Source organism: Bufo gargarizans, chromosome 4 (assembly GCF_014858855.1).
Source record: "Bufo gargarizans isolate SCDJY-AF-19 chromosome 4, ASM1485885v1, whole genome shotgun sequence".
In the NCBI taxonomy this organism is placed as follows: Eukaryota; Metazoa; Chordata; class Amphibia; order Anura; family Bufonidae; genus Bufo; species Bufo gargarizans.
Genome location: NC_058083.1, coordinates 510,308,380 through 510,380,468, shown reverse-complemented (window position 1 = coordinate 510,380,468; position 72,089 = coordinate 510,308,380). Strand labels below are relative to the sequence as shown.

Sequence of the window (72,089 nt, the reverse complement as noted above, 5' to 3'; positions counted from 1 at the left end):
CGGTAGTGTGAAAGAGGCCTTAACCTAATATTATAGGCTACCATATTGCTCCCTGGAGGAAGGAATGCATTGGATCATGACAACATTTATTTTATTTTTTACAGATTTGCATGGAATCAATGAGAATAAATGGGAAAAATCTAACTCCAAAACTACGGCCGTCTTTTAACAGTTCGTGGAGACTTTTTTGTAGGCTGGTCTGACTATAACAGAACGTAATGTACTGCACTGTTATAGCACCTTATAGTATACATTACACTTTTATCTGCTGGGATGCTGGAGCTGGAATCCTAGAAACTGTGAAAGGCTTTAGCAGTAATTCAGACAGGGTTCAGGAACAGGACATTCAACTTGTCATCATCCTATTATTATACGTATATCCCCTGTCCTGAACTGTGCTTTTCATGAAGATAAAATAAAATGGATGGAACTTGAGAGGGTTGTACGGGGTTATAATAACATGGCAGCTTTCTTCAACAAACAGCGCCATGCCTGTCCACAGGTGGTATTGCAGTTCAAGCCAATTTACTTCAATGGAGCTGAGCTGCAATACCAGACACAACCCACGGATGATGTGGCGCTGTTTCAGTAAGAAAGCAGCCAAGTTTGTGCAATCCTGCACAATTCGTTATGTTATGCTATGTACAAGGAGTTCAAGTTCCCTCATGGTAGAAAGAAAAAGAAAAGATTGCAAAAATAAAAAGTTTAAAAATATTAGAAGAAAAAAATCATAGAAAACCCAATTCCCCATCAAAAATACTTTATTACATAAAAATCTAAAGCAAAACAAGGACACAATTCTCATTATTTAACCTCCATGGTGAATGATATACTGTATATAAAAAAATCAACACCACAATTGTTACTTTATTATTTTTTTATTATATATACTTTATATATTTATGTATTTTGATATAGATATATACAGGTGAAACTCGAAAAATTTGAATATCGTGCAAAAGTCCATTTATTTCAGTAAATTCAGTAAAATTAAAAGGAATTGCATTAATGCCGCTTAAAATTTGAATTTTCTGAAAAGGTCCAGTATTCTAGGCCCAAAGTGTCACACGCTAGTCAGCTAATTAATCCATACCCCCTGAGCAAAGGGGACCTCAAAATTGTGACTTTGGGGTTTTATAAGTTGTAAGCCATAATCATCCAAATTATAACAAATAAAGGCTTCAAATATCTCACTTTGCATGTAATGAGTCTCATATATTAGTTTCACCTTTTAAGTTGCATTACTGAAATAAATGAACTTTGCACGATATTCTAATTTTTCGAGTTTCACCTGTGTATATATATATATATATACCATATATTATTATATATACTTTATTATTATTTATTATTTAATTATCGTTAATTGTGTTGCCTCCCAAAAAAAAAAAAATAAATTTGTGTGCACCCAAAAATTGTACCAATGAAAACTCATGATTAGAGCAGTTGTTGGTCCATCAGTCCATTCAACTTTATGGAAGTGACAGACAGCACTATGTCAGTCCCATTGAAGTGAAAAGAATGGTGGACTGTCATGCGGACTACTTATCTTTTCAGAGAGATGACTCGAGGACCCCTGTTCTCATGATTACCGGAGGTCCTAGTAAGCAGACCCCCAGTCTGACATATATCACTTATCCTGTTGATAAGTGATTGTGAGAAATGTGGAATTATGATCTAATGCCAGCCATGATCTAATTCCAGCCATTTGCTGTCAGATAGCAGAGGGAGTGAACTTTGCAGGGGTCCTGGCTTCAAGCAGGCCACATGTGTACAAATTCACACCTCACTCAGCCAGCTCGGAGGCCAACTCATCCTACAGGACCCCCCCCCCTCTGTAGGGGGTCTCAGCCATTGCTCAGATCAATCAAATCCATCAAACATCATGGAACCAGGGATTCATAAGGAATTATGAATTGTCCGTCCATCACAGACATAAACCAGTTATATATCTGTGACCCTGGGGCCAAGACAGACATGCCCCCGATCGTAGTTTGGGGGTCGGGTGCTGGGAAGGGGAAATACAGAGATCTCCCTGCTGGAACCTAAAAACGTGGTTTGGTCTCCACCTGTAGCAGGAACCCAGGCGGACCGATTGGTCCCACAACCATCTCCCTGTGACCTTCTGGTCTGGAGCTATGGGTCCTAATGGGTTTTCTGGGTCTTTGGCTACCAGGAACAGAAAGGAGGAGTGGACTCCTGCCAGAGACAGGGAGGGAATGGCCGACTACAGGTTAAAAGGCGCATGTAGGCCAGAGGCCAGCGTCTTTCTCTGAAGGGGGTCACATCGAGTACTGTGTTTGGAGGGACCGTGGACAAACTGCTGACATCACTGCCCCCATGTGACTACAGCCAACCATTACAGCAACCCAGAACTCATCACAACCCAAAGGACTACTCATCCATCTGGTAACTGACCCTTGCTCTGTTTAACTCTGCTGTAACATACCACCTGTATTTGCACATCCGACGACTGTATATATTCTCTGTGTATATCGTGTGTTGTCTAGTGCGCCCTTAAGGCAATTAAATATATATTTTAATCTTGTGTTGTCCTTGTATCTTGATCACGAATCCCCATGTCCGTGTTTCGACATAGTTATACGCTACTGTGGGTTGGCTTCTTACCCTATTTAATCCCATTAGCGGACCAGGCTTATATCAAACAAGGAACTAGTGTCAGTCTACTGGGCTGAGGAAGCTCTGTTTCACTGGGGCAGTGAAAAGGCTCTCTCAGCTTGTCAGGGTATCCCACCGTCGCTCACCCCCCTGCCTTTCTGTGCCCGCGTTTACAGGAGGTGTCTGTGTAAACTGTATCAAGCTGACCTTACGTGCTCCCAGGGAGGGCGGAACGTCACGTCTTGGAAACCAGTGACTAAACCGTACCTCGTGAGCTCAACGTAGTTGACGTCAGGCGGGGCCGTGAGGTATTGGTCACAGTGATAACTACATCCAGTGGGATAACCCCTTCAAAAGTCAATGGAGTCTGAAAGATCTAATGCATGTAAGAGCAAAAAGCTCCATATGTCTACCATACTAGTTTTTCTCCCCCAAATTACTGGCAAGGAGCCCTGGCTTTGAAGCAGGCAATACTTAGGAATTTATCCAATAGCTGTGTCAAAACATATGGTCAAAACAGTATTATATGGAATGTCATAATATGGTTAAGTCGTGTGCATGACGAAAACTTTTTAAAAATCTCAATTAAAAAAATGCAATACTTTGGCAAGGCTATAATGGAATAATCAGTGCCAGATTTATTTACCGTGGTCTTCAAGCTCTGACAATATAATTGTCTATAATACAACAGGGCTCCAAAGGTCCTACAGAAGACAACCTCATTTGGAGGTGACTTAGGAGACAATCACTTGACACTAGGGTCTAATTTTTATGGAATAAGTGACAAGTAATATATCAGATCTTATTGATGATATATCAAATGTGAGCTATGGTAATAACAAAGATTACAATGCTAACTCAAAGAAGACATGTACATGTTCTATATAGATGAATGGTTTGCCCAAGGATCACCAATCTGACACTGTCTAGAAGCCCTAACTCACGATTATCACTTCTGATATCAGGTATAAAATCTTGAGGTGAAATTTTACTAAACAAGTACATAAAATTACATAAAAAAGGAATCAAAGAAATTACAAGTCCCAGTGGCCCGAAAGTAAAAGACAGAGGAACTTTGATTGCCCAAAGATCCAAAAATATATAAATTTCATTTTCCGAGCAGTCAGTGAAGGTTACCATGTTCTCCAGGGATATTTCATACACGTAAAAGAACAGTGTGGACGCAGATCCTATAACTCAGATGGTCATTTGGTGACAACCATGCAAAAAGGTTTAGATATTTCTCATAACTAGGATTGTCTTGTACTTCAAGAGATAAGTGAGATAAGTGAAATCTTGAGAACACAGGGTGCCGATATACATGGAAATTAGGACTTGATGGAATACCACCATATTAGTTCATAACATCAATAAATAAAGGAATCCCTGGAGTTTTGAGATTTCAAAATGTTTCAGGATGTGTGAGTAGTGAAAATATTAAGGTTATAAAGTTGGACCCATTGAGTCAGTGTTCTGGTGAACTCATGACAGGAAAAAACTAATAAAGTTATATATTACATAACAACTACAAGCAGGCAAACTAAAGCATGGTAATGTAAGCAAAAAAAAAATAATGGAAAAAGCAGCAATGAAGTATCACTTAAAGATGAACCCACAGTAATGTAACTGGAGACAATGTAGACAACCCATCTTTATAAGAACATACCATATGTTGACAAAGAGGTGGAAAAGTATTATAGAAGGCATACGTGATGTCATGTATGCTTATAAGGGTTGTCCCACCTGGACATTTGCACATTTGAAAAAATAGTAGCCCGCCTCCAGCGATAGTATGACAAGATGAACGAGCAAGTAGATAGTTTTTTTCTAATTACCCACAAGTCACAAAAGATGCTGAAAGTGGTCCTCGTTCAGGTCACTGCATCTTTGGGCAGGTCGGATAATGTTGGCTGATACGCTGTTACCGTTTGTGATGCTGCGGATGGTGTTTGTGATGTTTTCATTTAGGGGATGTGGATTGTTAGTGGACAATTTCTGTTTTAAATTTAATAAAAGTCGCATATGGGCAAGTCTGGGGAACGTGGTGGCTATAACCTCTTGCTGACAGTTTGCTCCTCCATAAACAGTTCATGAACCCGTGCCAGTGAGTTCCATAAGGTGCGGCATGTTGCCCTATCTTGTTGGAAAAGCAGGACATTTTTTCTTCAGGTGTTAGTTGGTTAAAAATCTGTTCAAATATGTCCAGGTAAATTGTGGTATTCACAGTTGATTTGAAGAAAATTGGACAACTATTCGTGTTCCTGACACTGCACACCAAACACCAACTTTCTGGTCAAGTGGTGTTTCGTGAGTCAAATGGGGATTTTCAGCGGACCAGTACCTCGTATTCGGGGAATTTTCATGACCTGATAAATTAAACAAAGCTTCGTCCGTCATGAAGTACAGCAATGGGTCCAAATGTCTGTCAGCAATCATTGTCAGTAACCAAGTCCAGTAATTTCCGTATTTAGCTTTGTCAGACTCTTTCAATTCCTGCACACACGTTATTCAGTATAGTTTCAGGCTCAGAGATTTCAGCACTCGCTGAGACATTGTTCGTGATACACCAACTTGCTGAGACTGTAAACTTCAGCCGTCCTGATTGATGGAGGCCTCGGTTTCATTTTTGCAACAGAGCAAGTTTGATGTCATTTCTGAACCAGACTGAATAAGACCTTTAGCTGGTGGTTTTGCTCCCGGGTAGTTGTCGGCAAAGGTCTCTTGCGTTTACTTAATCGAATTGCTTCGCTCATAGCCTTCCACAATCACTATTCGCTGCTCCATGTCTTTGGGCAGGTCCCCACCTCATGGACCTGTCCCTATCTCAAGAACTAAGCCCCAAAGTGAATGAGGAACATGCTGCAAATCCGTGGAGTCCTCTTCATTCACTGCAATGGAACTTCCGTAAATAGCCAAGCAAGCACTCTCTGTAATTTTCAGAAGTCCCATAGTAGTGAATGGAGAGAAAACTGACCATAAGCGGCCACCCCTCTATTTGCCACTATAGAACTTCCAAAAACAACCAAGCTAGCACTCTGTTACATCCAAGGAGTTAAGGGGAACCACTAAACTTATCACAATAATTTGCAGACAAAACTACTGAACATGGAATAGGCAAAAACGGTTGGTTTATTCAACAATGGTTACAAGTACAGAATAGCAGGGCATCATACAAACAAGGCTAGAAGTAAGTTAAAGGCAGAGCACACAAATCCCGCTCATAACAGCAAGAGCAAGATCACTCCATACGCTGAAGGAGACAAGCTGGAACCCGCTCATATCACACTGACACAGGATCATAGAAGACCCATAGCAAGTACCTGCATATGGCTTTCCCAGAGAAGAAGAGAGACTGTTCTCCCAGGTAGATAGCAGTTTTGTTTTGAATGGGAAGAAGAAAATAATTTAGAACAGATGTTGGAAATTTGGGTCTAGAATCTTCTTCATCAAATGATGGACTACATAGAAGTCTCTGATTCATCATCATTGACGATCTCAGCCAGGGTAATGTTATCCTATATAGTGTTTTTACTTGGTCATTGTATTGCATGGTTATTTTTACGACAAATATGTGTATAATTTAAGCATATGGGTATCACTGGGCACTGCGTGGTGGTATTATTTGGACACTGGATGGAACTGTTATCTGAGAACTGTAGAACGCTGATATATTGACAGTGTTGAGAGGTCATGATCTATGCACACACACTTAGTCATTGAATGGCAGCATTTTATGAGCTCAATATTGCACTGGTAATATTTTGGCATTGTGTAGTCAAGGGCTATTGTGACTGTTGAGAGCTACTGCAAAATCTTAACGTTACACAATCTTTTTGAATATGGATTCAGCCACATTATTAATTGGTCTCTAATTATGCCACATCTGAACATCGAGTTTCAAAAAACTTTGTATACAGTATGTTATAGTACCATGTAAGAAATTTTGAATGGCAAATCCCTGGGTGCTAAGACCCCCAGTGATTAGTCAAATAAGTAGCAGACATGCCACTTATGTGCCCATTCAGCTGATGATACTCTGAGAGGTGGGGTTAGTGGTGTATGTGTACACGGAAAGTATACTACTCTGTATACCACCCTGCTTTTGCTTCTTTTAAGAGAGTCCAGCAGAACTGAACACAGACTCTTTTTTCTGCAATTGCTGTTGGTCTCAGCAATCCAAACCTCACAACAGAAATCCAGTTTTCTTGAACTTAAACCGTTTTTCTTACTGACCAATACTGTGAGCTGCTTTCATTCCTGGATCAATAAACTTTATTTCCTTCGCCATGGAGGTAAAAATACATTTTCAAAATTAGTCTATGCCATTCAGAGGTAGTTTGTCTTTCTCTGGATCCACTGGGGTTTGTAAGTATAAAATGTTGAACTTGATGGCCCTTTTTAGGATAAGATACATTATTTTTGGTTTGTTTGTCAAAAGTTCTCTATGGAACTTGGACACTTTGGAAAGTGACTGCAAAAGCATCTCCAACTCCTTCACAATACCCTCTGCCTGTCACAACCAGACAGCTAAGAAGCTCTGACAGAGGCCTTTCAGAACCTCCTCCTTGAGTTTCTTTGTTGTGGTATTCAGTTCCTCATCTCATTAGCCTCTCTCAGCTGTCATGTGTTGGACTAATTGCTTTCCTTTAAATTCCTCCCCAGAATGCTTTTCTGGGCGGCTTATACTTCTTCCTGGAGTGTGTGTGCATGCTGATCTTGTTCTCCTTTCTGCTACAAAGTTAAGTGTTGAACATTTATCTGTTATTTTCTGTTTGCTGGATCTCAGGTGACCCTGACTCCCTCCGTGTCTTGTGTAGGGGGCCGGTGGTCGTGTCCCCTCACTATTGTAGGGTGCTCAGGGGTTATATAGTCAAGGTACGTGGATATGCAAACATCCACCATTCGGATCTTTGCATAGGCTGAGCAGCCAGGGAAAGTGCCAGGTCTTCTGCAGGGGTCTCCCTTTGGTTCCTTAGCTGTTGGATCCAGCGAGTCATTTATGCATGTTGCTTTGCCTTGTTTCCTGTACACCGTCCGTGACACTGCCTTGAAGACTCATTTCCAACTCTTTACTAGTTCTTTTAGATTCTAAGTTATCTTGGAATGGTATGTTAGGCTAAGGTCAGGCAATGATCAGCATAAGGTTGGAATTTATATAGTATGGACTTCTACATATTCGTAAAGTTCCGTAACGAATGGCTGGATGCATCCATGATGCAGTGGACAAAAAAAAAATTTTCAACAGGAAGAAGAATTTGCTTAATTTGAACTGCAACTCAAAAGCATCAAAAATAAAAGTTTAAAAGCCACTGGTAGACAAAAGTAACACAGTGAAACCTCCTAACAGACCACCACTTTTAGAAGACTACCCATGATCTAATCCTGATTTTTTTGGTGATGGGTTTTAAATTCTCTTATGTCCTAAGAATATTGGCCTCTTTTTTCAGAGCACCACTCTTCTAGAAGACCACTTTTCACTCTAATTTTAGGTGGGTATTCCTCTCCATTTTGGATGATAAAAACAATATTAAATAAAGTACATGGCAGACGTGAGGAAGAAAACTGGTAAGTATGTTTCATTCCAACATCACTTTAAATACAGTCACTACTACTTGAAAATACTTGATCCCGGTACAACACAAACTCAATGACCATGTATTTCCATTTTGAATGAGTCAAGCTAATGAGTCAGTGGCAAACTTGCCCTTCCATTGCCTTGAGCCTTCCCCCTTCCCCCTCACCCAACCTTCCTTTCCCAGAAGTTATCAGTGGAAATCGGACCTTGCTTTTAAGAAAAAAAAGCAAAAAAAACATTCCGATTCTGCTCCATCTCCAACCAGGCAAAAGGAAATGGTGTCATTGGCCCCTGAAGACCATTGATGTTCATACATTATGATCTGTAACACGAAAGCATTTATTTCATTCAACTTTTGGTAAAATAGTAAGGATTTTTTTTTACTTTTTTGGACATTGAAATAGAATAGAAGGTAACTTCATGCAGGAAGTTCAAACATCTGTTACATCAATGTTTATTTTTGTACATGCTTGATGTTCAGCAAAAATGCTATTCATAATAACAGTGTGCTGTTGGACTGCATTTCAATGGAAAAAAAGGGTCAGATTTACCAATGTTGTACCTTTTAATGAAAGCATGACTTTTTAGTGTTGTAACTCAATTCTCCTCCGCTTCCAGGTCTGTTTTTCACATTAATGTATGCATTCATGTCCTACAGACTGACTTTCTAGGATGATGAAAAATGGCCTTTGAGTGTATTTTTATTGTAAACTTGGAAGTGGGTAGAGATCCAAATCTTAAAAGAGCATTTTTGAGCATGATCACTGGGCAAGGGCAGTTATTGGTGCAAATGCTCCATTGACACTATGAAGTGCGCCTTAGGAACCCAAAAGATTCCCCTGACTCCATAGAAATATGACTCCTGTTTCTGAAAAGTGAAGATTGCAGTCACTTGACCTCTCTGGTTCTTGAGAGTTGTAGGTCACAAACCGGTGTAATATACTTAGTGTCCTGTTTTCAAATCCAGAGTTTTACAAGAGAAAGTACAATATAGACTGAACAGAATTAACTTTTTTTTGTATCTGTATAATAGAACCATCTAAAATTTTGAAAATCTGGAACATATAAGCAGCGACGTAGCGTGTGTGTGTGTGGGGGGGGGGGGGGGCTGTTGCCCTGGGCGCAAAACAGTAGGGGGCACCAGCAGGGCTACACCGCAAAGTAGCGCTCATCTCTATAGTCACCTGTATCGCCGTCCTGCAGCCTATTAGAGGCCGGTACATGCGATGCGATGATGTCATCACGCCGCCTGATTAGTGCAACGCGGGACACAGTCCTACATTGCATCGTTGCCAGCCTGACGGAGGTAAGTATAAGTGTTTATTTTTTTTATATGGTAATATGGTACAATACGCAAATTCCATAAAATCTTAGTCATATAAAATAAGTGGCACTCCTCTTGCTGATTGCCCAACCCAGGTTTGGCCTCCGCTTCATCAGGGTCATCTGCAAATTCTATTCGGTTCCTCCTTTTAATGGCGATGTGGGCGTTAACCCAAAAGGTCTTTTTACAATTAGAGTAATATCCAATCCACATCAACTACCCCATTTTCTCAATGAGTTCACTACCACGTGTCTAATAGTTCCCACGATCACATGTTCCTCTCTCAATTACTAGCCACACATTTCATTCATTGCTAATGACCCTCCCGATCACATATTAATAGCAGCCAATAAATACAGAAACATCTAGCAACCATAGTAAAGTATCTGCAATCCTCTCTTTCTCCCTACTACGCAAGCCTTGATGTCAAACTCTACATTCAATCCATCCGGTTGCAAGGTACCAAGTCTATATATAGTCCACTCGACTTTCTTTCTATTTATTTTCGCCACCGGATTTCCTCTTCTCCATTTCCGACGGGCACATTCCAGCCCTATAAAACCCAATTCCTCCAGGTTTTTATTATGCACCTTTTTAAAATGGGCTGAAACACTATGTGTTTCTAGTCCTTTGTTAATATTGCGAATATGCTCTTGAATTCTTATCTTTAATTTTCTCGTTGTACGTCCTACATACTGGAGGCCACATGGACACTCCAGCATGTAGACGACTCCCATAAGTTCCCGAGTGAGCTCTCCCGTAATTCTACATGTAGCCCCTTTACTTCTAGACACTACTTCTAGATAGTGTTGGGCGTGAAAATTCGAATCGCGAATATTTAGAATATAGTGTGTGGCAATGTGAACATTGAGGTGTTGTTTCCCCAGGTTCCAGTCCAGGACTTAGGGCATGCTCATGTTCAGGGATCCTATTTGATCCTGCTACTGGATCTTGGGTGTGGCTCACTCTGGAGTGTCTTGTGAAGCAGAGTTCTGGTGAGGGCCACAAGGCTAGGCGATAGCCTGAACTTTGGGGGACGCGTTGACGCCTGTGAAACGAGGATCACGAGGCCAGAGTCGTAAGGACTACTGGGCCACAATCCCCCAAAAGGTATTGAAGTGTCACAGCCTGGAGGTTGCTAGACTGAATGGCTGAGGAAAGCCGCATTTGTGTTCCATGTGTGAACAGGGCTCTCTAGGTGAGTCAGGGATACGCTTATGTGTTTAGTTAGAGCCTAGCCGGGCAAGGGTTTGTTATTTTGTGTGAATAACACACGTGATAAGTTGAAGCTGCGACTTCTTAACCTGTGTTTTGTTGCTAAAGTGTCTGAAATAAAGCAAGAGTTTGGACATTATAATCGTGTCTGCGAAGATATCTGTGAGTGTGACCCCCTGAAAAGAGACCATCCCCTACAAGTGATATATATTCGTATTTTCGAATATTCTAGTTTTTTTTTCCATCTAAACCCATGATCCTTCCCTGCTTCTTGCTTGTGGACCAATGAGAAGGCTGCAATGTCTTTGTCTGAGCTTAGCAACATCCCTAGCAACCAATAGGACAGCTGCCTCCCCCTTACTATATAAGAACCTCCCCAGCAGCCATTTTCTAGTTTTTTAAAGTTCTGAGAGAGAGCAGTAACATTGCTGTTCTCTGTGCTTTGCTGTGTCATTACATTAGATAGTTAGATAGCTTATATATATAATACAGATAGTTAGTGGGAGATAGTCAGTGTAGGTTAGATAGTGATATAGTGAAGCTGATAGGTTTCAGTGCAGGGTGTTAGGTAGTGTGATAGGTTCTGCTGTCCATACAGACATGCTACAGACATAGTGATGTGATGTCACAACAATACATAGGGCACCAATCAGTAATATGTAGTCAGACCTGCTAAACTGTGAAGTTTCACGTATTGCGCCAAAATATTTCCATCATTAGTGCCGATTAGCGCAATCGCAAATATATTGGAGCACACTATCTGCATATAAAGCTATTTTTAACGTTCTGCCGTGCCAACCATTTTCTCCGGTGTCAAAAAAACTTCTAGCAGCTTGGAAAATGTAGCAAAAGTGACCCATGCCTGTATTGCGCGCGCATTACGCAAATATTACATTGACGATTTTCGCAATCAAGAAAATAATCACGAATTCTCGAATATATGACGAATATTTTACAAAATATTTGAGAAATATCACTATCACATATTCACAATATTAAGAAAGGACTAGAAACACATAGTGAGTGTTTCAGCCTATTTTAAAAAAGGTGCATAATAAAAACCCGGAGGGATTGGGTTTTGTAGGGCTGGAATGTGTCCGTGGGAAATGGAGAGGAGGAAATCCGGTGGCGAAAATAAATAGAAAGGAAGTCGAGTGGATATATAGACTTGGCACCTTGCAACCGGATGGATTGAATGTAGAGTTTGACATCAAGGGCAGGTGGCGGCCATACTGCGGTGAAGAACCATGGCACCTTTAAACAGGGGCTGTTTCTGGTATGGGGTTTGGTTGCTTAGTTGGGGGGACAATATACATATTATTGCTGTTCTGGCCTGCAATCTCCTGTAGGTTGACAGTAAACACAGAATATTAATCAGCTGTGGCATACCCACTTCTCCAACCCCAGTGCTCTCCTGCCTTACAGGCGGAGCCCTTCTTCTGCCATCCGCTTTTCCTCCTAATATTGATGAGAATATGTAATCAGGAACATCCAGCTCCTCCTCTCTATGCATCTTGCTGACTTTTCTAGGACATGGAGACTTTGAAGGATTATTTGGAAGAAGCCAGGAAAACATGAGGATGGTCATCATGAAGACCTGGCCCCCCTAAGGGGTGCAGACTGGATGGTACTAATTGGCACACTGGCACCGGAATAATAAATGCTTCCACTTATTGGTATTGAATTACATATCTTAGTTTATGACTGATGTAGGAATAAGTAAATGTAGGAATCTAATATATAAAGCTAAGTGTATGTATGTGTGTGTGTTTGTATGTATGTCCGCTAAAGGAATCTGCACCTAAACATTTACAATCGCCAATCACAAAATTTGGCACACAGATACATCAGGTTTTAGATCGGGTCTCAGCTCTCTAGCATGTACCGTTCCTGAGATATTCTCAAAAAATGTATTAGCCAATAGAAGCCTGGTCAGATGACCCTTATCAGCCAATAGAAGCTCGCAGGCCCTTAGCCTCCACATACACAGTTTTACACCAGGTTTCTATAACAACCCAGCCATTTTTCTTTACTGCTGTAGGAGAGCTTTAAAGGAAATCTGTCACCAGGATAATTGCTATTGAAGTAAAGCCATGGCCTAATAGCACTTAGTACCTTATTTGTAGATGTGTCTTTGTTTCAGCAATAGATGTTTTTTATCTTCTGAAAATCTAGTTTATTTGGTATGCAAATGAGCCAGTAAGGTGCCCAGAGGGGCATCATTCTTGCAGGAAGGAGTCCAGGCACGCCTCCTGCCACAATGTGTCCACCCTGCCCTCCAACATCACATTCAAGCCATAACTCTGCCCCCCCTTTTCCCTGCTCCCAGCATAAGGGCGAGCTTGGGCACTAGCAGGAGGCGTGCCTGAGCTCCTTCCTGCAAGAATGACTCCCCTCTGGGCACCTTACTGGCTCATTTGCATACCAAACTGGATTTTCAAAAGATAAAAAAAAAAACATCTATTGCTGAAAGCCTGACTGTCCTGCCTAAAACCATACCTCTGGCATTCCTAGGGGCAGGCTGCTGTGGAGGTCACAATTAACCACTTCAGCCCCGCTAGCTGAAACCCCCTTCATGACCAGAGCACTTTTTACACTTCGGCACTACACTACTTTCACCGTTTATCGCTCGGTCATGCAACTTACCACCCAAATGAATTTTACCTCCTTTTCTTCTCACTAATAGAGCTTTCATTGGGTGGTATTTTATTGCTGCTGACATTTTTACTTTTTTTGTTATTAATCGAAATGTAACGATTTTTTTGCAAAAAAATGACATTTTTCACTTTCAGCTGTAAAATTTTGCAAAAAAAACGACATCCATATATAAATTTTTCACTAAATTTATTGTTCTACATGTCTTTGATAAAAAAAAAAATGTTTGGGCAAAAAAAAAAATGGTTTGGGTAAAAGTTATAGCGTTTACAAACTATGGGACAAAAATGTGAATTTCCGCTTTTTGAAGCAGCTCTGACTTTCTGAGCACCTGTCATGATTCCTGAGGTTCTACAATGCCCAGACAGTAGAAAAACCCCACAAATGACCCCATTTCGGAAAGTAGACACCCTAAGGTATTCGCTGATGGGCATAGTGAGTTCATAGAACTTTTTATTTTTTGTCACAAGTTAGCGGAAAATGATGATGATTTTTTATTTTTATTTTTTTCTTACAAAGTCTCATATTCCACTAACTTGCGACAAAAAATAAAAAATTCTAGGAACTCGCCATGCCCCTCACGGAATACCTTGGGGTGTCTTCTTTCCAAAATGGGGTCACTTGTGGCGTAGTTATACTGCCCTGGCAATTTAGGGGCCCAAATGTGTGAGAAGAACTTTGCAATCAAAATGTGTAAAAAATGACCGATGAAATCCGAAAGGTGCACTTTGGAATATGTGCCCCTTTGCCCACCTTGGCAGCAAAAAAGTGTGACACATATGGTATCGCCGTACTCAGGAGAAGTTGGGCAATGTGTTTTGGGGTGTCATTTTACATATACCCATGCTGGGTGAGAGAAATATCTTGGCAAAAGACAACTTTTCCAATTTTTTTATACAAAGTTGGCATTTGACCAAGATATTTTTCTCACCCAGCATGGGTATATGTAAAATGACACCCCAAAACACATTCCCCAACTTCTCCTGAGTACGGCGATACCAGATGTGTCACACTTTTTTGCAGCCAAGGTGGGCAAAGGGGCACATATTCCAAAGTGCACCTTTCGGATTTCGCAGGCCATTTTTTACACATTTTGATTGCAAAGTTCTTCTCACACATTTGGGCCCCTAAATTGCCAGGGCAGTATAACTACCCCACAAGTGACCCCATTTTGGAAAGAAGACACCCCAAGGTATTCCGTGAGGGGCATGGCGAGTTCCTAGAATTTTTTATTTTTTGTCGCAAGTTAGTGGAATATGAGACTTTGTAAGGAAAAAAGAAAAAAAAAGAAAAATCATCATTTTCCGCTAACTTGTGACAAAAAATAAAAAATTCTAGGAACTCGCCGTGCCCCTCACGGAATACCTTGGGGTGTCTTCTTTCCAAAATGGGGTCACTTGTGGCGTAGTTATACTGCCCTGGCAATTTAGGGGCCCAAATGTGTGAGAAGAACTTTGCAATCAAAATGTGTAAAAAATGGCCTGCGAAATCCGAAAGGTGCACTTTGGAATATGTGCCCCTTTGCCCACCTAGGCTGCAAAAAAGTGTGACACATCTGGTATCGCCGTACTCAGGAGAAGTTGGGGAATGTGTTTTGGTGTGTCATTTCACATATAACCATGCTGGGTGAGAGAAATATCTTGGCAAAAGATAACTTTTCCCATTTTTTTATACAAAGTTGGCATTTGACCAAGATATTTTTCTCACCCAGCATGGGTATATGTAAAATGACACCCCAAAACACATTCCCCAACTTCTCCTGAGTACGGCGATACCAGATGTGTCACACTTTTTTGCAGCCTAGATGCGCAAAGGTGCCCAAATTCCTTTTAGGAGGGCATTTTTAGACATTTGGATCCCAGACTTCTTCTCACACTTTCGGGCCCCTAAAAAGCCAGGGCAGTATAAATACCCCACATGTGACCCCACTTTGGAAAGAAGACACCCCAAGGTATTCAATGAGGGGCCTGGCGAGTTCATAGAATTTTTTTTTTTTTTGCGTAAGTTAGCGGAAATTGATTTTTTTTTGTTTTTTTCTCACAAAGTCTCCCTTTCCGCTAACTTAGGACAAAAATTTCAATCTTTCATGGACTCAATATGCCCCTCACGGAATACCTTGGGGTGTCTTCTTTCCGAAATGGGGTCACATGTGGGGTATTTATACTGCCCTGGCTTTTTAGGGGCCCTAAAGCGTGAGAAGAAGTCTGGAATATAAATGTCTAAAAATGTTTACGCATTTGGATTCCGTGAGGGGTATGGCGAGTTCATGTGAGATTTTATTTTTTGACACAAGTTAGTGGAATATGAGACTTTGTAAGAAAAAACAAAAACAAAAACAAACAAAAAATTTCCGCTAACTTGGGCCAAAAAAATGTCTGAATGGAGCCTTACGGGGGGGGGGGGGGGGGGGGGGTGATCAATGACAGGGGGGTGATCAATGACAGGGGGGTGATCACCCATATAGACTCCCTGATCTCCCCCCTGTCATTGATCACCCCCTGTAAGGCTCCATTCAGACGTCCGCATGATTTTTACGGGTCCATGGATACCAAAACACATGCGGACATCTGAATGGAGCCTTACAGGGGGGTGATCAATGACAGGGGGTGATCAGGGAGTGTATATGGGTGATCACCCCTCTGTCATTGATCACCCCCTGTAAGGCTCCATTCAGACGTCCGCATGATTTTTACGGATCCATAGATACATGGATCGGATCCGCAAAACACATGCAGATGTCTGAATGGAGCCTTACAGGGGGGTGATCAATGACAGGGGGTGATCAGGGAGTGTATATGGGTGATCACCCCCTGTCATTGATCACCCCCCTGTAAGGCTCCATTCAGACGTCCGCATGATTTTTACGGATCCATGGATACCAAAACACATGCGGACGTCTGAATGGAGCCTTACAGGGGGGTGATCAATGACAGGGGGTGATCAGGGAGTGTATATGGGTGATCACCCCTCTGTCATTGATCACCCCCTGTAAGGCTCCATTCAGACGTCCGCATGATTTTTACGGATCCATAGATACATGGATCGGATCCGCAAAACACATGCAGATGTCTGAATGGAGCCTTACAGGGGGGTGATCAATGACAGGGGGTGATCAGGGAGTGTATATGGGTGATCACCCCCTGTCATTGATCACCCCCCTGTAAGGCTCCATTCAGACGTCCGCATGATTTTTACGGATCCATGGATACCAAAACACATGCGGACGTCTGAATGGAGCCCTACAGGGGGGTGATCAATGACAGGGGGGTGATCAGGGAGTGTATATGGGTGATCACCCGCCTGTCATTGATCACCCCCCTGTAAGGCTCCATTCAGACGTCCGCATGTGTTTTGCGGATCCGATCCATGGATCCGTAAAAATCATGCGGACGTCTGAATGGAGCCTTACAGGGGGGTGATCAATGACAGAGTGGTGATCAATGCAGGGGGTGATCAGGGAATCTATATGGGTGATCACCCGCCTGTCATTGATCACCCCCCTGTAAGGCTCCATTCAGACGTCCGTATGTGTTTTGCGGATCTGATCCATGTATCAGTGGATCCGTAAAAATCATGCGGATGTCTGAATGGAGCCTTACAGGGGGGTGATCAATGACAGAGGGGTGATCAATGACAGGGAAGTGATCAGGAAGTCTATATGCGTGATCACCCACTTGTCATTGATCACCCCCCTGTAAGGCTCCATTCAGACGTCCGTATGTGTTTTGCGGATCCGATCCATGTATCAGTGGATCCGTAAAAATCATGCGGATGTCTGAATGGAGCCTTACAGGGGGGTGATCAATGACAGAGGGGTGATCAATGACAGGGAAGTGATCAGGAAGTCTATATGCGTGATCACCCACTTGTCATTGATCACCCCCCTGTAAGGCTCCATTCAGACGTCCGTATGCGTTTTGCGGATCCGATCCATGTATCCGTGGATCCGTAAAAATCATACGGACGTCTGAACGGAGCCTGACAGGGGGGTGATCAATGACAGGGGGGTGATCAATGACAGGGGGGTGATCAGGGAGTTTATATGGGGTGATCAGGGGTTCATAAAGGGTTAATAAGTGACGGGGGGGGGGTGTAGTGTAGTGTAGTGTTTGGTGCGACTTTACTGACCTACCTGTGTCCTCTGGTGGTCGATCCTAACAAAAGGGACCACCAGAGGACCAGGTAGGAGGTATATTAGACGCTGTTATCAAAACAGCGTCTAATATACCTGTTAGGGGTTAAAAAATTCGGATCTCCAGCCTGCCAGCGAGCGATCGCCGCTGGCAGGCTGGAGATCCACTCGCTTACCTTCCGTTCCTGTGAGCGCGCGCGCCTGTGTGCGCGCGTTCACAGGAAATCTCGGCTCTCGCGGGAGGACGCGTATATGCGTCCACCCAGAAGAGCAGGGCCGCCGGCAGGACGCAATCCTGCGTACGGCGGTCCTGTAGTGGTTAAGGGATGGTCCACTATAGAGGTCAGTGTTAACATAGCATATAAGGCCGAAAAAAGACATTTGTCCATTCAGTTCGGCCTGTTATCCTGCAAGTTGATCTAGAGGAAGGCAAAAAAAAAAAAAAACGGAGTTAGAAGCGTATTTCCCCCACTTAAGGGGAAAAAAAATCCTTCCCGACTCCAATCAGAATAATCCCTGGAACAATGACCCCTCTCTAGTAGCTATAGCCTGTAATATTATTACACTCCAGAAATACATCCAGGCCCCTCTTGAACTCTTTCAGTGAGCTCACCATCACCACCTCCTCAGGCAGAGAGTTCCATAGTCTCACTGCTCTTACCGTAAAGAATCCTCTTTGTGTACAAACCTTCTTTCCTCCAGGCGCAGAGGATGTCCCCTTGCCACAGTCACGGGGATAGATAGATGATCGGAGAGATCTCTGTACTGACCCCTAATATATTTATACATAGTAATTAGATCTCCCCTCAGTCGTCTTTTTTCTAAAGTGAAAAACCCTCATTTTGATAATCTTTCAGGGTACTGTAGTTGCCCCATTCCAGTTATTACTTTAGTTGCCCTCCTCTGGACCCTCTCCAGCTCTGCTATGTCTGCCTTGTTCACAGGAGACCAGAACTGTACACAGTACTCCATGTGTGGTCTGACCAGTGATTTGTAAAGTGGTAGGACTATGTTCTCATCACGGGCATCTATGCCCCTTTTGATGCAACCCATTATCTTATTTGCCTTGGCAGCAGCTGCCTGACACTGGTTTTTACAGCTTAGTTTGTTGTTCACTAAAATTCCTAGGTCCTTTTCCATGTCAGTGTTACCCAGTGTTTTACCATTTAGTATGTACGGGTGACTTGCATTATTTCTTCCCATGTGCATAACCTTACATTTGTCAGTGTTAAACCTCATCTGCCACTTCTCTGCGCAAGCCTCCAATCTATCCAGATCCCTCTGTAGCAGTATACTGTCCTCTTCAGTGTAAATTACTTTACACAGTTTAGTGTCATCTGCGAAAATTTGAATTTTACTGTGCAAGCCTTCTACAAGATCATTAATAAATATATTGAAGAGGATAGGGCCCAATACTGACCCCTGAGGTACCCCACTAGTGACAGTGACCTAATCTGAGTGTGTACCATTGATAACCACCCTCTGTTTTCTATCATTGAGCCAGTTACTTACCCTCATGCAGACATTTTCTCCCATTCCGAGCATTCAAATTTTTTATACTAACCTTTTATGCGGTACAGTGTAAAATGCTTTGGAGAAGTCCAGATATACGATATCCATTGATTCGCCGCTGTCAAGTTTAGAACTTACCTCCTCATAGAAACTGATTCAAATAGTTTGACATGACCGATCCATCATGAAGCCATGCTAATATGGTGTTTTTTTCTTATTTTCATTGAGATGCTCCAAGATAGCATCTCTTAGTAAACCTTCAAATAGTTTACGCACGACGGATGTTAAATTTACCAGCCTATAGTTTCCGGGCTCTGTTTTCGGACCCTTTTTGAATATTGGCACACATTTGCTATGCGCCAATCCTGTGGAACACTCCCTGTCAGTATAGAGTCTTTAAATATCAGAAATAAGGGTCTGGCTCTGACAATACTTAATTCGCTTAGGATACGGGGGTGTATGCCATCTGGTCATGGTGATTTGTCTATTTTAATCTTTTTAAGACGCCGCTGTACATCTTCCTGGGTCAGACAGGGCACTTTTAATGGGGAATTTACTTTTACATTCTGCATTTCATCTGACAATTTATTTTCTTCAGTGAATACATTGGAGAATTTTTTTTTAATAGCTTTGCTTTCTCCTCTTCGCTCTCTGCGACTCCCCCCTCATCACTCTGTAAAGGGCCGACACCTTCAGATTTATACTTTTTACCATTAATATAATTGAAAAACATTTTAGGGTTAGTTTTGCTCTCTTTGGCAATTAATCTCTCAGTCTCTAGTATGGCTGCTTTTATTTGTTTTTTACATATTCTATTTTTTTCCTTATAGTTTTTTTAGTGCTTCCTCGCTACCCTCCTGTTTTAGTGATTTAAATGCTTACTGCTGGTCATTTATTCCTTTCTTTACAGTTCTATTTATCCACATTGGTTTATTCTTGTTCCTTAACCTTTTATTCCCATAAGGTATGTACCTCTCACAATTAGATTTTAGGATGCTTCTAAAAAAAAAATATTTGTGGCTGTATTTTTATTTTTGAGGAATTTATTCCAGTTAGTTAGGCCTATGGCTTCGCTTAGTTGGCTAAATTTAGCTTTTTTGAAGTTTGGTATTTTTGTTCCTCCCTGTAGAAACGCTCTTTTGAATGATAATTGGAAGGTTATTACTTTATGGTCACAATTTCCCAGGTGTCCCCCAACCTGCACGTCTGTTGTTCTGTCAGGTCTATTGGTTAATACTAAGTCCAGTATGGCCGCCCCTTTAGTCGGGTCCTGAACCAGTTGGGAAAGGTAGTTGTCTTTGGTTATTGCCAAGAACCTGTTTCCTTTATGAGATATACAAGTTTCCCAGTCTATATCTGGGTAGTTAAAGTCCCCCATAATAATGACCTCATTATGATTTGCCGCCTCATCTATCTCGTTTAGTAGTAGATTTTCTGTGGACTCTGGTATATTAGGTGGTTTATAATAAACTCCTATTAGTAATTTATTGTTGTTTTTCCCTCCATGTATTTCAACTCACAGTGACTCCACATGTTTATGTCCCTCACTTATATCTTCTCGGACTGTGGGCTTTAGACAGGACACTACATAAAGGCAGACCCCTCCCCCGCTCCAGTTTCGGCGATCCTTCCTAAACAGACTGTGACCCTGTACATTAACTGCCCAGTCATAGCTATCATCCAGCCATGTCTCAGTTATTGTCATAGTTCTCCTCACACATCACTAACTTCAGTTCCCCAGTTTTATTAGTCAGGCTTCTGGCATTAGTATACATACAATTAAGTTTATGTATATTTTTTACCCTACACTTTTCCTTCTGGACTGTTCTAGTCCCTCCTTCCATTCCTCCCCCAGGCCCATTACCTTGCCCCTGGTCTCTATCTGCACTATTTTCCCATCCTATAATGTAATTACCCTCCCCCAGTCCCTAGTTTAAACACTCCTCGAACCTTTTAGCCATCTTCTCCAACACAGCTGCCCTTTCCCTATTGAGATGCAGCCCATCCCTATGATAGAGCCTGTAGCCGACAGAGAAGTTGGCCAAGTTCTCCAGGAACCCAAACCCACTCCTTCCTACACCAGTTCTTAAACCACTTGTTAACCTACCTAATCTCCCGCTGCCTTTCTTGTGTGGCTCAAGGTACAGGTAGTATTTCGGAAAATACTACCTTTGAGGTCCTTGCCCTAAACTTTTGACCTAAATCCCTAAATTAATTTTTAAGGACGCTCCACCTACCTGTAACTTTGTCATTGGTTCCGATATGGACCAGAACTGCTGGATCTTCTCCAGCCTCTCCCAGTAATCTGTCAACCCGATCCGCGATGTGTCGAACTCGAGAGCCAGGAAGACAACACACCGTTCGACGGTCCCGGTCTTTGTGACAGATTGCTTTATCTGTAGACCTAATAATTGAGTCTCCCACTACCAGCAACTGTCTGGCTTGCCCTGCTCTCCTGGTCCCCTGCTTACTGGAGCTGACATTCCCCTGACTGGCAGAGGAAGTGTCCGGCTGCAGCAGTGCTCTCCCTGAACTGTCGTCTACCTCATCAGCCAACTTTGCAAACTTGTTGGGGTGTGTCAGATCAGGGCTAGCCTCCCTGGCACTCTTCCCTTTACCCCGCTTTCTAACTGTTATCCAGCTAGCTACCTCACTTTCCTCAGCCTCCTCGCTACTACACTCCCCCAAATCTACCCCATAGAGTGCCTGCTCAGTGAGCAGCAAACTCTTTTCCAAATTGTTAACGCCTCTCAGTGCTGAAACTCACCCGTTTAGATACTCGATGTGCGATTCCAAACAGGTAATTTGCTCACATTTTAAACAAAGATATGCACCCTCAAACGGCTGTTCCAGGACTGCATACATTAGACAAGATGTGCACTGGACTGCGCTGTCAATAACGGAACACATACTAAATGGGGATTACGCAAGAAAAGACAAAAATACAATAAAATGCACTGATAATAAACTGATTTACTGCAGTCCCCCACTAAAGTCACTTAATCTAAAGTCACACACTTAATACAAACACGCGAACGCTCACAAACTTGCATTATTTGCCTGCTAAATGGTGCTCTCAAAACAGTCTGCTTTTTTTCCCTCTGGATCCAAAGAGGCTGATTGCTGTAGAGGCCACAGTTAAGGGGGCGGGGTGTTGTGGAAATCACTGTTAAGGAGACTGGGTACTGTGGAGGTCACTCTTAAGGGGACAGGATGCTATGGAGGTAACTGTTAAAGAGGTGAGCACTGTGGAGGTCTCTGTTAAGGGGGCAGGGAACGGTGGAGGTCACAGTTAAGGGGACGGGTTATTGTGTAAATCACTGTTGGGGAGACGGGGTACTGTGGAGGTTACTAATAAAGGGGCGGCCGCTGTGGAGGTCACTGTAAAGGGGAGGGCGCTGTGGATGCTACTGTTAAGGGGCCAGGCCGCTGTAGAGGTCAATGTTAAAGGAACAGGCACTGTGGAGGTCACTGTTAAGGGAGGAGGGGACTGTGAAGGCCACTGTTAAAGGGAACCTGTCATGAACTCAAAGACAGCATAAAGTAGTGACAGATGCACTGATTTCAGCGGTGTCACTCATGAGCTAAAGGTAAGTAGTTGCCGAGAACCAGCGTCATAATCATTGGAGCCCAGGCCTTGAAAGAGTCAGAGTTATTTATAATCTCCTGTTCTCCTCGCCCATCTGCTGATGATTGACAGTATTCTCCTTACTTTTCGCCCTAGAAGAGAACTGCCAATCATCAGCAGATGGGCGGGAGAGCAGGAGATTATGAAGAGCTCTGACTCTTCTCAGGTAGATTTGACTCTTTTCAAGGCCTGGGCTGTAATGATTATGATGCTGGTTCTCGGCTACCACTTACTTATAGCTCATGAGTGAAGGCAGCTTTATGATGCTGTCAGTGATGGCAGCATAAACAGGTTCCTTTTAAGGCAGCGGGGTACTGTGAGGTCACTGTTAAGGAAGCGGGGTACTAGTGAGGTCACTGTTAAGGGAGCGGGGTACTGTGGCACTCACTGTTAAAGGGGCAGTCGCTGTGGAGATCTCTGTTAAAGGGGCCAGGAATGGTGGAGGTCACAGTTAAGGGGACTGTAACCTATGGTCAGTGTTAAGGGGAGGGTGCTGTGGAACTCACTGTCAGTGAGTGAGGGGGGTCAGTGTTAAGGGGTGGGGGCCTGTGGAGGTCACTGTTATAGTGGATACTGTCTATCTTTTAACGACACACAAACATTAAATTGAATAGATGAAATATACCCGTGCAAGGTCGGGTCCTTCAGCTAGTAAATAAATAAAACTGAGTAAGGGTGGGTTCACACTAGCGTTAGGGATTCCGTTATGGCTATAACGAAAAATAACGGAATCCATAAGGCGGAAGGACGGATCCGTTCTTCTGCCCTATAGACTGGTATTATGACGGAATGCAAAACAAAAGCCTTTAAAAGGCATTCAGTTTGCTTTACGTCCTGATAGAAGTCTATGGGAATCAAAACGGATCCGTCTGGGTCCCGTTATGCAAGACGTAAACAGGACTTTGTTTTCCGTCTTGCATAACGGGACCCAGACGGATCCGTTATGCTTTCCCATAGACTTCTATTAGGACGGAAAGCAAACGGAATGCCTTTTAAAGGCTTCCGTTTTGCATTCTGTCTGGGAATTCTTCTATTAATTGTCTTCAGCAACACTGTCTCTAGCGCATCAAAGTCTCTCCCTGTGCTCAGCTCAGAGGACAATGGTGGAGACTGCACAGGATGAGGGTTTTATAGGGCTGTGGACATCACAGGGGAAGGCTAACTGCAGATTGGCTGGCTGCACGGCATTCTGGATGATATCGCGTTCCTAGGCTTCTTACTTTCACTTTTTAACACATGCAGTCGCCATTTTAACAAAAAGTGATTTGTTACCACGAAGAGTGAGGAAATTCAGGTTTGCCGCAAATTGAAGTTTTCCTAAACATCCGGCCGAATTCCACTTTGAATGCTTCGCTGAACAATACTAGAGCATTCCTGAAGTCTGAAGTAGCTGGTCATGTATACTGCACACTGAAGACCTTTCGGAGGAGCCTGGAGGCTAGAAAACATCTAGCTCTGTAATAAAGAGCTTAGCTCCATTGAAGTAAGATGTGTCTTTCTACCATCACCTTTCTTTGTATCATATGGTTGTCAGCCAGGTGCCATGTAGGGAACTTTGCATGTTAACTTTTGTGTGTATATAAAATAATCTTTTACCATAGTTTTCTGAACTTTTTACGCACCTAAGTCATGTTAGGTCTATTTTTTCCTGAATCTCAGATCTCACGGTAATTCAGTGATTAAGTTGATATAATAGGACAACCTCCTTTCAAAGTCCTAATCTCTGCACCAGATGAGGGCATGCAGTAGTAACCAGCTCCGTTCACTACACTACAGATGGAGCTGTGTAGTTCTAGCGTCCTCTTCCGGTACCTGAGCAACTGCAAAACAACCTATCAACGGGGGTGCTGTAAGTTAGACCCCTGCCGATCAAATATTGATGACCTATCTTGAGGATAAGCCACCAATATTAAATCCTGGAAAACCCCTTTAAGAACCAAGCCAATTTTGGCAGTGACATTTTTATTTAGTCTTTGTATCCCCTCCTTCAAAGAGTCATAATCTTTCTATTTTTTTGATCAATTACCACCTGGGTAATAAGAGCAGTAAGATGGCAGACCTTTACTAGGTCCCTGGCTGCCGTGAGCACTGATCGGAACAGTGATTGCTACTGACCAAGCTTGTGATGGTTTAAACGACCAGGATCAGAACGATCTCCAATCTTGGCTGCAGGGGTCAGCTATGTAACAAAGCTAGCACCTGCTCAGCTCCTAAGCTCACTCCTTACGACCAATGTCCTACGTCACTGGTCGTTAATGGGTTACAACTGCATAAAGTCGTCACGAGACGATCTGTTTACTATTCTTTTCCATATCCTCTGAACATTTTACTTGAATTATAGCGTACATGACAACACAAACTGAAACCCTGAATAAAATCTAAACTCCCCTTACACCGTGTTCCTTCCCCGATACAACGCGTGCTATTTATCCCTCTCTATCACATCATCAGCTTTCCTCCTCATTAGCTTTAGATGAAACATCTGGATTCTTCTTAAGTTAACAAAACTATTAAAAGAGCCATATTTGCTCCTTTTAATAACAGTTTAGTTACGTGAATATATTTTTATTGGAAAACTCATTTGCTGAAAGTAATTGTGCTTTATCGGCACAGCGGGTGCCAACGATATGTGGCCTACTTTGCTTGTACAATGGTCAGGAAAGTGTTCTTTTAGTTTAGAACTTAATCTAATCTTGAAAAAAATAAAAAAAAATTTGTTTAGAAAAAACCCAGCTTTATTTAAAATCATTTAACGCACACAGTCCCCCGTTCTGTGCGTGGACTGAAGAGGGTGTCTGTCCAAGTAGCTGTCAACCTCTATGGTCCTAACTTGTACTCCATTAAATAAAAAAAATACGAACTCTACATAAAAAATGAACTAATATTTTGCTCATTCATTTGGTGATCTTCGGCACCTATACAAGGGCAGATTATTGGGAACGAATGCTAGTAGTAATGTTCGTTCCCGATAATCTGCCTGATGATGGGTACGTGTAAACCCGTCATAACTTGCTGGATATGCCCTTGCTATATGCATTATGTGAAACACTATATTCTACTATTATATACATATATATATGCGCCGTATTTTTCGCTTATAAGACACAGAAAAAATAGTGGTCAATGGCTTGCATTATGGAACGCTCATTAGTATGCAGGAAGTACTGGGAGTGGTGAGGAGCCCCGAAAATACTGAAGTGTAAGAATATAGGTTAGTATAAATGATCGAATAAACTATCGAGCGGAGCTCCGGAAAAATTTCGAAGTGTGGAGACATGCGCAAGACTCTAGGTTAGATCGCGAGATTAGGGACGTCATGTCAAGAGGAGGAGTCAAAGTAAGTAGAACCCAATCAAGTAGTCTGTATCTAAGGAATTCCAATAAGGACTCAAGCGATTGGTCAGAATACGATCGCGTCAAACAATAGGAGGTAATAAATAGACCTCGCCACATCGATCTCATTGCAGACTGCCCGATCCCCTGAGGACGCCATGTAGATGGCGAAACATGTCGGGGGGCAGCGCATAGGATTTTAGGCAACAGGAGACCCTAGCGGAGTGCAATAAAAAGCAGGCACAGATAAATAAAGATTAGGCAGTAACTGGAGCGAGCGCGCAGCTACCAGAATAGTGGCCAAAGAAAACAATATAGTATAGCACCAAGGAAACACCTGTTGATAGTTTTAAGTCAGTAGGTTAGATAAGAACAAGATAATTAAAGAATAATAAAAGTTACGTTTTAGTATAAAAAGAAAAATACACGTCAAGATGAGGCAATCAGTAGTCTAAGACTAAATGTAAAAAGTGCAGCGCCGGCTGTACTCACCGCCTGGGCACTTAGGTCAGGGAGCGGTAAACGTGGGAAAAGAGTGGCAGCACCGTCCGAAGCAGGAGAGGGAAGTTAGTTTATTTATTTTATGTCTGATCTGAGGTCTAATACAGATTGGGGGTCTGAACGGGGGGTCCTCATCAGACCCAGAGGTCTAATACAGTTTAGGTTTGGTCTGAGGTGTGAAAGTTTGAAGGCCTCATTGGGAGGTTGGGTAAAGATTGGGGCTCTGATGAGGATTGGGGGGTCTGAACTGAGGTCTGATGAAAAATATTTTTTCAGATTTTTCTTCTCAGTCTTATAAAGCAAAAAATACTATAAAGCAAATGTGTTTTTCCTTCCTATTCTTCTTGGCTAAACATATCCTGAGATGTGTGTCATGAGTGAACCAGTTTTCTCAAAACTTCCACGATTTTGTGTCACAAGAGGTCTATGTTATATGAGTCTATGTGAGGCCTCCAAGAGGTTGTGATGTGAACTGCAGCCTGTCAGAAGCTTTGCTAGCATCACCAATGAATGGCGAGATCTCTGGATCCATGTGAGGTACAGGGCTGGTTCTAGCTTTGTGACAGAGAGATTGTTATGTACTATATGTCTGATTTTTATTAACCCTTTTTGAGATCGGAAAGATACCAAAGTGCCCTCAAGACGAAACACAGGAGCTTTTCTGTTCTTCCTCCCCCAGGCCATCAGTGGTGTACCATCACCCTAGGTAAAACAAAAATGTGCATTGCCACATAAACCTTGGTTTACTTTGATATGCAATAGTCGATGTGTGCTACATACTGTATATTATTTCTTGCTGCTTATATAACACCAACATATCCTACATGACAGTACAGATTGTCCCCATTATATCAGTCCTTGATTCCAATATCTCAAACACATTAAGGTGTAGTTTCAATCGAAGCCATTTATTCATCAGTATGTCTTGTAGTATGGGAGGAAAGTGGAGAACCCAGAAGAAACCTACTAGGAGAACATACAAACTTCATGCAGATGTTGTCCTTTAGCCCTCGGCTGGATTCAAACCGGAGAACCCAGTGATGCAGGGCAACAATACTAACCCCTGAACCACCATGCTGCCTACATAGTAACACAAACAACCTTGTAGCCGGAACATCTCAAAGGTTCAAACTAAACAAAGACAGGGTTAAAAAATAATAATAATGAAGAGACGCAGAATGTGAAAACACTTCCCAGAAAACGAGACTCTGGACCAAAATACAAATTTCTCTCTGCTTACAACCATTTATTACATTTCTTCTTCGGGTTTACAGCACGTTTGCTGTGACCTCGGGCAATTTCTTTAATATCCAAGACCGTAACTGTTCTAATTCTTGTAGGCTGAGTTCATGTAAAAGATTCGGGAAACTGTGGAAAGATGAAGTCACGCCAAGACCTTTCAGCCGTGTGCAAGTCTTCTCTCCCCACTGGTGAAAGACTAACTCATCGGCCTGTCCGTGGCACTGAAATAATTCTGGTAGGCTCTGCTGAGATGCTTCAAGTTCCTGCAGAATACGGAAAAAGAGGGATGAAAATAAGGAAAAAATATTGTATTATTTAAAGGGATATTTGAAGTCAGCAAGTGAAGACTATTCAGCTTCCCAGTATACTTTCTGTTCTAATTCTAATATTATAATAGTTACTATTAGAAAGAGTTCAAAAAGCCCAGCTTCCAAGAATAAAAATTCTGCCTTTATTGTTCCAAAACTTTAAAATACAAGGTAGCAAAAAGTCTACGTGTTTCGACTCAAACAACGACCCTTGATCATGACAAAATAATACTCCAGGTTGTAGGTGCCTATATATCCCTAACCAACAATCCAAAAGGTTGGGGCGGAACATACGCACCTGCAATCTGGCATAACATGCAAGTTAAAGACACAGTGTTACAAAAAAGAAAGACATAATAGAAATTTAAAGGGAACCTGTCATCAACGTTATGCTACCCATACTAACGGCAGAATAAAGTAGAGGCAGGTAAGTTGATTTCAGCGGTCTGTCATTTATAAGTTAAAAGTAAGTGGTTGCCGAGAACAAACATCACAATCATTGCAGACTGGGCTTGGAAAAGAGTCACGGCCACCTGAGAAGAGTCATGGTTATTCCTGCTCTCCTGCTGATGACTGACCGGCTTCTACCTAGTTTTTTCCCTTTCTCTAGGAGAGAACTGCCAATCATCAGCAGATGAGCTACAGGAGCAGGAGATTAGGAATAACCATGACTCTTCTCAAGTAGATTTGACTCTTTTCAAGTCCTCGGCTGCAATGATTATGATGCTGGTTCTTGGCAACCACTTACTTTTAGCTCATGAGTGACACTCCGCTGAAATCAGCATTTCTGTCACTACTTTATGCTGCCCTCAGTGAGGTCAGCATAAAGTTGATGACAGGTTCCCTTTTAGGAACACGTGCTAATAATGTAAGATTAAGTTGTGTCTTTTGTTTAATCTCGCTGGTATACGAGTATTCATCTGAAAAACCCCAAAAGACTCCATGTTCAGAAGTTTGTGTTTGCGATCCCCTCCACTTGCAGGGAGAGAGACTCGCTCTACCCCCTGTGCACGAAAATGGGTAGTGCTGCCTCCATGGACCACCGTAAATTGAAGACTAGCCGCAGAAACATTTCTAGCCTGAGCGGTATATAAGACCGGTGTTTTCTAATACGAACTTTCAGTTCATTGGTGGTGCAGCCTATGTACTGTAAATTCCAGATTGTACAGGTGATACAGTACACAACATTTAATACTACTGTTTAATAGGAAAACCTTGTCCACTAACCATTGACTGTATCTCCAGTTGAACCTGCATATATTGGCAACAAGTGCAGACACGATGTCCACATTTTAAGCTACCTGGGTGCTGTAACCAAGTAGGTGAGGTTTTCTTCCTCTTCTAAGTAAATAAACTGGGACTGAGCTTCTGTCGTAGTGTCGGGGTGCGACGTGCCACACATCTAACCCCACATGAAGTAACTTTCCACCAGTCTTGCTCTAACAATAGTTGCTATTATTACAGTTTTCTAATATGCTTTCTGTATAAATTGCTCTTGGTTTTCAAGATCTCTGCTTGCTGTCTTTTCAAGATCTGTCCCGGTGATGTGATGGGCATAGGTGCACAGCTTGGTACATGACAGAGCTGTGATAACTGTATGAGCAGGGAGTCTGCGTGTTTGTCTCATGACCATGGCAGATTCTTATCCTCTGGATTGACAGCAAGCAGAGATCTTGAAAACCAAGCGCAATTAAAGGAGTTGTCTCCCTTCAGCGAATAGCATTTATTATGTGGAAGAAGTTAAAACAAGGCACTTACTAATGTATTGTGATTGTCCATAATTCTTCCTTTGCTGGCTGGATTCACTTTTCCATCACATTATACACGGCTCGTATCTGGGAGTTATGGCCACCCTGCAATCCATCAGTGGTGGTCATGCTTGCACACTATAGGAAAAAGCTCCAGTGTACGCTGACTCCCACGGTCCGACCAGCAAAGAGGCTGGCGCTTTATACTACACGACCACTGCTGGATTGCAGGGTGGTTGTAACTAGAGATGCGCGAATTTCATGTTATGAGATTTGTTCACGCTTCGTTTGGTGGTAAAAGTTGAATTGCGTTATGGATTCCGTTACCACGGACCATAACGCAATTCTAAGACGGAATGCATAACGGAATGCCTTTAGAGGTATTACGTTATTCCTTCCGTCATAATAGAAGTCTACGGTCTGCATAACGGATCTGTCCCGTTTCTGTTATGCAGGAGAGGACTCCCCTGCATAACGGAAACCGGGCGGATCCCTTTTGCAGCCCATAGACTTCTATTATGAAGGAAAGAATAACAGAATCCATAACGCAATTCTGCTTTTACCACCAAACGAAGCGTGAACGAATTTCAAAATATTAAATTCGCTCATCTCTAGTTGTAACCCCTGAATATGAGCAGTGTATAATGTGATGGAAAAATGAATCCAGCCAGCAAAGGAGGCGATATGGAGAATAAACAATACATTAGTAAGTGCCTGGTATTCACTTCCTATACATGATAAATGTCACTTGCTGATGTGAGACAACCCTTTAATACAGAAAGTATATTAGAAAACTGTAATAATAATGGTGATTATTGTAATATTGATTTAATAACTATTCAGCGTTTTTTCATTTTTTTATTAAACTTTTTCAGTTTGTATGCAAACCATCAACAAGTAGTCTGATGGAACCCGTTTTAGGCTGACTGTAGACATTAGATCCGCATCTATGGAGGCTGCAGTGGTTGCTCTGCTGTTGGAGGTAACATGGACCAGACAGGTTGGATGACATGTACCCGATATTACCTTTGGAGATTAGTGGCAGCGGTTCTGGCAGCCGCCCATCCCCCTCCTGACAGGCCTAGTTCAGTAAATGTTTGTATTCAGCTCCCCTCCCGTCTTACAGGATGCAGTCTCGGAGACACAGAAATTGCAGCTGCATTCCCTCCTCTCCCATTCTCCATCTATCTGTGAGTGATATTCATGACCAACAGCAGAAAAAAACTACAATCATTTTATTTGTGACTGGTACCTTAAACACTACTGAGTTTTCATTGAGAAAGCTTGAGAGAGCAAACACTCCGGCGGCATCTCTATGGTATCGATAAGCCAAATGCATTGCCATAGCGCCACCCATTGAAAATCCTCCTGAAGAAGGGGAAAGAAAACAGCAAGGATGCTAAGAAATCTAGAAAACCGGATGTGTAAAAAACACAGAAATAAGCAAAATTAGAACATCCAAATCAATCAAATCTAACTGTACAGCACCACCTGCTGTTTTGTTCAATTTAATATTTCTCTGTCCACCTTGATAAAGTGGACACACATGCTCAGTTCCATCCTACAACTGACAGCAGCCATATCTACTGTTAGACGCTGTGATAGAGAGCTGCAGCAGCAAGGACATTGCTTGGAAAAGAATGTTCTATTGATATGTAAACGAGCTAACTGGGGCACCGAGAGGCAGGTCTCAGCACTTGGAGCACTGGTTAGTAACACCGCTACAGATTTAGTCTCTCCGCCTTTCCCCTGAATTGTCTAGCCCTGTCCTCTTGTGCCTGCGCCATGTCCCCCGGTCTCAGCGCTTGCGCAGTAGATTTTCTGATGCTGCTCTCCAAGCAGCATAGATTCCAACTAAGCAAGAACCGAGACACGACACACGCGCGAGAACACAGGACGAGATGAGATGTCCAGCCCTGAAATCCAGAAGGGGGTGAGGACCAAAGCAGTAGGGGTGCTACTAAGTCCGAGGACCGTGGCTGGTTCCTTATCTGGGTATAGTTTTTGTCACCATAATCAACCCTACCAGGCTTTATGCCTGCTTTAATAGGGTTGACCATGCTGACAGATGTTCTTTAAAAATAGACTGTCACGTACTGTATGGTATCAGATTTTTTTCTGTAACGAGATAAACCCTTTAAATAGATAATGCCAGGCTGTCAGACCGAAAGCACTTATACATCATGAGGACATCTAGAGGGCAATATCCTGTAACCTAGAAGAACGCATGACGAGAGCAGGAATCAGAAGTAGGGATCGACCGATATAGATTTCTTAGAGCCGATACCGATAATCTGTGAACTTTCAGGCCGATAATTTATACCGATATTCTGTGCATTTTCATTTTTGAAAAAACAAAAAAATTCCTACACAAATCTGCTGAAAATAAACATGTTTATTGTTAACGTGTAGCTTTTTTTTGTAAATCTTTCTTTTTTATTTATACTTAGTATTTTGGTGTTTGTGTTTTATTTACTTGTATTTTATTTTATTTTATAACTTTTAGCCCCCTTAGGGGCTAGAACCCTTGTCCTATTCACTCTGATAGAGCTCTATTAGGGTGAATAGGACTTCACACTGTCCCTGCTGCTCTGTGCTTTGTGCACACAGCAGCAGGGCGCTGACTAGGACTTCAGTAGCGTCCTGGCTGCCATGGTAACCGATCGGAGCCCCAGACTTACACTACTGGGGCTCCGATTAGAAGCTGCCACTGCCACCAATGAGGAGGAGGGGACCCTGTGGCCACTGCCACCAATGTCTTTAATACTGGGGTTAGGGGGGGACGACGCACTGCGACACCAATGAAGATAACTTGCCCATTAATTCATATACAGGAGGCGGGAGCTGGCTGCAGAATCATATAGTCGCACCCGACCTGTATGAGCGGTAGCTGTGATCCGTGGCAGTTAACCCATCAGGTGCGGTACAGTGTAGATCATACCAGTGTATTACTGTATTGCGGCGGCAGCAGGGAGCGCACGGCGTCATAGCAACCAGTGACGCCGTGCGCTCCTGCTCTCAGGAGGGATCCAGGCCGCGGTTCCACGGCCCGCACACGGCTGTGAAACACGGCAGTGTGCATGGGGCCCAACTTTGAAAATCCTGAATATCGGCCGATATCGGTAAAACCGATAATCGGTCGATCCCTAATCAGAAGCGCGACTGTTTTGCCTGAGGAAGAGGCTGGTTCAACCCTGTGACCTGTTGCTTTTAACTATGACTAATTCAATAACTTAAAGGGAACCTGTCATGTGGATATTTGATTATAATCTAACTAATTATATACAATCATTAACTACTAAAAAGTGCCTTAGATGTATTCACTTACTGGTGTGACAGATGGTTACCTCATAATATACACACAAAGATGCCGCATGCTAATGAGCTGATTTGAGTCCAGCGTGATGTAATTGAGTCCAGCGTATATTTAATTCAGAGCTATAGCCACTCCTCCGCCCACCTGCTACTGATTTATATGGAAAATAACTGTCATTCAGCAGCAGGTGGGCGGGGAGAGTCAGGAGCTCATGAATATTCATGACTAATCATTATCAGCTGGAGATTTTCAATACAAGATGTTGGCAGATTGACTGGGTCAATTAAAGAAAGTGACCCAGCATTTTGCTAAGAGAATCAGTCACTTATTTATGTTGCCCTTAGTTAGGACACCATAAAACAGGTTCCCTTTAACTTTCTTTGCATCCATTCACACAGCATCCCATAGTTTTAAATAAGACCCCATTCACACGACCATATGACATCCGCGTCGATGTTGTGGACCGCTGACTGCAGGACCGCAAAACATGGGCACCGGCCGTGTGAACTCCGTGCTGCGGTGTGGATCCATTGACTTAAATGGGTCTGCGATCCGCAAGATATGGCGAAAGATAGAACAGGCCCTATCTCTTGCAGTGCAGGTCCGTGCCTCCGCTTCGTAAAAGATAGAACATATCCTGTCTTTTTCTGAATTATGCGGATCGTGGACCCATTGAAGTCAATAGGTCTGCAACGTGATGTGGAGTTCACACTGCTGGCGCCAATGTTTTCTGGACCCGCGGTTTGCAGCTCAGCCAAAAAATGTTGACATAATGACTCTACGTGGAGTAACCGTTCATTCATTACATTTAAGGGGCTCTGTACCTTTTTATTACTGATGATCTATCCTTTGGATAGATCATCAGCATCTGATCGGCGGGGGTCCGACACCCGGCAGTGGCGATGCGGCCTTCTCACGGTTTCTCGTGACGAATGTGACAAAACAGATGACTATTTAACAGATGACTACTGCATCTTTTACTATTTTATCTCCCCTGGGCATACTTTGCCCGATCGTATAGATACTAGTGTTAAAAAAGCTAAGTTAACCCCCTAAGGACCGCCTACAGTACCGTCTTTTGTCGTTGCAGTTTTAGAGGGAGGTTCTTAGAGCAGCCTTTTGCTTTACAGCCCAGATTGGAAGTAGCTCCAATCCCAACTGTTAACCCTTTGATTACCACAGCATGCTCAAAGGGGATTTCCTCCTCTAGTGGGCCCCAGTGATCTGATCAGGGGCTAGGTACGCCCTCTGCAGTCAGCTCTGGGTACCTAGAAAGGACCCCAGGACTGTAAGTTCAGTAATCCTGCTGTTAGGGCACACTAAATTTGCCCTAAATGCAGCCTGTGCCGTGCCATAGAGACCATAACGGGTTAGAATACAGGAGTATGCTAATGTATTACAGGTATAATATACATATTTAACACAGTAATTCTTTATTGGGATTTAAAAAGAAAAATTAATAATTTATGAAAAGTATATCAATGAAAAAAGCATGCAAAAAAACCCAAAAATGCAATTATTTTACGTAATACATTACACAAAAGCAAATAAAAGCAAAAAAAAATAAAAAATACACTTATTAGGTATCAACATAACCGAAAAACCGAAATAACCTGAACTTATTTAAAGGGGTGGTCTCATCTTAGACAATGGTGGCGTATTGCTAGGATATGTCACCAATGTCAGGTTGGTGCAGGTACCACCTCTGGGACCCGCACCTATCTCCAGAATGAAACCCCCGAAGTGAGCAGGGAGCAGCCAGCTGTTTTATCCATCTATAGGTTATCTGCCATTGTAATCCTGTGCTGATAATGAGATGACTGCTGAAAAGTGATCTGTACAGACCAAGAATTGGTGTCTATTATTAGGCCTTAGGGGCCAGGTCAAAAACTGCAGGATTTAAGGATTTAAAAAATATATATAAAGTGGCATGGAAAATTAAAAATAACGTCAACCAAAATTCTTTAAAAGTATCTTTAACATAAAAGACTTGTTTTCTGATGCTACGTTCCCCTTAAGTTGTGCTTACCGAAACCGAACCCAATGAGAAGCTCCGAAATACCCAAAGACGTTTTATCCTGAATCTGTGCCTCCACTTTCCATCTGGTCAGGGGGCATGAAGAGTTTAATGCTGCTGTAACCTTATATCTACTCTCTCACGTACCACCCCATCACATTTTATGGGCACCATTGCATCAGCAGGTTCACATTGTGAACCCATTGAAATCGCATTACTTCGGAGAAAACCCAAAGTTACATTTTACACCCAGTTAGTCACCATCTGGCAGATACAACGGGGATGACTCACTTACAATCTTCTAAGATGCAGTCACCTCCAGCGTCGAATATTATGTCATGAGACTTTCATGTGGTGAATGCAACAAAAAAGGAGGCTAAACGCATACACAGGACCTAAAAAAAAAAATTTCCTACCTCTTAAAACTTAATTTTCCAAAGGAAAGAAAAAAATATATGAAAAACTCGTTGAGCGTATCACTCGATATTCCCGAGGTATGGAGTGTAGTAAATTCTTTGCAGACCGTGATTTCAATAAATATTTATGGTTTGTGGCAACATTTCATGATTCACAGAGATAGCATTTCATGGTCGGGGCTGACATGATGCATAAAACACATGCTTTTGTAAAGGGCTTCTTTCTTTTTTCTCGGGAACGCTCGGTAAAAATAATGTGCGTCTTCCTTGGCATCTTTCCTAAAAAAAAAATGTTGACATGATGACTTGCCCTCTAAGTGCAGTAACCGTTCCTTCATTACATTAAGTCTTCACAAGAGCAAAAGGTAATTTTCTGTCAGAAGCCAAAGTTCTCCGTCTCGCTCCCGGCTCATGACACACGCGCAGGACGAGGCAGAGTTAATCCCAATCATCTTGGATCGTCTATCAGCCGCGTATTACATCTTCTCTGATCTACTTAAAATGTGTTTGGGTTGTGGAAAGCGACCCGAGAAAATCACAAGGGGTTATTGGGGTTTATCCATTAAGTGAACTCTTCTTTATCCTTACGTTTTGTTGTACATCTTTTTTATATAACAGATTGATATTTTTTTTATAAGTTTTAGTTGCTTCTTTTAGGCTAGTTTTATACTAGCTTTAAATTCATGGAAAACATTGCATCTGGCATAACTGGATACTACCTGACCCTGCCACTAGTAGGAAATTCTTCCGGCAGGTTGTCCCGGCAGAGGAACAGGCTGTTTACAAGACATCATATCTGGCATAGCCAGAAAAGGCCAGTGAACCACCAGGCTCCATTGACTATAATGGGACTCGGCAGGGATCTGCAGTTTGCAGCGGCATTTTTCCAGCCGAATCCTGGCACTAATGCCGGAAACTAGCCGGATCCCAGCCGAGTCCCATTATAGACAAGGTGGCCTGGTGGTTCTCTGGCCTTTTCCGGCTATGCCGGATACGATGTCTTCTGAAAAGTGTATTCCTCTGTCGGGAAGCCTGCCGAAAGAATTTACTACGAGTGTGAAACTAGCCTTAGAAGGGTATTTCCATCTTAAGCATTTATGGTGCATCTGCAAGACAGGTGTGGGACCGGTGACCCCCATTCTTGCCCGTCACACTCTTCATATTAAGCAGTGATCCTCTCAGATGGAAATCGGTGGACAGGTATAGCTAGACCTCCATATTCCCCATAGGTGAGGATCCCCAGAAGTGGGACCCATGTGTATTAAATAGGTTTGTCCCAACTAGGACATTGATGGACCTCACTGTGAAAGGACAGCACACTGTGCATGCACGCACACCCCTCCATTCACTGCTAAGAGCCAGCGCTCAGATATTTTCAAAAGTTCCACGGCGATGAACGGACGGTGGCTGCGCATGCGCAGCTTGCTCTCCGTTCACCAAGGAGCCCTGTTCCTGAGATAGGAGTGGGCCTCACAGGTGAGACCTGTACGTTACCTGTCAATATGCCATCAATATTCCAGATGGAAATATCCCTTTATGCATCTATGCCATGAAGTCTAATGATTATTTCACCTCGTTTGCATTCTCCTCCTCGTAGGAACAGAATTAATGAAAGCATTTTAACTCTTTTTCCAAGCAGCTTCTTGGTGAAGCTGCTTGGGTAAAAAAAATCAAGGATGACCATTTCCAAATCCCACCCAATCTGGTTTGATTGACATCCCTGAGGACAAGATGTGTCATCTCAAGCCTGGCTGATTCCAGTACACGCGTGGTGTGGCTGGCAGTACTTGCACTGCTTTATCGTGGCGCTGCGCATGTGCAAAGGATTATTCGCACTGCAAGTACTCTCAGCTTCACTGCACGTGACAGAACCAGTAGATGACTGCGCATGTGCAGGATATTGGATGGTCTTGTGATGATGTACACTGTCCTCAGGGACATCGATCAGGCTAGACTGGGGGGTTTTGGGCACGGTCATCCTCGACTCTTCTCCCGAACAGACCTATGTCCTTGACCTCTGTGAGGAATATGGATAATCATTTACTGGCAGCCCTGATTTTAATTTGATTCACCTTTTGCATGTACACAGTCAGTGTACATGCAAAATATGTTCTCAGCCCCCCAGCCATCTGCTGTCAGATGGCAAGGGAGAAAACCCCCCAGGGGTCCGGGCTTCAAGGAGGCCCCAGGTGGATAAAGTCACACCTCTTCCAGCTGACAGGCACCAGGAGGATATAGCAGGAAAACTCCCTGCAGGAGGTCTCAGCCCTGGACCAGATGTATCACTTTGGCACTGACATTTCATAAGGAATTATGAATCGTCCATCCATCCCAGGCATAATTCGGTTATCTTTTTGCGATCCTGGGGCAAAGCCAAACATCCACATGGTCCTGGCTTGATGCTAGGATACCCGGGAGGGGAGATATACATAACTCCCCACAGAAACCACATAGCGGCACCATGTTTGGACTCTAGTTGTAGCCAGAACCCAGGCGGATCAATTGGGCCCGGAACCACCTCCCTGCGACATTCTGGTCTGGAGCTATGAGCCATCATCAGTTTTGTGGCTCATTTGATGCTAGTCCCAGAACAGGAGGAGGGGAGCCCTCCTGGAGGCAGGGAGGGGAGGGGCCAGCTACAGTTTAAAAGGCTTGTGCCAGCAAGCGGGTGTGTCTTTCTCTGAAGGAGAGTCACATCGTGCCATGTGTTTAGAGCAGGCATGTCCAAACTGCGGCCCTCCAGCTGTTGCAAAACTACAACTCCCAGCATGCCTTAATAGCTGTAAGCTATCCAGGCATGCTGGGAGTTGTAGTTTTGCAACATCTGGAGGGCCGCACTTCGGACATGCCTGGTTTAGAGGGACCTGCAACCAGTTGACATCACTGCCCTCCATGTGAATACAGCAAAGGAACATTCATCTACCTGGTAACTGACTTGTGCTCTGTGTAATCCTGTTTGTACCATATTACCTGTATTTGTAACCTCAGACCACCGTATATATTCTTTGTGTATAGTTTGTTATCTAGTGTGCCCTTAAGGCGATTAAATATATAATTTAATCTTGTGCTGTCTTGTATCTCGATCACGAATCCCCACGTCCGTGTTTCGGCCTAGCTATAAGCATCCTATATAATCCCGTTAGCGGACCGGGCTTATATCAAACGAGCAGCTGGTGGCAGAATACGCGGGCTGAGAATGCACTGTTTCCACTGCGGCAGTGAAAAGGCTCTCTCAGCTTGTTGCCTCTCTGTGCCCGCGTGGACAGGAGGAGTCTGTGTAAACTGTACCAAGCTGACCTTACATGCTCCTCCAGGAGGGCGTAACGTCACGTCTTGGTAACCAGTGAACATACCGCGTCTCGTGAGCTCGACGTCACAACCTCAAAATGTTAATTTGAATACGATGCATGCAGGGAGCAGAAGACTTTTTTTAAAGGGGTTACCCCATTACAAACATTTATTTAGTGTCTGAGCGGCAGGGGTTTGGCCACTGGAGCGGCTGCCGATCATGAGAACTCTGAGTTTCCCCGTTTGAATGGAGCGGCAGTCATGGATGTGCTCTGCTGATCCATTTAACTTTATGGGACTGCCAGAGAAGGCTCAGTGCGATCACGCATGCGCGCTGCTGCTCCATTCAACTTCTTGTGACCGACAAACATAGCCAAGTACAAGCACTTAGCTATTTACTGCAGCCCCAAAGATCTGAAAGGCGCAATCGTGATAGCCCCTCCATTCAGACAGGGGATAATAGGGCCCCTCTTCTTGTGATAGGCAGGAGCCCCAGTGATCAGACCCCTGCTGATCAGACATCCTGTGGATAGGGGATAAGTGTTTTTGGTATGGGGCAATCCATTTAATCAATCCTAGATAATTCTGAAGGAACACTTAACAATTACATTTTGGGGCGGTCATCTCCTCTGGGAGCTCGTTCGCCACACACGTGCTGTACAGGAATGGACGAGCTCCCGACTTCAGGGCCAGGCGTTAGTATGCCTTCGCTGCCTGGCCATGTCAGTCAGTGCTGGGGGCGCGGCATGAATGGCAGTGAGCAGAGCCTCGGGGAGCAATGAGGTGCAACAGCACTGCCTTCATTGCTCCTGGGGGCTCATTTGCCTATTATAAAACCAACATTTTCTCAAGAATGTAGGGACCTCAGAAGATGGGACCAAGACCATGATGTTCAACTGTCAAGTGCAGACGTCTCAGGCAAGACTGTTTTATTGCGACACATCTGATGGCAGAACCCCTTTAAGGGTCCATTCACACGTTCGTTGTTTCTTTCCTGATCTGTTCCGTTTTTTGCGGAACAGATCTGGACCAGATCTGGACCCATTCATTTTCAATGGGTCCTGAAAAAAAATCGGACAGCACAATGTCTGATTTTTTTTCAGGACCCATTGAAAATGAATGAGTACAGATCTGGTCCAGATCTGTTCCGCAAAAAACGGAACAGATCAGGAAAGAAACAACGGATGTGTGAATGGACCCTAATTCTAATTCTACACTAAGCTAAAGACGGGAATCTAAGACAGACTGGTTGCTAGGAATAAGCTTCTGGACAATGTCACTGAAAAGGCTCCGGTTGTTAGGAACGAGTGTCATATATGACAGCTTTTCACCTCAAACCTGGACTGGGACTGTCCTAAATCCCAGTAATTACCCATACTTCTAAAGTGTTGCAGGATTGTCCCACAGAAAGAGCATCACGGGGTGGGACTTGTACACCCCAAATTAACTTCATGGGATATCTTATAGTCATTTCTGGGCAAACCTGGCCAACAATGTACAGAAGAATGTATTTATCTAATGAGAGTTGAGCTGCAATACAAGACACAGCCTATAGACAAGAGTGGCGCTGTGCCTGGATAAATCGTCCCATACCTTCTAATGCCATACCGCTCCTTTAAATGGCGTGTGATTACCACTTACAGTACGTCTGTGAGGAACTTGTGTGGAAAGTTTTGCTCCGTGACAGCGCAACCTTCTATTATCATTGGGGCATACTTACCCTGAATCTCAATTTTAATATTGCAATGCGAAGGACCAGATGTCATGTGACCGGCGCAAATCTTGATAAATGATCATCCTAACAGTAACTACTATGACAATATTTCTGCACCTTAAAACTTAAAGGGGTTATCCTATGAGTAACGTAAGAAATGAGAATCGGACATCATATAGTATATTACAATGTCTTTCTAACAATGTTAGAACCAGCCCTGGACCTCACATGGATCCAGAGATCTCCCCATTCATTGCTCCAATAGCTCTGCTAGATTATATCAAGCTGGCAGCTCAGGGGACGTGTCCTTTCTGCTAAAGCTCTCACAGCTGAGGAGGCAGTTCAAGGATGGAAATGAGCATGTGCGTCCACCTCAGCGACTTGGACGGAGAAATAAGCAAAAGACAAACAGCAGGTGGCGCTATACAGATACATTTTATTGAATAGCTCACTGGCTATGCTAAATGTTTAATTACATGTAATTACAAATGTATTCAGTTCCAGGTGCTGGTTTGAAAACTGCAGAATATATTTGGTGAGACAACCCCTTTAACCGCCTCCGGACCGTCTAGCGCAGATGTGCGGTCCGGAGGCGGCAGCCCTGCGCAGAGTGACGCATATACGCGTCATCTCGCGAGAGCCGAGATTTCCTGTGAACGCGCGCACACAGGCGCGCGCGTTCACAGGAACTGAAGGTAAGCGAGTGGATCTCCAGCCTGCCAGCGGCGATCGCTCCCTGGCAGGCTGGAGATGTGATTTTTTTTAACCCCTAACAGGTATATTAGACGCTGTTTTGATAACAGCGTCTAATATACCTGCTACCTGGTCCTCTGGTGGTCCCTTTTGTTTGGATCGACCACCAGAGGACACAGGTAGCTGTGTAAAGTACCACAAAACACTACACTACACCCCCCCCCCCGTCACTTATTAACCCCTTATGAACCCCTGATCACCCATGATCACCCCATATAGACTCCCTGATCACCCCCCTGTCATTGATCACCCCCCTGTCATTGATCACCCCCGTCATTGATCACCCCCCTGTCAGGCTCCGTTCAGACATCCGTATGATTTTTACGGATCCACGGATACATGGATTGGATCCGCAAAACACATACGGACGTCTGAATGGAGCCTTACAGGGGGGTAATCAATGACAGGGGGTGATCAGGGAATCTATATGGGTGATCACCCCCTTGTCATTGATCACCCCCTGTAAGGCTCCATTCAGACATTTTTTTGGGCCCAAGTTAGCGGAAATTTTTTTGTTTTTGTTTTTTCTTACTAAGTCTCATATTCCACTAACTTGTGTCAAAAAATAAAATCTCACATGAACTCACCATACCCCTCACGGAATCCAAATGCGCAAAATTTTTTAGACATTTATATTCCAGACTTCTCCTCACGCTTTAGGGCCCCTAAAATGCCAGGGCAGTATAAATACCCCGCATGTGACCCCATTTCGGAAAGAAGACACCCCAAGGTATTCCGTGAGGGGCATATTGAGTCCATGAAAGATTGAAATTTTTGTCCCAAGTTAGCGGAAAGGGAGACTTTGTGAGAAAATACAAAAAAAAAAAACAATTTCCGCTAACTTGTGCCAAAAAAAAAAATTCTATACTACCCCACAAGTGACCCCATTTTGGAAAGAAGACACCCCAAGGTATTCCGTGAGGGGCATGGCGAGTTCCTAGAATTTTTTATTTTCTGTCACAAGTTAGCGGAAAATGATGATTTTTTATTTTATTTTACTTTTTCTTACAAAGTCTCATATTCCACTAACTTGTGACAAAAAATAAAAAATTCTAGGAACTCGCCGTGCCCCTCACGGAATACCTTGGGGTGTCTTCTTTCCAAAATGGGGTCACATGTGGGGTATTTATACTGCCCTCGCAATTTAGGGGCCCAAATGTGTGAGAAGAACTTTGCAATCAAAATGTGTAAATAATGGCCTGCGAAATCCGAAAGGTGCACTTTGGAATATGTGCCCCTTTGCCCACCTTGGCTGCAAAAAAGTGTCACACATGTGGTATCGCCGTACTCAGGAGAAGTTGGGGAATGTGTTTTGGGGTGTCATTTTACATATACCCATGCTGGGTGAGATAAATATCTTGGTCAAATGCCAACTTTGTATAAAAAAATTGGTAAAGTTGTCTTTTGCCAAGATATTTCTCTCACCCAGCATGGGTATATGTAAAATGACACCCCAAAACACATTCCCCAACTTCTCCTGAGTACGGCGATACCAGATGTGTGACACTTTTTTGCAGCCTAGGTGGGCAAAGGGACCCACATTCCAAAGTGCACCTTTCGGATTTCACCGGTCATTTTTTACACATTTTGATTGCAAAGTTCTTCTCACACATTTGGGCCCCTAAATTGCCAGGGCAGTATAACTACCCCACAAGTGACCCCATTTTGGAAAGAAGACACCCCAAAGTATTCCGTGAGGGGCATGGCGAGTTCCTAGAATTTTTTATTTTTTGTCGCAAGTTAGTGGAATATGAGACTTTGTAAGAAAAAAAAATAAAATACATTTTCCGCAAACTTGTGACAAAAAATAAAAAGTTCTATGAACTCACTATGCCCATCAGCGAATACCTTAGGGTGTCTACTTTCGGAAATGGGGTCATTTGTGGGGTTTTTCTACTGTTTGGGCATTGTAGAACCTCAGGAAACATGACAGGTGCTCAGAAAGTCAGAGCTGCTTCAAAAAGCGGAAATTCACATTTTTGTACCATAGTTTGTAAACGCTATAACTTTTACCCAAACCATATTTTTTTTTTTGCCCAAACATTTTTTTATTATCAAAGACATGTAGAACAATAAATTTTGCGAAAAATTTATATATGGATGTCGTTTTTTGGGCAAACTTTTACAGCTGATAGTGAAAAATGTCATTTTTTTGCAAAAAAATCGTTAAATTTCGATTAATAACAAAAAAAGTTAAAATGTCAGCAGCAATGAAATACCACCAAATGAAAGCTCTATTAGTGAGAAGAAAAGGAGGTAAAATTCATTTGGGTGGTAAGTTGCATGACCGAGCGATAAACGGTGAAAGTAGTGTAGAAGTGTAAAAAGTGGCCTGGTCATGAAGGGGGTTTCAGCTAGCGGGGCTGAAGTGGTTAATGTGAGGCAAACTATAGAGAGTCAATGGGATACGGCCCAGAGGATCTTACCCAGCAATATTCTGTTTTTGGCAATCCCAGATGCCACTTCTTCTTTGATGAGTTTGGTTAATACTTGGCACATCGGATTGATGGAGTCGAGATGTTCGGGGCTGTCCATGGAGATCTTATACCTATCGAACCAAACATTGGAAATGCCTCCCTTCATAGGTGTGTAAGGCCTAGAGAGAAAGCACATCTGGCATCCTGAATATGTAGTAAAGTCTCAGAAAACCCTGAGTAAACGTGCCCCCCGTCCCACCCATTTTTCAAATTTACCGAGAGCAGAGTTCAAAAAACAAAACAAAACAAAAAAAACACTGATTTTTGCACAGAAATGGCTTGTGCCCAAATTTGCGACTTTTTGCCACAGAATTCTGGCGTAAATGGAAGGATATAATATCCCCCGTGATGTCTGTGTAGCAATAGGGACGAAAAGGGGGTGATGTCTGACACTGACACAAGCTAGAGACCATACTGTAACGGAGAATACATGTGAACAGTAAAGGAACATTATGAAAGAGTCGTAGCTTAGTTTTCCTTAAAGGGGTTGTCCGCTTTCAAGTAGTTCCGCTGCAGACTTCTGGTGAACAGCTAATTGCCGTTGGGGTGCAAGGTGTTGGACACTGCCGATCAGCTAATGATGACCTATATTGAGGATAGGCCATCACAGGCTGGACAACCCCTTTATAGGGCAGCTGTCAGCAGTTTTGTACCTAGTGGACCTGTTACATGTGCGCTTGGCAGCTGAAGGCATCTGTGTTGGTCCCATGTTCATGTGTGCCCGCATTGCTGAGAAAAATGTTTTAATATATGCAAATGAGCCTCTAGGAGCAATGGGGGCGTTGCCATTACACCTAAAGACTCTGCTCTCTCAGCAACTGCCGCAACCTCTGTACTCTGATTAACAGGGCCGGGCAGTGAAAATGTCATGGCCCTGACTTCTCCTAAAGTCAATCAAAGTGCAAAGGGCGCGGCAGTTGCAGAGAGGGCACAGCCTCTAGGTGTAACGGCAACGCCTCCGTTGCTCCCAGAGGTTCATTTGCATATGTTAAAACTTCAGCTGCCAAGCGCACATGCAATAGGTCAGCCAGTTTCATAGGCATCTGTCAGCAGATTTGTGCCTATGTTTGTCTGTGGGGTTTTTTTTTTGCCAAGAAACACGCAGTTGGGGCTATAAACCCCTGCCTCCCGTGGAAAGTAATGGGAGGTTGTTCCCGTGGTGCTGTCCGCATGGAATTCTGCTGTCAAAAAATCCCGCCTGGATGGCACTTTAAGGGGCATTCCGGCTTTTCCATATTACAAACCTATGCTCATCCATATCAGATTGGTGAGGATCCAGCACCTGGCATCACCAACGATCAGCCGTTTTTGGAAGCCGCCACGGAGCAGGAAGCAGAAGACTCTGGAAGGCCACTGTACCAGCCCAAAACAGCTGATCTCAGGGGCTGCCAGGTGTTGGACAGCCACAATCTATTATTGATGAGGATAAATTGTCACCATCTATAAGCTGGAATACCCCTTTAAGAGCCTGGTTTTCACCCTATGCTCGGAGTATGCCTACGCAGTGGAACACGTTGCAGCCGTCGGAGGTAGCGTATGGATGGAGAGGTCCTCCTGACGCATACAGGACCTCCTACAGAAGGCTGAAAACAGATGTGAACAGGGCGTAAGTCACTTGGAAAGCTCGTGCTATTATCTTCCGTATTATCCACTGTTTATCTATGAAAACCACACACACAATACAAGAATGTAAAAAACAGAACTAAAACAACCTCCGGCTACAGTTCCACCGACCATCAGATAAAGGATTAGCGTCTCGTACACTCACTTACCTTTCATATCATCTGAACCGTGAAAAGTTAAAAAAAAATAAAAAGCCCCTGCAGTCTGAACAGTCGTTTAGATGTTTATCTGAGCCGTTGTGTCTTTACAGACGATGGAGATTTTGCCAATTTTTTTTTTTTCTATTTTTCTTGGGTCGCCAATAAACGTGTTGTTAAATCGAGAGCCGTCATGTTAGAGCGCGGGGCCGGCCCTCTGAAGTGCTCTAATCGTGGAAACTATTTCATCAGATTACAGGACAGGCTCGGGCTTTGATCGTAGACTTCAGAGGCCGCCCTACTACACTGTTCCTGGGCAGAAAACTATGGGTTAGGGTTAAACTGACCTACACAATTATAATCTTGGGCACTTAAAGGGGTCCTCTCAGTTCAGCAAATAGCACTTATCATGTAGAGAAAGTTAATACCAGGCACTTACTAATGTATTGTGATTATCCATATTGCTTCCTTTGCTGGCTGGATTCATTTTTCCATCACATTATACACTGCTTGTTCCCATAGTTACGACCACCCGGTAATCCAGCAGCGGTGGTCGTCCTTGCACACGGTAGGAAAAAGTAGCAGCCTATCTGGTGGCCGGGACCGCGGGAGCTCACATAGGCAGGTGCTTTTTCCTATAGTGTGCAAGTACGACCACCACTGATGGATTCCAGGGTGGTCTGTAACCGTGGAAACGAGCAGTGTATAATGTGATGAAAAAAATCCAGCCAGCCTGCAATAGAAGCAATATAGATAATAACAATACATTAGTAAGTGCCTTGTATTAACTTTGTCTACATGATAAATGCCATGTGCTGAAGTGAGACAGCCCCTTTAAGAGGGAATGCTTGAAAATGGAAAAATGGGTCTAAAATAGCGCCACTCTTGTTTATAGGTTGGATTTGGTATTGCAACTACGCTATACTTTCTCTTGTGTAACTGAAACGTACGCACAAGGTGTACTCCTCAGGGTGAAACTTTATGAATTCCCTTTTACAACATGACACAAAATTGCATGAAGGTGAACCAAAAATCTGCAAGAAATACGCAACGTGTGAGCTTATCCTAAGGGAGCACTCACACGTCCATATCCGTTTTGCGGCCCACAAAATAGCGATGCGGTCCGTGTGCATCCCTCACTTTTTGTGGGCCTCATTGAAAAAAAATGCCTATTCTTGTCCGCAAAACGGACAAGAATAGGACATGTTCTATCATTTGTGCAGCACAGATGACATCCGTGGGCTCTCCGCATGTTTTGCGGCCCCGTAAAAATGAATGGGTCTGCGTCTTATCTGCAAAAATAATATAAGCGGATTGGAGCAGACCGAAAATACAGTCGTGCGAATGCTCCCTGAACGTAACACATTATTTATTCTGCACAGTGAATAGAGCAAAATTGTAAATGTAACAAATGGCATAACGGCTGCTTTTTCCATCCTCCATAGAGCGCTAATACATGACGCGCCCCCTAAACTGCTGCCACTGAAAAATACCACTTCCACAAACCCTCTTTATGTAAAATATTACAGACATTGATGGCCTATCTTGGGGATTTTCTTGCAGATTTAACCCCAAAGTTCCCAACGTGCACTGCAAAGGGTGAAATCCGCAGAAAGAATGAAAGGGGTTTTCGAATCTCAAGATTTGTGGCATATCGCTAAAGTCAGGCGTGGGTCCCACCTCCGGGATCAGCTCCGATCTTCAGAACAGGACCATGAAATGAAAGGAGAGGAGCCATGAAGGAGCGGCCACCCTCTTGGGAGTTCCGAAAGTAAGCGAGCGCTGGCTCAGGAATTTCCAGCAGTCCCATGGCAATGAATGGAGAAGTGTCTATGGGTCTTCCAAAGATCATGCTCGCTTGGCTATTTTCGGGAGTGCCATAGCAGTGAATGGAGAGGACTCCCCACACGTGTGGTGTGCTCGCCTTCATTTCAAGGGACCCGTTCAGGAGTGGGTCCCGGAGGTGGGAGCTGCACCTATTTGACATTTGTGCCATATTCTAGCAACATGCCACACATTTTGAGATGGGGAAAACCCCTTTAACGTGCTGCAGATTTCAAATTCTGTACAGCAGGACGATTATTGCAGCGTATAGACCAGAGTCTTAAAGTCTTATCTACTGGTACTATACTTGGTCGCGGACTTGCCACATATACATCTGCATCGCAACGTGTGTATGGGGCCTAACGGTCGTCAAGCTTCAGCTTCTATGCACTGATCAAAAGTCTGAAGAAAATCGCTCATGTGAACTGCTGATAAACTGCCTTTTCTCACTGTACCAAACTGTAACAGGCAGCAGCATCTATGATATATATATATATATACACACACTGTACATACACACCGATTGACAAAAAATAAATCCTGCCCCAGGAAGGATTTGTTGGAATGATGCTTTATACGTGTGACCGCAAGGGCCCATTCAGACGTCCGTAGTGCTTTGCGGATCCGCACTTTGCAAAACACAGATACCGACCGCGTGTGTTTCGCAATTTGCGGACTGCACATGGCTGCAACCATAATAGAAAATGACTATTTTTGTCCGCACAGAATAGGAAATGTTCTATGTCTTCCGTGGAGCTGCGGAACGGAACCACGGATGCAGACAGTATCTTTTGCGGCCCCAGTGAAATAAATGGAACGGTTGCGGACTCATTCATACGGTCGTCTGAATGAGCCCTAATGATGATAGATGGAAGTGATTCCAATATTAGAGGAAAGGAGAAGTTTATTGGGGAATACTGTACAATTGAAAGGAGGCTCTAGGATACAAGATGAGATACGGCCTCTAGCCTGGATACAAGATGAGATATGGCCTCTAGCCTGGATACAAGATGAGATATGGCCTCTAGCCTGGATACAAGATGAGATATGGCCTCTAGCCTGGATACAAGATGAGATATGGCCTCTAGCCTGGATACAAGATGAGATATGGCCTCTAGCCTGGATACAAGATGAGATATGGCCTCTAGCCTGGATACAAGATGAGATACGGCCTCTAGCCTGGATACAAGATGAGATACGGCCTCTAGCCTGGATACAAGATGAGATACGGCCTCTAGCCTGGATACAAGATGAGATATGGCCTCTAGCCTGGATACAAGATGAGATACGGCCTCTAGCCTGGATACAAGATGAGATATGGCCTCTAGCCTGGATACAAGATGAGATACGGCCTCTAGCCTGGATACAAGATGAGATATGGCCTCTAGCCTGGATACAAGATGAGATATGGCCTCTAGCCTGGATACAAGATGAGATACGGCCTCTAGCCTGGATACAAGAGAAGATATGGCCAGTAGCCCAGACACAAGATGAGATATGGCCTCTAACCTCAATACAAGATGATACAGTTGGGCATGGAGGCATACAAGTTCTGTATGGCATCTTGCGGCACATTTGCCCACAGATGTCACAGCTGGGCCTGTAGACCCTGCACACTTGTAGGTGGCTGAAGCTGGCGCCCCAGCTGGTCCCATAAATGCTGGACTGGTGATAGATCTGGTGACCAGGAGGCCAAGGAAGTGTTGTAATCTAGAGAAGACATTCCTGGGAAACCCTTGCTGTGTGCGGGCATTATCCTGCTGATAAACGTCAGTTGGAAGCCCTGTAATGAGAAGACCACACGTGGTGGTAGGATGTCCTGCATATATCGCTGAGCTGTTAGTGTCCCTCGTATAACTTCTAGGGGTGACAGACTGTCATATACAATGGCACCCCAGATCATCACACCAGCAGTCGGGGCAATATGTCGCTCCACATCATGGGCAGGATTGAAGCGCTCACCACAAAGCCTCCATATTCGAACCTGACCTTTGTAGGATCCCAAACAGAACCTGGATTTATTGCTAAAAATTATATGGTTTTAGTCCGTAGCAATCCAGGCTTCTCATTCACGATACTTCTGCAAACTATGTATTAGCAATGTCAATAGCAGGACATGTAATGGGCACTGTGACACTAACTTTCCTTCTGTTAAGGCCCCATGCACACGGCCGTGTTTCACAGCCGTGTGCGGGCCGTGGAACCGCGGCCTGGATCCCTCCTGAGAGCAGGAGCGCACGGCGTCACTGGTTGCTATGACGCCGTGCGCTCCCTGCTGCCGGCACAGTACAGTAATACACTGGTATAGATCATACCAGTGTATTACTGTATTGCGGCGGCAGCAGGGAGCGCACGGCGTCATAGCAACCAGTGACGCCGTGCGCTCCTGCTCTCAGGAGGGATCCAGGCCGCGGTTCCACGGCCCGCACACGGCTGTGAAACACGGCCGTGTGCATGGGGCCTAAGTGTCTGGAAATGGCAGAGACAGGTGTGTAATGAAGGTGCCACCTGTGTCTGGATGATAGACAAACATCAAACAACCCTATCAACCGGTGGTCTGTCTGGAGTCTGCTTGCCATGTGTGCATGCCCTCACTTAAAGGGGTTGTCCCACGAAAATTCTACAGTTTTCAAACTGGCACCTGGATCTGAATACTTTTGTAACTGCAGGTCATAAACAATTTAGTATAGCTACTGAGTTATTCAACATTCAAAATGTATCTGTATAGCGCCACTTAATTTCTTATTTCTCTGACCGGCTCATTAAGAAGGCGACATCTTTCAACTGCCTCCTGAGCTGTGATAGGTGGAGCATGGACACGCCCCCTTAGCTGCAGCATAAAAGCCACTCCTCTTCAGGTGCAGCTTGATATAAATCTAGCAGAGCAATGAATGGGGAGATCTCTGGATCCATGTGAGGTACAGGGCTGGTTCTAGCTTTGTTAGAAAGAGATTGTCATGTGCTATATGATGTCTGATTTTCATTTTTTACATCAATCATGGCATAAAACTGCTACAAGAGGACATAGTTTTAAATTAGAGGGGCAAAGGTTTAAAAGTAATATCAGGAAGTATTACTTTACTGAGAGAGTAGTGGATGCATGGAATAGCCTTCCTGCAGAAGTGGTAGTTGCAAATACAGTGGAGGAGTTTAAGCAGCATGGGATAGGCATAAGGCCATCCTTCATATAAGATAGGGCCAGGGGCTATCCATAGTATTCAGTATATTGGGCAGACTAGATGGGCCAAATGGTTCTTATCTGCCGACACATTCTATGTTTCTATAAACCCTTTAACCACTGCTCCCAGCACCTAGTAACAGCTAGGTCAAAACATCGAAACAATCATCTCAGTCCCCTCAAACTATGTCAACTGGACAAAATATCCTTGAGTGCGTCACAGACACACGTCTGGAAGTAAACGATCTCTCACCAAAAGGTACACTCCTCCAAAGTAGCCTCTGAGAGCTTTTTTATAGAGCGTCGGGGGAAGCACTTTTACGTCTACCGATTTGCGCTGGGCAAATCATCATTAAAAGAATTCCCTGTCGATAAGCTGATCCACTACTAAGACCTTCAGTGATGAATCACAACCGATGGAGGAACCTGCAAATAATGTTCAATTCCCCTGCAGTGCCACCACTGGTGGAACGAAGCGTTGCACAATTTGCATTGAAATCAATGTGCTGGCCATATAATGCACAGACACGCCAGATCCTCCCTCTTGTTACTGCCCTCCACTTTGTCTAATAGATCAGGAACTTGAATGGGGGGGAAGGGGGAACAAGCTTCTGAATTTCCCAGTAGAGTATTTGAAAATTTGTTTTACATTTAAATGAACTTATCACCAGGAAATTCACTGTTGCAGCATTCACAATGCCTTGTTGGGCTAGCTCAGCTGAATGCAATGGCACTTTTCACTTAGCGATCTGTTGCTTCATTCTGGAGAAGAAGGACGAATCCGTATGCAAACGAGCAGTTAAGTGCACCAAGGGCGGGCCTAACCACTTTGTGCACCCTTGCTCCTCTTTCTTCCTCTTGCCAGCCCTTTCCTCTCCTTCTTGATTTATATGGTCAGGCGAGATGACTACGAAGAACCTGGCTCTCTCAATCAAGGAGATGGCAGAGGAAGCAGAAAGAGGGAAAAGTGCACAGTGTGGCTTAGGACCGCCCTCAGTGCACTTAAGTGCTAATTTGCATATGAATTAAAAGTACTTTTTCTCCAGAATGAAGCAACACATCGCTAAGTGAAAGGTATCATTACACTCAGCTGTGCTAACCCTACAATGTATTGTGCCTGGTTTATCAGTGAATTTCCTGGTGACAGACTCCCTGTAAATAAAATATTCAAGGTGTGCACCTTGCAAAACCAGATTCCTTCCTAAGGTCGAGCCATGTTTTGGAGCAGCCACTAGATGGTATTGCTGGTTTGCAGAACAGAGAGCACAGTCTGGGAATCCATCTCTGGTGCCGAGTTTACTGCCCTATTACATTACCTTGACCGTTCTATGAGGACAAGCGGTTACTTCTCGCTGCTGTGCTGAAAACCCAATAACCTCACATTTGGAGCATATAAAAGTCTAGTAATATCCCGAGCGCTGCTCTGGGAGGATCAATAATGCTATTAATAGCCAGTCAACAACATTCTGCAACCCTAGAAAAGCAGGACGATGGATAGGAGAACTGTCCAATCTGTAACGCTGATCAAAAAGAAGCAAAGAATGAAAAAGAGATTTGTGTACGGGCCAGAGGTTGAAACGCCAAAAATTCCTCCACAAAACCTCAAATGTAAACTAAAAAAGAAGGGATAAAGGGGCCATGTATGAAGCTGTGCACAGCCGGGCTGCATTCACTCCATGGGAAAGATGGAGATGGTCAGGTTTAACCCTGGTCCTGGCTTTAGGGTCAGAAGCGTCTTATCTGCTGGATAGGCCTCACATGCTACCAGGTCATGGCCTTAGGCCTCTTTCCCACGAGCGGGACGGATTGGCTCCGAGTGCGGTAAGTGAAACTCGCACCATTTTGTAAGCAAGTTCAGTCAGGTTTGTCTGCGATTGTGTTCAGTTGTTCAGTTTTTTCCGCGCGGGTGCAATGTGTTTTGATGCGTTTTTCATGCGCGTGATAAAAAACGGAAGGTTTACAAACAACATCTCTTAGGGTACTTTCAAACTTGCGGCAGGACGGATTAGACAGGCTGTTCACCTTGTCGGATCCGTCCTTCCGCTATTTCGCAGTGCCGCCACTCCGTCCCCATTGACTATAATAGGGACGGGGGTGGAGCTCCGGCGCAGCCTGGTAGTGCACGGCGAAAGGCCGTCGGACTAAAAGTCCTGCATGTCCGACTTTTTAGTCCGGTGGCCTCTCACCGCGAACTGCGCCGGAGCTCCGCCCCGTCCCCATTATAGTCGATGGGGACGGAGCGTCGGTCCGGCAGCACGGCGAAATAGCGGAAGGACGGATACGACAGGGTGAAAAGCCTGTCGGATCCGTCTTGCCGCAAGTGTGAAAGTACCCTTAGCAACCATCAGTGAAAAACGCATTGCATCCGCCCTTGCTTGCGGATTTTTCACGCAGCCCCGTTCACTTCTATGGGGTCAGAATATAGAACATGCTGCGTTTTTCATGCAACTGATGCGGATTGAGTTCACGACGTTCACGTCACGCATTGAACCCGCGCGGAAAACTCGCTTGTGTGAAAAGGACCTTAGGATCAGAAGCATCTTATCTGCTGGATAGACCATACATGGTACCAGGTCATGGCTTTAGGATCAGAAGTGTCTTATCTGCGGGGTAAGCCACACATGCTGGACCAGTGGAGATCCGACCACTGGTACCCCCATCGATCGCCACAACAGGGGACACGACAAAGGAGCGGCGGTCCACCATCAATGTTTCTGACAGCGAAGTAGAAGAGTTTGAATGGTAAAGCCCCTTTGTGTTTCACTGGCTGATTATTCTCAGCCTCTGCTTGCTGTCAGTGAATGAGATGTTCTGATTTATATCCAGAGGCTAAAAACGGTAAGGTCTTAATTAGAGGTGTGCGAATCGATTTGTACAAACCAAATTCATTCAAAATTCATTCTCCTTGAGCAGCGAGGGGCTGACTCCACCGCTCAAGAGACTCCCCCCCAGACATCTCACCTGGTCCTGTCAATCTCACTCCAGCGCTGTTGCTCCAAGCAGCGGCTTAAGCACAGAGGCTCTGCCGCTACCTGAGCAGCGCAGATACCGACTGTGCATGCGCCGCTACACTTCCGGTATCCCCAGACGTGAGCTGCTCAAGGAAGCAGATTCCTGAACGAATTTGGTTTCATACAAGTTGATTCCCTCATTACTAGTCCTAATTTTTCTCATAGCTGAGTGTTTGCTATAGAGTGAATGCAATTGTAGCAGTCATTTCCAGCCGGGCTCTTCCATGGTTACCGAACTATATCCCTCAGCATGTCCTGACGGTCACCGGATGTCAGCGCATGCTGGGTATTGTAGTTTTGCAACAGTTTGAGAGTCGAAGGTTGAAGACAATCCGCTGTTCGGTAAACAGCCTACACTCCGGACTGGCACACTTTACAATCACTGATACATTGTAGCAAACTATCAGGACAGGAGCTGTGATGCTCACAGAGCATTGTCTAGACTAGAAACAATTGAAGCAAAGTCTCAGCTGTGAGAAGTATCAGATCACAACAGGTCTTATGCCCCTGGCTATAGCTGGGGGAGAGGTACTGGTTCTTATTGAAGAGATCAAGTTTGGTGTTAGGAGATTTACTTACACACAATGCTTCATGGGAAAAAAAATATGCAAATTAGCTGTCCTCCAGAAGGTAGAAAACTGCCATATCGGCCAAACCAGAAATGCATCCAACCAGTATCCCTGCTCTGCACTGATGATGGGCAAGAACGCCGAAACGGAAGAAGCCTCTATAAGTTTACAGAAGAAGGTCTATTCTTTTTGGAGAAATCTCTGGTTTGCTGTTTCCATTCACTGGCAAGCAAGCAAGCAAAGATCTTAACCCCTTAGTGACCACGCACATTTTTTTAAATCACATTCCAAGAGCTATTACTTTTTTGTTTTTTCATCAATGTACTTGTATCAGGTCTTATTTTTTGCAGGACAAGTTATAGTTTTTAATGCAACATTTTGGGTACATGTGATGATTGATTAAAGCCAGCTGTTTAGCTAAAAACCCCTATGTTTACGTCAGTAAAAAGACGTATTCGTGGTCACTAAGGGGCATCTGTCAGCAGTTTTGCACTTATGAAACTGGCTGACCTATTGCATGTGCACTTGGCAGCTGAAGGCATCTGTGTTGGTCCCACGTTCATATGTGCCGACATTGCTGAGAAAAATGCTGTTTTAATATATGCAAATGAGCCTCTTGGAGCAATGGGGGCGTTACCGTTACACCTAGAGGCTCAGCTCTCTCTGCAACTGCTTCACCCTCTCTACTTTGATTTGACAGATAGGGGCATGATCACATTTATGCTGTCTTGTCCTGTCAATCAAAGTCCAGAGGACGCGGCAGTTGCAGAGAGAGCTGAGCCTCTAGGTGTAATGACAACGCCCCCATTGCTCCTAGAAGCTCATTTGCATATATTAAAACATAATTTTTATCAGCAATGCGGGCACATATGAACATGGGACCAACACAACTGCCTTCAGCTGCCAAGTGCACATGTAACAGGTCAGCCAGTGTCATAGGTACAAATCTGCTGACAGATGCCCTTTAAAGTAAATAGGCGTGCAAAGCATTTTTGGAGATATCACAGCGATGGTTTATCCTTAGAACAGGTCATCTATGTGAGATTGTTCGTGTCTTGTGGGTTGTGTTTTCATAATGCGGCCCCTGGATTACAGTAATCATCTCGTTGATTTGGGTACCACTAACAGCAAGCAACTTATTTTTACTGGGGAAACCATGGCCAGCCCACCATGTCCCCTGTAATGGGCGCCGCAGGGGAAACGTAGTATTACATGGCGATGTTTCAGATAAAGGGCCGAAAACAAGGATGGCTCAAGTCTGCCAAAACAGGCTTTTAGACGGTGGTCCCAAGTGGAGCACCTCCATGCCCTAAGAGGGCAGCCTTCACGAGACATGGTCGGAGTTCAAAACTTTCAGGGAAAAAGAAAAATCAGATACTGCGCGCAGTCGTGGTGTATCGGCATGCCTAAAATGACGTAAAAAATGTAATATATGCACAAGATAACTAAGCAGATTTTCCAATGTATTTTCAATCCAAACTTCATTTCTTTTAGCCATGAACTTAAGCCACGGGTCTAGGAGTGGCAGGACGGCTTCCTGACACCATGGCGGGCTCTTTTAGTAAACCGGGTGATTAATATCTCTCTCTTGCTGGTAAGTAATTTGAGGAATTTGGCATTGGGAATGTTTGTGAGTTACCGGCAGGTTTTGGCTGGCTCTTCATACTTTTTATGGCCCTGTGATTTTTCTTTTTTTACCAGTAATAAAAAGGCAAAAGGATGGGGGGGGGGGGGGCCCATGGCCAAGATGGGGATCCTGCTCCCAGCCAGTACCTGGATCTGTTCTAGAACTGCTACGATGCCGGCAGATAATACTAGCAGATGCCATTGCATGGAGGTAATGCATTCCCGCTGCCTGGAGAACACCAATGTAATGCTGTGCGCGTCCTCATTTATGGGAAACAAGCACATGAATCACCATCGTGTGATCCAAGCAGTAACACACCATCCCGAAAAAAAAAAAAAGAGAATAGGGTCTCGGGATTCCAATAAGTGATTCATCTTTTAGACGTTTTCCTGGAATGGATGGAGGAAACAGAATGGCGTCAAACCGGCCGGATTCAGAGTTTTTGTAACAATTCTGTAAATTGATTTAATGAAGACCGATCATGCTAGGGGAGGGGATAGAAATAGGCATTTGATTTAAATGCCTTAAAGGGATTTTCTGGGATTACTATGATTTTATATGGCTTACTTCATATACATATTCCCTGTGTTTTTTTATTTATTTTTTTTATTTGGACTCTCCTGACCTGTTTTCACCATGTAAACCAATCCCTCTGGTTTGTTCCCATCCTGTATGTAGCACTTCCTGTTACCGTATCCAACCAAACCCATTGTGCTCTTCTCTTTCCTATTCCACAGCACCGCCCCTAACATCGACCAGCCAGTTTATAGCTCCTCCCACATAGCTAGTTACATAGACCCTCCCCTATCACTGCCCCTAACAACACCCAGCTAGTTTATAGCTCCTCCCATCCAGCTAATTACATAGACACTCCCCTATCACTGCCCCTCCCATGGACATCACAGGAAAAAGAGCTACATGGACACGGTCACAGCCCAGAAGGGAACATAGGTGCAAAAAAGGTAAACGAAACATATATACCCAACTCCATCTGCATTGGAGGCTTCGTTCGTGGCCTCCATAGCAGATTCTATTTAAAAAATAAAATAAAACGAACAAAAAAGTCCTGCGGAAGGAAAAGATCCTGAAGGGAAACTGATCGGACTTTATTGTAGTCAATGGAGCTTGTTCACCTTTGTTTGTGTCGAATGTGGCACTTCCATTATTTTTGTTCTTCTGCGCCTCTAGCAGAATAATGAAAGAATACAGCAGTAGTGTGAACTCACCCTTAGGAATCACTCAGACGGCTGTTGTTCGGCCATTCCGTGCACTGGGGGGGGGGCGCAATTTGCGGTCTCCAATGCACGGGCAACATCCGTGTGGCTGTCGCGACGGATCCAGAACCATTCAACTTGAATGGGTCAGTGATCCGTCCGCACTGCAAATAAATACATGTTCTATTTTTTTGCGGTGCGGAGGCACGGAGAGAAACCCCACGGAAGCACTCTGTAGTGCTTCTGTGCCTCCGTTCCGCACTGACATTATGGATTGCGGACCCATTCAAGTGAACGGGTCCGCATCCGTGATGATTGCAGACCCACTGTTTGCGGGCCGCAATGCAGGCACGGCCGAACAACTACCTTTGTAAAGGACTATTTTAAAGAACGTTGAAACTGAACGGGGGACAAATGACCATTAATACTATCATTCAACCCCCATAAAGTTTGCATATTGCCGGCAGCACTCTCAAGGTTATGACAGCTTTTTTTTCAGACAGCAAAAGATAAAGTGCTGATCGTGGGGTGTTTTTCAATGGGCCAATTATAAGGTAAAAATAAAAATAAATAATAATTTCTGATCACTGACCCGTGTAAGGCTACTTTCACACTTGCGGCAGGACGGATCTGACAGGCTGTTCACCATGTCGGATCCGTCCTGCGGCTATTTCGCCGTGTCGCCGGACCGCCGGACCGCCGCTCCGTCCCCATTGACTATAATGGGGACGGGGGCGGAGCTCCGGCGCAGCACGGCGGTGCACGGCGAAAGCCGCCGGACTAAAAAGCCTGACATGCAGTAATTTTAGTCCGGCGGCCTTTCGCCGTGCACCGCCCCCGTCCCCATTATAGTCAATGGGGACAGAGCGGCGGTCCGATGAAATAGCCGCAGGACGGATCCGACATGGTGAACAGCCTGTCCGATCCGTCCTGCCGCAAGTGTGAAAGTAGCCTAAAAGGCCCTTTAGATGCCCCGCCTCTGTAACATGTGGGGTCAGTACTGGAAAGCTGAGGTGCACCGAGGGGAACGGCCCCGCCCCTCAGTGCAATGAAACCCTCATTAGCATAAAGAAAACAATGTTTTATTTAATGAAAACCACAATCGATTTTCTCAAGACAGGTATCACTTTACTCAGCAGGATCGCCCCTACCGGGGACAATGGATTGATCCTGCTGATGTGCTCTTTAAGGAGAATGTGACAAAAATGCGTTACTATGACTGACATATTAGTAAGTAAGGACCGAGTATAATTGCATCCACTAGACAGCCTTCCAAAGTGGCATGCCCGGGCTCTAGGGAGGCACATCACAGGATTCACCTCAATGAGTCAAATCTGAACACAATCCAACAGCCCATTCTGTGACTCCTGAGGAGTCGCACAGTGTACGTCACATGAACACTGTCAGAGCTGCTGACTGGCTGAGAGGGGACATGTGACACACCATGTGACTCCACAGAAAAAGGAAAAACCCTTTTTTTTTCATCCCACCACCTTTTGGCACTTTTTTTTAGGTTGTTTTAAAAGGGTTTTCCGACATTTTAATACTGATGACCTATCCTCGGTTGGGGTCCAACACCCAGGAGCCCCCTCAATCAGCTGTTTCCAGAACATTATATAGTTGCTGTGCTTGGTATCGCAGCTCTTGCGCTACGCCTAGGCCATGTGACCGATGAACATGTCGTCACTGGCCTAGGAAAAGCAGCAAGAAGGCTGCAGCACTCACAGGATCACCGGTGACTTCACGAAACAGCTGACTGGCGGGGTCCCGGGTGTCAGACCTCCACCGATCAGATACCGATGAGGATAGGTCATCGGTAAAAAATTTTTTAGGAAAACCCCTTTCATGCATGTAATAAGACTCATAGCTCTATTTCACGAGCATGTCTAGTGTGGAAATCACGAGCTGTGTGTGAACACGATCCTCCATTCTGGACACTGCTAGTCTTGCAGGAGCGCACGGCATTATACTGATTTATAACGCTGTGTATCTCTGCATGAACTGATTGCAGGAACAGGAACACCCTGAAATAAAGCTGCCGGTATGATCCTGTAGCAGTAAGGTCATGCAGAGTCACACACCATTATAAATCCGTATAATGCCGTGCGCTCCTGAACAAAGGATCACGCTCACACACGGACACGCTTTGTGTAACAGCCCTAAAGAGGTCATTCATAGTGATGGTTTTCCTTTAAGAAAGATATTTTGTATGTCTCAGATGACATTATTGAAAGTGCTACTTCTCTCTACCAACAGCGCCACTCTTATCCAATGGCTGGGTCTGGCATTGCAGCTCATTCCCATTCAAATATGACAACAAGCCTATGGACAAGAGTCTATGTATTAAAAAAAATAAAAAAAATGACAACACATTTATTTAAAATCCTGGACAACACCTTTAAGTCCTCAAAGAAAATAAACTCACCGGGCCGGAGCAGTAGGAAATATGACTTTTACATGGCTAAATGCGAAATCCTTCTTCAAGATTTCCCGTATCCATGACTTAATTCCTGGTCCTGTATCACCTGTAGACGACAGGGACAGACGTGACTTCTACCATATTGGGGGGGCACAGATTCATTTTATATCTAAATTTTGACGAATAAACATATGCAAATTTTGGGCAAAAACAGAAACATCGGGGTAGATTAACAAATCCTACCTTAACCCCGGTACCCTCTCCCCCCACCCATTGCGCAAAAGAGTCTAAAACACAGAATAAATGTGTTGCGAGGCACGTTTAATGTTTCTTTGTAATTGGCTTAGTAAATTCCCCCCACTGCGTTATATCTCGTGGGGCAGTGTATGGCACAGGCATTAAGAGGCACATTTATTAAGACCAGCGTTTTAGACACCGGTCTTAATAAGCCCCTGCGCTGGTGGTGGATCCGCCGGAGTTATGAAGAGGCGCCTGTCCCTTTCCCTTCCCACGCCATGCCCTGACGTGAGCTGGGAGAAGTCGCAAAGGACAGGAACCAATCAGCCTTCTGTGGTCTTGGCATGGTGCTCATGTCTAGGGAGAGCGCCCCCTGTATATACAGCACTCACTTCTTGCAGGATGTTCTTGATTTTTGGCAGGTAGGCGAATTAAAGGGTTTATCCAAAACCATAAAAGAGTGTCCAACCCGCACTGGTGATCATACTTACCTGGTCCCCACCGATGGGTTTGGTCTCCATTGCTCCACAGCCGACTCTTTCTCTCCCTGCTGCGCTGAACTCAACCTCCTGTTCATGGAGGGGCACGTGACCGCTGCAGCCAAACACCTGTGATGCAAGGGGAGCAGGTCACTACCGTGGCCAGCGACTGGCTGCAGTGGTGGCGTGCCTCCCCCTCCATGAACTAGATGAACAGCAGAGAGATAAATGGCCGATCTAAGAGCGATGGAGACCAAACCCAGTGCTGGGACCAGGTAGGTATGATCAGCAGCGTAGGTCGACAACCCTGGGAGGTCTTTCATAATTTTGGGTAACCCTTTTAAAGTGACGCCATCAAGTACGTGACGTGTTTCGGCTCATGCAGGTCCTTTCTTTCTGCCTTTTCAGACTGTTCAGTAAAGTTGGCCATAAACATTAGATGGGAATTGGCCAAACCTGATGATTTTGGCAGCTTCAGTTGAACATTGTATGTGTATGGGGCCTCCAAATTCTCATCAGCAATCAGGGGAGATAAGAATCAGGCATGTTGGATTTTAACAACCCACTCTTTTTGTTCTCGGGGAGATAAGCCGCTGTCAGAGGAGTTTGGCAGTGGCTTTGTTCACTCTCCCATTCACTACATATGCACACTTGGCCGAGCTGAGCATACCATACATGGTGGGAGGATCAGGAGAGATCAGCCATCATGTACGGCCAGCTTAAAGGGGTATTCCCATCTCAGACAATAGGGACATATCGCTAAGATATGCCCCCATTGTCTGATAGGTACGGGTCCCACCTGTGGGACCCGCACCTATCTCTAAAACGAAGCCTAACAAGACGCCGGCGGCGCTGGGTCTGGCCACCACCAAGCCTTCTTATTGGCCCATTATAAATAGCCGAGCGATATGCTCGGGTATTTTCGGAATCCCCATAGAAATGAATGGGAGCGCACCTCGCTTGCACGGCCACCGCTCTCATTCATTTCTATTTTTGCCGGCCATATAGAATCGGGAGGGAAGCCGTGCATGCGCAGTGCGCCCTCCAGGACTTTGCCGGCTCTATTTATGAGCTAGACCCGCACCTATCAGACAATGAGGGCAAATCCTAGCGACATGCCCCCATTGTCTGAGATGACACAACCCCTTTAAGTTTATGCTGACCGAATAGTTGAGAGGATTACTCAATTGTGGTGCCCATTGTATTGGTTTTCCCCGGAGTGTTCCTTGAAAAAAGCGGACCCATCAAATCTCTTCCAGACCTAATTATTCTGCAGACTGGACTTCCACCAAAGAAAAGATGGGCCCTAATTGAACTTTTATTACATGTTGAGTAAAATTGTGAAAAAATAAAAACTGCTAAAAGCTACAGAAAAAGACCGTAAAACCGACAAAAACCAACATCGATGCCAGCCACTGGCAAACTAAAGACATACAGCACAATGAAATTAAAGGCATGTTTCCAGTTTAGGGATTAGTAAATGATCAGGTCCATTGTCTTTTCTGGGAAGCTCTACCCCAGAGGATCATGTCGTACGCACAGATTACTGGAGAATTTCACGTTCCCGAGCTAATCATGGAGCTAAATGAAAAATTCCTGACGACAACAACCAGCAAAACATATTCCACACAACAGTAATAAGGCTGCTGAATTCTGCCAGTGCTAATCTAAAAAAAACTTCAAAAAATGTAAAGGGCTTATTCTGGAAAATAATTATTGTGCAAGGAATAAAGAATACCAAAAATAAAAATATTCCTTTGGTATGGCGCCCCTGCTGCATCTCCTGTGGCTGAAATTCTGGTCCACCTTCTGCATTCGGTGGTAACTTCCCTGCACTCTCCCTCCTCCTCTCAGGGCCAACACAGTCATAGTGATGTGGCCCAGACAGCGTTCAGTAATTCCTCCCTACTTCAAAATTCATCGACATATGCAGTTCTCTCTCTCTCTCTAGACCAAGGAGAAGAAAACTGCATGACAGACCATAGTGCTATTTATTTGTGGAGTTGCTGCTGAGGCTGTGTGTGATGGACTATTTTCTACAGGCAGGGGAGGGAAGGGTTAAGAGCTGATTGCAATGCACTCCTGGGAGATGCAGGTGCCTGATGGTCATCTGAGATGACCTGCTGCCTGTCCACAGAAAGGGAAGAGACCAGAGCTGCAGAGGGGTGAGTAAAGAAGCTTTACCCCTTTTCCTGACCGGAGGATTTTCCATTTTTGTTTTTCACTTCTGGTCTTTCCGGAGTCATAACTTTTGTATTTATCCGTTCACATAGAAGTATAAGGGTTTGCATGTTTGTGGGACCAGTTGCACTTTCTAATGGCACCATTTAATATTGCATGTGATGTAGTGAAAAGCTGGAAAGAAAAATCCAAATGGGGTGGAATTGGAAAAAAGGCAATTCTGCCACAGAATTTATGGGTTTTGTTTTTACGGTGTTCCCTGTGTGGTAAGACTGACTTGTGCCCTTCATTCCCTGGGTCTGTACGATTACAGAGATACCACATTCATAGTTATTCTTGTGTTGTAATACTGAAAAAACTAAAAACTTTGGGGGGAAAAATTACGACTTTGTTGCCCTATAAGATGCACTGCTTTGCTCCAAAAGTGGGGGAAAATGTCAGTGCATATTATAGGGCGAATACTAATGAGCAATTCCATTATGGAAGTACTGATTAGTACAGCAGGACTGCGGAGCGGTGAATACATATGGTTCTTGGCATACGTTTTCATCAAGATGTTTGAGCCCACTTGTACATCAAGGTGATGTAGGTCCCTACTCTACTGAATGCAGCAATGCACAATGACTACCACCACTGCCGCTGAACTTTACCTACTACAGATGTTCACATCTAAGTTATTATCTCCTGAAGGCCCCCATCACTGAGGGGTTAAATGATGGTGGTTCAGAACAAGCCGGAGGCTCCCAGTCTGCTTCTTGGGTCACAAGTCTCCATGCAAAACCACTCAAAATATTCTGTCAGTATCTAAGCCTCATCAGCATTTTATTTTAAAATCACTTTAAAAAATAAAAAGTGAAAAAAAAAACTAAACAGGCCATTTACAGGGAACCCGAGAGAGTCCCTCATGACAGAATTTAAAGGGGGATTTACATATTGATTACCTATCCGCAGGACATCATTGATATGAGATTGATGGGGGTCCGACTGCTTGCACCCCCACTGATCCGCTATTTAAGGAGGCCAAAGAGCTCACAGGAGTACCCCGGCTCCTCGCAGCTGAATATTGAGAAGGTAGGGAGGATGATAGAGAATCAGGAACCTAAGATGTCTGTGTGACAAACTCTACGGAGTCAAGACATGGCTGAAAAAAAAGTCATCATGGTGGTCTGGTCCGAACGGAGAAGATGAGGAACGAAAACATTTATATCAAAGGAGACTTCAGTGAATGTATCCCTGTTCTCCTGTATGTTTGGTAGTGCAGGAATGTAAATGAAATAAAATATTGGCACCCATCAGGGGTCCTAATGTGGTGTTATTTTGACAGGAAGATAAGTGCTGCACGCTGCGCTATTCTTTCTGTCAAATCTGAAGGACAGAGGCTTAGAACAGAGCCTGTGAGGGCGGTGAGAGAATAGTCTTATTTTGTTAACATTTATCACTGGTCGCTTCCTTGGGGGGGGGACTTGGTGAGAGCTTCTTGTCAATGAAGAGGCTGAGAACCACTGCTATAGATGACATCATGGAACATCCTCAAAGTCAATCAGTTCACTTCTATGTGGAGAGGGCATGATGCCAATCCATCAAAAAACATCAGACGGCCTTGGACCGGAGACCATGGACATAGTACAGGCTGTATCTAACGGACCTGCAAGACAATATACAAAGACCCTGCACGGAGCGATTCTGAGAATGATGTGGTTCTGTGCAGTTCCCCTTAGTATTTCTTAGGGCAGCTCCGAGGACCAGTTCGGCTCTGCTGCGTCATGTCGGCTTAGCCATACTGTTACCTTTGAGTCCTTAATTCCAGATTAATTAAGGGTCAGAATTGAAAGCAGGGCAGACATAACGCAGCGCCTGAACCGAAACCCTTCATGCTTAATAAGAATGCAAACTCGTGAAGTGAAAAAGACATGAGGGCTGGCCGCTGACTCACAAACAGCAAGCGAATGACCTCATGCCCATTAGTGGCGCCGAGCTCGTTAACATCAGCATTACTGTACGTTATGATCGTCGTCTGCTCCAGGTACAAAGAGAACTAAGGTCTTTAAAATGCATGACTGAAAGACGCGAACGTTCAGTTTGGTTTAAGGGACAGCAAACAGTGCGGAACATGGCACATGGAATAACAAGAGGGGGGGGGGGGGGGCGTCACCCTGACCAATTAAATGAGGGACGGTCATATAAAGCCACTGGGCTAATTATCTGCACAAGTGGAGACTCTTCACAGAATTCTCCAATGGTCACTGGTCTCTGGTTGTAAGAAGTCTAAAAGGGGGTCTGTCAGCAGTTTTGACCATATTAAACTGCTGACAGCACTACGTATGGGCTGGGGAGCTCAGTACAAACATATCTTTTGTGGAGCTTTTCTTCTCAGGAGCAGTGTGAATATGAAGTTTTGTTCTGCCCCTGCAAGTGCCCAGGGGAGGGAGCTTCCCTGTGAAGTGCTCTCTGCATGAAGCTGCTTCACTGCCCCTCCTCTCTAAGGGACAGCTGTAGCATCCAACCAGGAGACTACGACAGCTGTCAATCAGCAGAGGGGAGGGGTTGTCAACCTGCTCACTGCAGAGAGCATTTCACAGTGAAGATCCGCCTCCTGGGCACTTGCAGGAGCAGAAACTGGCAGAATAAAACTTCGTATTCTCACTACTCCTGGTGAGAAAAGTTCCACAAAAGATATGTTTGTACTGCTCACCCCAGACCCTATTTAGTGCTGGCAGCAGTTTAGCCTCACCACCCTGTAATCCAGCATCCGTGGCCACTCTATATTAAAAAGCTCCGACCTATGTACACGCTCACAATTCTGGCCACCAGAGAGGCCGACACCTTTTCCTATAATGCGCAAGCACGAACACTGCTACTGGATTGTGGGGTGGTCATAATAACCCCTGGAAACAAGCAGTGTATAATGTGATGGAAAAAATGAATCTAGCCAGCAAAGGAGGCAATATGGACAATCACAATACATTAGTAAATGCCTTGTTTTAACTTTCTTTACAAGATAAATGCCATCTGCAGAAGTGAGACAGTCCCCTAACGGTAAATAAGTAAAAAGGGTGTTTTTTTTTATTTTTTTTAATAAAAACTGTCCCCTCTCTAATAATTTTAATAAAACTTGGATAACCCCTTTAATCAAGTCTCAGACTACTTGCACGGCACACAGCGGTTTGTCTCTTACAGCCGGCTCCTGACAGACCGCAGCTCATGACTGCGAGAATATCCAGCTGATAATCTACTCATACATTTCCAGGAAGAATAAGAGAGGAATAACACAACACACGGTTCTAAAAGGTAATGTATGTTATTATAAATGATATTCCCAGACACGTCAGGAGAGCCTTACAGTACACCCACCATTTGGTGAGGATAGGCTATCTGGGCACTCCATGGCACCGTTATTACAGGGCACTGGTACTTAGTGCTGTGACTAAATTCAGCAATGACATTTCTGAAGTCTGGCATTCTATAATTCGTCAGCTCCGATAATCTGGCACTTCGGCCTGTTTGTGGTAGAGAATGTTGTGACTTTTATAACCCACTTATGTCCGTCCAGTAATTCAGAAAACCTGAAACCTACCAGCGCCGACTGATGTTATACTGCAGGAATATTACTGGATACACCGTAGACTACCGCAGCAATTCTATATACCATCATAACAGCAGCAGAGGTATTATATATTCTGTAACAACGGTGCATAATCCGCAACAAAGGTCTATATTCTGTAACAGGAGGTGCATAATCCGCAACAAAGGTCTATATTCTGTAACAGGAGGTGCACACTCTGCCGCAGGGGCCTGTGTTCTGTAACAGGAGGTGCATACTCTGCCGCAGGGGCCTGTGTTCTGTAACAGGAGGTGCATACTCTGCCGCAGGGGCCTGTGTTCTGTAACAGGAGGTGCACACTCTGCCGCAGGGGCCTGTGTTCTGTAACAGGAGGTGCATACTCTGCCGCAGGGGCCTGTGTTCTGTAACAGGAGGTGCATACTCTGCCGCAGGGGCCTGTGTTCTGTAACAGGAGGTGCATACTCTGCCGCAGGGGCCTGTGTTCTGTAACAGGAGGTGCATACTCTGCCGCAGGGGCCTGTGTTCTGTAACAGGAGGTGCATACTCTGCCGCAGGGGCCTGTGTTCTGTAACAGGAGGTGCACACTCTGCCGCAGGGGCCCATGTTCTGTAACAGGAGGTGCACACTCTGCCGCAGGGGCCTGTGTTCTGTAACAGGAGGTGCATACTCTGCCGCAGGGGCCCGTGTTCTGTAACAGGAGGTGCATACTCTGCCGCAGGGGCCCGTGTTCTGTAACAGGAGGTGCATCCTCTGCCGCAGGGGCCCGTGTTCTGTAACAGGAGGTGCATACTCTGCCGCAGGGGCCCGTGTTCTGTAACAGGAGGTGCATACTCTGCCGCAGGGGCCCGTGTTCTGTAACAGGAGGTGCATACTCTGCCGCAGGGGCCTGTTCTGTAACAGGAGGTGCATACTCTGCCGCAGGGGCCTGTTCTGTAACAGGAGGTGCATACTCTGCCGCGCAGGGGCCTGTGTTCTGTAACAGGAGGTGCATACTCTGCCGCAGGGGCCGTGTTCTGTACAGGAGGTGCATACTCTGCCGCAGGGGCCGTGTTCTGTAACAGGAGGTGCATACTCTGCCGCAGGGGCCCGTGTTCTGTAACAGGAGGTGCATACTCTGCCGCAGGGGCCCGTGTTCTGTAACAGGAGGTGCATACTCTGCCGCAGGGGCCCGTGTTCTGTAACAGGAGGTGCATACTCTGCCGCAGGGGCCCGTGTTCTGTAACAGGAGGTGCATACTCTGCCGCAGGGGCCTGTGTTCTGTAACAGGAGGTGCATACTCTGCCGCAGGGGCCTGTGTTCTGTAACAGGAGGTGCATACTCTGCCGCAGGGGCCTGTGTTCTGTAACAGGAGGTGCATACTCTGCCGCAGGGGCCCGTGTTCTGTAACAGGAGGTGCATACTCTGCCGCACAGATAATCCACTGCAGGTGTCTAAATACTGCAGCAGAGGCCAAAATAACGTGCGGTGATGGAGGTTTTATTGGAACAGGGTAAAATAACAATGCCCTAGTCCCCCTCGGAGCGGCCGGTCGAGCATGCGCATCTCTATGGGAGTCCTGGAGACAGCGCTCCGATATTACGGGAACTCCCATAGAGATGATTGGAGCAGTAGTGCGCATGTTCTGTGCATTTCAGGGGGCTCCAAGGGGTACAGGGTACACGGAATCCTGGTCAGTGGGGTCCAGGCAGAAGGACCCCCATCAATCAGTAAACCCCTATGTGGAGGGTGAGGAATACCCCTTTAAGTACAAACAAAGGAGGAAGTTAAAAGAGACAGAACAGAAGAAGAAAACAAGGAGAGTCGAAAATTATATCCACAAAACATCCCCTCATTTTAATTAAAAAGAAAAACCCATAAAACATTTACATATGTTCTGCTAATATGACGTGTCCCCCTGAAGGGAGTCACAGGCAAATGGGGGAGATTTATTAAAACTGGAGTAAAGGAATACCGGCCTAGTTGCACATGGCAACCAATCAGATTCCTCCTTTTATTTTCCAAAGGAGCTGTGAAAATTTAAAGCAGAAATCTGATTGGTTGCTATGGGCTACCGGTTACTGCTAATGCTATGAGGGCAGTGAGGCTACAACAACTGCTGTAGGGAGGGGGCGGGGCCTCTATCTGGCAAGGTGTCTCAGGGTGCCCGGTACAACACATCACACCGTATATACAGAGGAACCAATGAAAAAGTACCAGCGGAGCCGGTGATGGCTGGAAGTAGGGACAGCACCTGATCCGTGCAGGAAGATGACGGAAGCCGAGTGCTTTCCTGCAGGAGACACCACACACCGCGCTAAGGAGCCGGAGGCCGCCATGACATCCACGTGACTGCAGGGCTAGCTGCGCATGCGTGCTGTTCTTATCGTGCGGATGCTCCGCGGCACGTTACCTGACAGTCTTATGAGAGGTGAGATCCGCCTGCTGCTCTATAGTGTCCTGTACAGTCAACATATAAATATACCCCGAGCTGAGCACCCCCATAAACCGAAAACGAATTATATACTGTGACGTCACTGAATTATCCCTGTACTGTGACATCACTGTTTATTATCCCTGTACTGTGACATCACTGTGATTACTATCCCTGTACTGTGACATCACTGTTTATTATCCCTGTACTGTGACATCACTGTGCTTATTACCCCTGTAAAGTGACATCACTGTGTTTATTATCTCTGTAATGTGACATCACTGTGTACATTACCCCTGTACTGTGACATCGCTGTGTGTATTATTCCTGTACTGTGACATCACTGTGTTTATTACCCCTGTACTGTGACATCACTGTGTTTATTATCCCCTGTACTGTGACATCACTGTGTTATTATCCCCTGTACTGTGACATCACTGTGTTTATTATCCCTGTACTGTGACATCACTAGTTTATTACCCTGTACTGTGACATCACTGTGTTACTATCCCTGTACTGTGACATCACTGTGTTTATTACCCCTGTACTGTGACATCACTGTGTTTATTACCCTGTACTGTGACATCACTGTGTTTATTACCCCTGTACTGTGACATCACTGTGTTTAGTACCCCTGTACTGTGACATCACTGTGTTTATTACCCCTGTACTGTGACATCACTGTGTTATTATCCCCTGTACTGTGACATCACTGTGTCTATTATCTCCTGTACTGTGACATCACTGTGTATATTACCCCTGTACTGTGACATCACTGTGTTTATTACCCCTGTACTGTGACATCACTGTGTTTATTACCCCTGTACTGTGACATCACTGTGTTTATTATCTGTGTAGAATGCTCCAAAGAGCAAAAAAGAAAAAAAACGCGCACTGCACTGGGAACTGCTATAAAATGTTTTATTAAAAATAAAAACATGACAATCAGCTACGCGTTTCAGTGGTGGTCCGCCGTCTTTATCAGGCTGCTTCATCAAGGTAGGTACAAGATATATGTACACAATGCTGGATGTTACATAAATTGGTTGTAATGTGTAAAACACTTCTCGGACATTACAGAAGATGGAGGGCCGCCATTGAAACGCGTAGCTCTTTGTCATGTTTTTCTATACCAGTACCCAGTGTAGCACACGTTTTCTTTTTTAGCCCTTCTGAGCTTTCTTCTCCACGTGTCTCCTCTGGCATCCATCGAGATGTTTGCGGCCAATGAGCGCAGCAGCCCGGTGTTGTTCCTTGCCTGCACAACACTATCCGGGAAGGTATAGTTACCTGGGTACTGGGGTATCTGAAGATATTACACTAGGGAGTGCCCCCCTCTTCTTTCCTGTACTGTGACATCACTATGTGCATCATCTCTATCTATGTGCCCGTATTGCTGAGAAAAGTGATGTTTTAATGTATGCAAATGAGCCTCTAGGAGCAATGGGGGCGTTGCCATTACACCTAGAGGCTCTGCTCTCTCTGTAACTGCCGCCTTCTCTGCACTATGAGTGACTGGACCAGGTGGGATGACGTTTACATTGCCTGGACTTGTCAGAGAGAACAGAACCTCTAGGTGTAAGGGCAACACCCCGTTGCTCCTGGAGGCTCGTTTGCATATGTTAAAACATAATTTTTTTCCCAATCGTCCATGACAGGACCAGGAAAGAGATGGTCCACCCCCCAGCACAAAAAACCCACGGAGCCTCTCCCTTTCTCAGTGGTTTCCTGTCCTAGGGAGTGGATCCTACAGGTGTGTGCCATAGAGGGGAGTAGTTTCTCCCTGGCAGCCTATATTTTTTCAGCTGGGTTGGGTGTGTGCCAGGTGAGTTCCCCGCTCCACACACCAAGAAGAACGCAGGAGGACACAAGATGAGAAAGCTGGCCGCTCTGCAGGGCGCAGTGTGACAGCTTTGGCGGCGCTGGGTAGCGCTATCGCAAGAGGGGACGTGGAGTGCCCTTACAAACCTGTAAGGCATATGCTGGTCTGCAAATGCTCCAGCAGGGGGCCGGCAGCAATCTCCCATTCGGCAGAGTCAGGGTCGAGAAGGGGGCGGAGCTACATAATAATGTGAAGAAGTCCGACTCGCGAGGCCTCAGGATGGCGTGTGACGTCAAAAATCCCGAGATTTCGTCCCTGTACCCAGGAAGTGCTGGAAAAGTGATTTTGAATTTAAAGACCCATCGGAAAGCCTAGGATCCTTGTTGGGAAGGTCCGGATACAGGCTACTAAAGGTCATGGAGATCAAGCAGAAATGGCGGCTCACATAAGGGAGAAAGACATTTTGTTTATCCCATACTTGGACAATTTTTTAACAGTGGCTCCGTCCAGGGAGATTTATCTTTCGCAGGTGAATCAAGTAATTCAGATCCTGACTTCATTGGGTTGGATCGTGAACAGGGAAAAATCCAGAATGATCCCCCAGCAGATACAGAGGTTTCTGGGCATACTGTTGGACTTTGATGTCCCAAAAATCCTTTTGGACCTTGGACAAAGTGGAAAAAGTAAGGTCAGTGGTGTGGGATCTGAGTCTATATCCCTACATCCCAGTCAGAAAAGGTATGTCCACCCTAGGTACCTTAACATCTTCAGGTAGTTCTATGGGCACAGGCGTATTCCAGGTGACTCCAGTGGGAGATTCTCCAGTCTTGGTCAGGGAATCTGGAGGAATTGGACAACAAAACCCTCATCTCATCAGTCACTGGAGTGGTGGCTGCTGGAAGAGAATCTAGATCAGGGGGTCCAATGGAGAGTGGTAAACCCCTTAGTAGTTACTACAGATTCCAGCCCTTCTGGTTGAGGGGCCCATGTTCAGAACAGGGTTTTTCAGGGGTCCTGGGACAGTTCAGATTGGGAGATTTCTTCCAACGCAAAGGAATTAGCTGCATTTTCTGAAGGTCCTAATGAGGATTCTGCCTTGGCTTTAGAACCGACATATAAAAATGTCTGACAGTAGTTCCGTGGTAGCCTACCTGAATCAATAGGGGGGAACTCGGTCTCCTTGTTAGAAGGGAAGGTATTGTCATTATCTGCCCTGCATATCAGGGGCGCGGACAATTGGAGGGCGGATTACCTGAGTCAGCACAGGCTGGACCAGAGAGAATGGTCATTAAATCAGGAGGTCTTTCCCAAGATAGTAAGGCCTCTTTCACACTTGCGTTGTCCGGATCCGGCGTGTACTCCACTTGCCGGAATTACACGCCGGATCCGGAAAAACGCAAGTGTACTGAAAGCATTTGAAGACGGATCCGTCTTCAAAATGCTTTCAGTGTTACTATGGCACCCAGGACGCTATTAAAGTCCTGGTTGCCATAGTAGGAGCGGGGGAGCGGTATACTTACAGTCCGCGCGGCTCCCGGGGCGCTCCAGAATGACGTCAGAGCGCCCCATGCGCATGGATGACGTGCCATGCGATCACGTCATCCATGCGCGTGGGGCGCCCTGACGACACTCTGGAGCGCCCCGGGAGCCGCACGGACGGTAAGTATGCTGCTCCCCCGCTCCCCGCTACACTTTACCATGGCTGCCAGGACTTTAGCGTCCCGGCAGCCATGGTAACCATTCAGAAAAAGCTAAACGTCGGATCCGGCAATGCGCCGAAACGAAGTTTAGCTTAAGGCCAGATCCGGATCAATGCCTTTCAATGGGCATTAATTCCGGATCCAGCCTTGCGGCAAGTGTTCAGGATTTTTGGCCGGAGCAAAAAGCGCAGCATGCTGCGGTATTTTCTCCGGCCAAAAAACGTTCCGTTCTGGAACTGAAGACATCCTGATGCTTCCTGAACGGATTTCTCTCCATTCAGAATGCATGGGGATAAAACTGATCAGGATTCTTCCGGCATAGA

General features: G+C 44.7%; 1 protein-coding gene across 1 annotated transcript; it reads right to left on the bottom strand.

Annotated features, from left to right (window-relative positions):
• Positions 1-27,381: 27,381 nt before the first annotated feature.
• LYPLAL1 (lysophospholipase like 1) lies at positions 27,382-68,187 on the bottom strand. The gene is made up of 5 exons (XM_044289972.1): positions 68,065-68,187; positions 59,382-59,481; positions 43,723-43,892; positions 31,045-31,160; positions 27,382-27,999 (listed from the first exon to the last, which is right to left on the bottom strand). Exons 1-5 carry the CDS (start codon positions 68,147-68,149, stop codon positions 27,763-27,765), a joined length of 708 nt encoding a protein of 235 aa, XP_044145907.1. The 5' UTR covers positions 68,150-68,187; the 3' UTR covers positions 27,382-27,762.
• Between the last annotated feature and the right edge of the window lie 3,902 nt (positions 68,188-72,089).

What these genes read in the sequence shown, in the direction of transcription:
- LYPLAL1 (XM_044289972.1), bottom strand. Translation starts at nt 68,149, where the DNA reads ATGGCGGCCTCCGGCTCCTTAGCGCGGTGTGTGGTGTCTCCTGCAGGA. An exon ending in CATCTTCCTGCACGGATCAG is followed by an intron (nt 59,482 to 68,064) that starts GTGCTGTCCCTA and finishes TGTCGTCTACAG; the next exon opens with GTGATACAGGACCAGGAATT. An exon ending in AAAACTCAGTAGTGTTTAAG is followed by an intron (nt 28,000 to 31,044) that starts GTACCAGTCACA and finishes CGTATTCTGCAG; the next exon opens with GAACTTGAAGCATCTCAGCA.